We start from the raw sequence: 72089 nt of genomic DNA, 5'->3' as shown, positions 1-72089 counted from the left end.
TGGCCCCTACAGGACTAAATACTGTCACGTCACCCGCTGACCGATATACCAGGACAATTCTGGATAAAAAATCTGGTCATGTGCATTACAATTTAGTAACTCCATGTGCCTCATATTAATAGAAGTTAACCCCATCATGTCCCTCACATTAACCCCTGTGTGCCTCACCATAAGAGTTACCGATATGTGAGAGACATGGAGGTAATAATAAAGTATCTTCATTACTATTTCCCCCATATGTCTCACATATCAGTAACTCTTATGGTGAGGCACACAGGGGTTAATGTGAGGGACATGATGGGGTTAACTGCTATTAATATGAGGCACATGGAGTTACTAAAACAAAAGTAATCACCCCAAATACCTGATATTAATAAGTATAGTAACCCCAGTATGTACCTGTGTACCTGATATTAATAAGTATAGTAACCCCAGTATGTACCTGTTACCTGATATTAATCAGTATAGTAACCCCAGTATGTACCTGTGTACCTGATATTAATAAGTATAGTAACCCCAGTATGTACCTGTGTACCTGATATTAATAAGCATAGTAACCCCATTATGTACCTGTGTACCTGATATTAATAAGTATAGTAACCCCAGTATGTACCTGTGTACCTGATATTAATAAGCATAGTAACCCCAGTATGTACCTGTGTACCTGATATTAATAAGTATAGTAACCCCAGTATGTACATGTGTACCTGATATTAATAAGTATAGTAACCCCAGTATGCAGTGGTGAACTTAGCCTCTCTGCTGCCTGAGGCGGACGATCAAAAGACGCCCCTTCCCCCCCGTATTTAGTTCGGGGGGGGGGGCTTGTTCATCTTTTGATCGTCCGCCTCAGACAGCGGGGGGATTGGGGGTGCTAGCAGTACCATTACAATGAATTACATCATTACAATGAATACAATGCAATGTGATATTTTGTGCAGTAATACTCACAGGAGACGTCTTCCCACATTTCCCGTCTCTTCCCTTTGGACCGCCATGACCACTTCTTCCAGCTGTGACTTGACTCTGTAAAGTTTGAAACACAGACATCTTTGACTCCTCACTTCTCCACACATCCAACCCCTATATATATATATATATATATATATATATATATATATATACACACAGTATATATATATATATATATATATATATATATATATACACAGGGGTCTTTTCAGAACATAATAAACACTGATACTCACCTCTCCGGGATCCGGTGTTAATCCAGGCAGGCTTTGGGGCTATATGGTAATGTGTCAGACGTCACGTGGTCTGGGATATTACCATATAGGCCCAAAGCCTGTGCTAGCAGTAACATATAGGCCCAAAGCCTGTGTAGCAGTAACAGGCTATTACTACGGTACTAGCACAGGCTTCTGGCCTATATGGTAGTATCCCAGACCATGTGATGTCTGACACATTACCATATAGCCCCAAAGCCTGCCTGGATTAACACCGGATCCCGGAGAGGTGAGTATCAGTGTTTATTATGTTCTCTCACCTCCCCTGGGGCTCTGATTATTATACTCGGGGGTCTGAAAAGACCCCCGAATATAATAATAGCGGCCTAAAGTACAAGGGGAAGAGGGGGTGGCAGTGAGCAGGTCCGGGTTGGTAAATAGGCCGCTGCCTGCTGGTAGATACTCCAGCAGGCAGCGGCCTATTATAAACAAAAAAAAAGAGTTATTATACTTACCGACTGACCGCTGCTGCGCCCGCTGCCGCGCCCGCTGCCGCATCCTCTTCTCTCACAGGACGTCTCTGTATCAGCGTAGGCTGCGTGATGACGCCGCCTACGCTGATACGTAGATGTCTGAACCAGCGCAAGGAGAGCGGCAGCTCTCCTTGCGCTGGTTGTGAGGGGGAAAAAAAAACCGCCCAGGCTGCCGCCCCCTCGGGACCGCTGCCCGAAGCGGGCGCTTCACATCGCCTCATTAGAGGTGCGGCCCTGTGTCTGAACCAGCGCAAGGAGAGCGGCAGCTCTCCTTGCGCTGGTTGTGAGGGGGAAAAAAAAAACCGCCAAAGCTGCCGCCCCCTCGGGACCGCCGCCCAAAGCGGGCGCTTCACATCGCCTCATTAGAGGTGCGGCCCTGCCAGTATGTACCTGTTACCTGATATTAATCAGTATAGTAACCCCAGTATGTACCTCTGTACCTGATATTAATAAGTATAGTAACCCCAGTATGTACCTGTGTATCTTTAGTTTCATTTTCCTGGAGCAGCTTCTTCCTCTCCTCTTGTGTGCAGGAAGGCAGGAGCTCGGCAGGGATAAGCCCCACCTCCTGGGCTCTCCTCAGCTCTCTCATTGGTGGGCAGAGGACAGACAGAGAAAGGGAGGGGGGAGAGAGGGGAGAGAGGGGGGAGGGGGAGCGTCCTGAAGCGCTGAGAGGAGCTAGACCTGCAGCTCCTGTGTGTCAGCTGTTGCTGCAGCTTCGGGGCCCCCTGTTGGTGGAAAGTATTCCACCAACAGGGGGCCCCGATCATTATACTCGGGGGTCCGAAAAAACCTCTGAGAATAATGATAGCAGCGGTAGCAGCTGTCACTGGGCCCCCTAATGTCCCGGGCCCTGTGGCAGCAGCCTCTGCTGCCTCCGTGGTAGTTACGCCACTGAATGGGGCGCTCCGCGGAACTCACGGATTTCGAATGTGGTCAGGTGAATGCCAAACGACGCCTCGCTTGGTGTAAGGAGCGTAAACATTGGACGATTGAACAGTGGAAAAACGTTGTGTGGAGTGGCGAATCACGGTACACAATGTGGCGATCCGATGGCAGGGTGTGGATATGGTGAATGCCCGGTGAATGTCATCTGCCAGCGTGTGTAGTGCCAACAGTGAAATTCGGAGGTGGTGGTGTTATGGTGTGGTGGTGTTTTTCATGGAGGGGTTTGCACCCCTTGTTGTTTTGCGTGGCACTATAACAGCACAGGCCTACATTGATGTTTTAAACACCTTCTTGCTTCCCACTGTTGAAGAGTAATTCGGGGATGGCGATTGCATCTTCCAACACGATTGAGCAGCTGTTCATACTGCACGGCCTGTGGCGGAGTGGTTACACGATAATAACATCTCTGTAATGGACTGGCCTGCATAGAGTCCTGACTTGAATCCTATAGAACACCTTTGGGATGTTTTGGAACGCCGACTTCGTGCCAGGCCTCACCGATCTACATCGATACCTCTCCTCGGTGCAGCACTCCGTGAAGAATGGGCTACCATTCCCCAAGAAACCTTCCAGCACCTGATTGAACGTATGCCTGCGAGAGTGGAAGCTGTCATCAAGGCTAAGGGTGGGCCAACACCATATTGAATTCCAACATCACTGATGGAGGGCGCCACCAACTTGTAAGTCATTTTCAGCCAGGTGTCCGGATACTTTTGATCACATAGTGTACATTCACTTTTACTTACACTTGCTATCCTGGAAACTAAAGGGGGGCCATACACATTTTTTGCCATATAAGCTAGCAAACTGCCAGCAAACTTTTTTTTTTTTTTTTAAATTTTACAACCAAACTGGCCCCTGATCAGGAAATGTTAATGTTGATGATGGGATCATTCATAAGAACAATCCCATCATTCATCAGACAGCCTCATTATAGCTACCCCAAATCTAAAGTGTATGGCTAGTGTAAGGAACTCAATACTTTCCATCTCTTTCACCTTAACATACCATCCAGGGTTAAGACAAACAAATGGAGAGGTGGTGGTGGTAGAAGTATGATTTTACACTTGGGAAAAATTTAAAATGACGCTTTGGCTAAACTCATAGGGTAAGATTTCTACATATTGGCATCTATGAAGAGGTGCACATCTCCTTATATATGAGGCGCACACTCTCCCGGGCTGAGCGCCTAGAGTAAAATCTTTTCCAGATAATAGCTGGCATATTAGACTTCCAGCATCACCTATAGTGGGGCAAAAAAGTATTTAGTCAGTCACCAATAGTGCAAGTTCCACCACTTAAAAAGATGAGAGGCATCTGTAATTTACATCATAGGTAGACCTCAACTATGAGAGACAAAATGAGAAAACAAATCCAGAAAATCACATTGTCTGATTTTGTAAGAATTTATTTGCAAATTATGGTGGAAAATAAGTATTTGGTCAGTAACAAAATTTCATCTCAATACTTTGTTATATATCCTTTGTTGGCAATGACAGAGGTCAAACGTTTTCTGTAAGTCTTCACAAGGTTGGCACACACTGTTGTTGGTATGTTGGCCCATTCCTCCATGCAGATCTCCTCTAGAGCAGTGATGTTTTGGGGCTGTCGCTTGGCAACACGGACTTTCAACTCCCTCCAAAGGTTTTCTATAGGGTTGAGATCTGGAGACTGGCTAGGCCACTCCAGGACCTTGAAATGCTTCTTACAAAGCCACTCCTTCGTTGCCCTGGCGGTGTGCTTTGGATCATTGTCATGTTGAAAGACCCAGCCACGTTTCATCTTCAATGCCCTTGCTGATGGAAGAAGGTTTGCACTCAAAATCTCACGATACATGGCCCCATTCATTCTTTCATGTACCCGGATCAGTCGTCCTGGCCCCTTTGCAGAGAAACAGCCCCAAAGCATGATGTTTCCACCCCCATGCTTTACAGTAGGTATGGTGTTTGATGGATGCAACTCAGTATTCTTTTTCCTCCAAACACAAAAAGTTGTGTTTCTATCAAACAGTTCCAGTTTGGTTTCATCAGACCATAGGACATTCTCCCAATACTCTTCTGGATCATCCAAATGCTCTCTAGCAAACTTCAGACGGGCCCGGACATGTACTGGCTTAAGCAGTGGGACACGTCTGGCACTACAGGATCTGAGTCCCTGGCGGCGTAGTGTGTTACTGATGGTAGGCTTTGTTACATTGGTCCCAGCTCTCTGCAGTTCATTCACTAGGTCCCCCCGCGTGGTTCTGGGATTTTCGCTCACCATTCTTGTGATCATTTTGACCCCACGAGGTGAGATTTTGCGTGGAGCCCCAGATCGAGGGAGATTATCAGTGGTCTTGTATGTCTTCCATTTTCTAATTATTGCTCCCACAGTTGATTTCTTCAATCCAAGCTGGTTGCCTATTGCAGATTCAGTCTTCCCAGCCTGGTGCAGGGCCACAGTTTTGTTTCTGGTGTCCTTTGACAGCTCTTTGGTCTTCACCATAGTGGAGTTTGGAGTTTGAGGGTGTGCATAGGTGTCTTTTTATACTGATAAGTTTAAACAGGTGCCATTACTACAGGTAATGAGTGGAGGAAAGAGGAGACTCTTAAAGAAGAAGTTACAGGTCTGTGAGAGCCAGAAATCTTGATTGTTTGTAGGTGACCAAATACTTATTTTCCACCATGATTTGCAAATAAATTCTTACAAAATCAGACAATGTGATTTTCTGGATTTGTTTTCTCATTTTGTCTCTCATAGTTGAGGCCCACCTATGATGTAAATTACAGACGCCTCTCATCTTTTTAAAGGGGCTCTATCACTAGGAAAATTTTTAACTAATCACACCTTTGCATAGCCCTTAGAAAGTCTATTTCACACCTACCTTTTGTATTTAGATTGCCTCACTGGTTTCTGAATAAGTCCGTTTATATTCATATGCTAATTAGACTAGTGCAGGATAGAAGGTGCACACCTCTCCTATTGTCTTCTATGGGAGACGGCTCCTGCTGCTGCTGATGACTCGCTTCCTGTTTGCTTCACACACATAGAAGATAATGGGAGAGAGGAGGCTGCTGGGAACTTCCTGTACTGGCTGGAGGCTCATTAGCATATGAATAAAAACGGACTTATTCAGAGACCACTGAAGCAATCTACATACAAAAGGTGTGTGTGGAATAGCCTTTCTAAAGCCTATGCAAGCATGTGATTAGATAAAAATGACTTTTCCCAGTGATAGAGCCCCTTTAAAGAGGACCTTTCACCACTTTTGGGCACATGCAGTGTTATATACTGCCAGAAAGCCGACAGTGCGCTGAATTCAGCGCAATGTCGGCTTTCCCGATCTGTGCCCGGTGTGAAGAGCTTACGGTCCCGTTACCGTAGTGTTCTATGGTCAGAAGGGCGTTTCTGACCATTAGCCAGAGACGTCCTTCTGCCTCGCGGCGCCAATCGCGCTGTGCTGTGGAGCGGGGAGGAACGCCCCCTCCCGCTCCTGATAATACTCGTCTATGGACGAGCTGTGTGAGCAGAGGGAGGGGGCGTTCCTCCCCGCTCCACAGCACAGCGGGATAGGCGCCGCGAGGCAGAAGGACGTCTCTGGCTAATGGTCAGAAACGCCCTTCTGACCATAGAGCACTACGGTACCGGCACCGTAAGCTCTTTACAGCGGGCACAGATCGGGAAAGCCGACAGTGCGCTGAATTCAGTGCACTGTCGGCTTTCTGGCAGTATATAACACTGCATGTGCCCAGAAGTGGTGAAAGGTCCTCTTTAAGTGGTGGAACTTGCACTATTGATGACTGACTAAATACTTTTTTGCCCCACTGTATGCCAATTTTATAATAATAATTAGTAATTATTAGTAGTAATAATAAATCCATTGGGACCGATGTTCCTGCCCGCACCATGCCGTGCATCCCTATACTAGGATAGTGGTGTGGGCAGGAGGCGGAGAAAGAAGAAGAGGAAAAGAAGAAGAAGAGCTGTAACATTTGCGATAGCAACCTTATAATTGAGCTGTTTGTAGGGAAAACCTATACACATGTGTTTGTGAATATCCAAAGTGGGGTAGTTACTTTAAATGACTGTATCCTTCGTTTGATACAATGTAGAAAAATGTGGGTATCACAAGAAAGCTGAGTATTGTAGTGTTAACTAAACAGAACGTCACCAGGGTATCACCAGATGGTTCCACATCTCTCTCTATTTACTTGTCAGACAGAAAATGCTGTTCAAGTGCATGTAGAGAGCCATGCATAACCTTTGAACAATATTACGGGCGAATGATACCACCTCATCTTCAGGCGGCATTACTGACTGCCCTGGTAATCTACTAATTAAGTGCTAACACTAATGATATATTAAATTAGGGCTACAACTGGACATAAGGTCCCCACTAAAGGGGCTAACATGGTCAGAAAGAGGCACAAACATAATAATACCCTGGGCAGAAATACAATACTAAACACAGTCATTTAGAGACAGAAGTGGTCTCCTTAACGCACATTTTAGACTCTACATGACTGTGACAGTCTAGTGACAATGTTGTGCTTTAACCCTTATTGCTATTTTGGGTTTTACAGTGCCATTGTCTGCCTCTCTCCAAGGTAACAGCACATGGAAAAGTCTCTATCTGACCTGTTACTTAAAGAGGACCTTTCACCATTTTGCCCACAGGCAGTTCTATATACTGCCGGAAAGCTGACAGTGCGCTGAATTCAGCGCACTGTTGGCTTTCCCGATCTGGGCCCAGTGTGAAGAGCTTACGGTCCCGGTACCGTAGCTCTTCTATGGTCAGAAGGGCGTTTCTGACACTCAGTCAGAGACGTCCTTCTTCACAGCACAGCCAATCGCGCTGTACTGTGGAGCGGGGAGGAACGCGTTCCTCCCCGCTCCACAGTACAACGCAATTGGCTGTGCTGTGAAGAAGGACGTCTCTGACTGACTGTCAGAAACGCCCTTCTGACCATAGAAGAGCTACGGTACCGGACCGTAAGCTCTTCACACTGGGCCCAGATCGGGAAAGCCGACAGTGTGCTGAACTCAGCGCACTGTCAGCTTTCCGGCAGTATATAGAACTGCCTGTGGGCAAAATGGTGAAAGGTCCTCTTTAAGTGCTCTATTACATTACATGCTCTATTTCTTGGTCAATGAGGAACACAATCCTATGTGGTCAATCAACCAATAAGAGGCTGAGCCAGTGGAGTTAGATGCAGTCATGTGGCCCGGGCTATCCTGCCCTGAAAAAGTCTAATGTTAAAAGGAGTCTGTCACCAGATCCCAGCATATCAAGCTAGCCCATAGACTGATTCATCTGTCGCTTCCCCTTGTGGATCGATACTTCCGTTGCTGAGATATCACTTCTTTTGTCAATAGGCAAATGAGTTCTTTGGAGCAACGGCAACGCAAGCCAGATTTTGGCAAGTGGAAAATATTGTTTGATTCAGATGATCCAAACCTATCTATCTGCAGGATTGTGTATATGTTGGATTCTAGTGACACTCTCCCTTTAACACAATTTACTGACCACTCCAATCTGTATTTATACAGGATGATCCTAGTCCAGCAATCTCTGTTTAAAATCTATCTTACCAGCACAGATGGCAACTTTACCAGCCAGCAAGGAACTGGGCATTTTACTATATTTGGCACCGCTAGTACTATGTAATATGCATAATAGGGTCCATTCACATCAGCAGAAAAAACGATGTGAATGGAGATTTATTAGAGTTTATTTGATACAACGTGCCATGTTGATGAATGGGGCACATTCAACAATCGTATCTGGCATAACTAATATTCAATATTCCAGGCTATAAAGTACACAATACTCAAAGTTATTCCATGTTTTATTGCAATACATGTGCAGAGAAAAAAAAATGTCTGAGCCTTAGGAAATATGGAGCATGAATGCCCTTCTTTTCTAGTACAACTATACAATTTCATGATTCAATAACATATTTATAAATATACATTGTTATAGAATCATTTCCATAAAAATCAGCAGTAAGAATAAATATCCATGATTCTTGCGTATTGCTTTGATGCAATTTAAAAATTGTGCAACACCATTTACCAACCCAAACGCAACATGACTGATCTGAACTGACCTGAGATGCTCAGATACATTGACATACCGTAGCTACATTTGAGCCTGCAATGTCTTTCCCAGCTTGAACTTGGCAGTGTGAGACATCGCTTCCTTATTTTGAACTGGAAAGTAAGGCTTGGTTCACACATCAGTATGCCATTCGTCCGTTTGAATTCAGTTTGAACCTAAAAATGGACTGACGCACATACTGATTGCATACTGACACCTTTTTATGCTGATAGCAAACGCTGTCCATGCCCTAGAGGACAGATAAGGGATTAAAAGTAGAAAATTGTAAACACTGCGCATGCCTAGAAGATTGAAATCCAGGACGGAAGAAGACGCAGGGAGAAGCCGTTCCTGAAGAAGATGAAGGCAGCGCTGGAGATTTCCCTTGCAGTACTGGGGACGCCCCCAGTGCTGTTTGAGCGCTGGGGACCACCCCCAGTGCTGCAAGAGAACTCATTTGCATACATATGAAAACCAGGATTTATACTGAACGGCGGCGCAGAGAAGACATCTAAAGGTAAGAGAAGAATAGCCTTTCTTAAGGCTATTCCTACATGTGATCGAGAAAAAAATGTGATTTTAATGATAGAATCCCTTAAACACTTTCTCTGCTTCGTCCAATGAGTGTATGAGACTTGTTGGGAAGGGGTAAAAGCTTAATATTCAGAACTGTGCACCAAAATTTGTCAAAAAATTAAGCCAACTAATACGTTCCATAAAGTTAGACTAGACAGTGAAAATAAAAAGGACTTCCTCTTCATTTTCTAGTCATCGGCTCCTGATACAGAGCATTGCTATTTCACCATAGATTTCTGCTGCTGACTAGGCCCAGATGAATGGGCATAACCAGCATGGAGTCTTAAGCCACGGACTCAGCAGCTAAATCAGGCGTGGCATCCACTGTAAGATCAAGCAGGATGATTATTTTTTAAGCCTCCTGCTGCAACCTCGACCTCATATTGAAAACAATAAGAGGCAGAATCTGGGCAGTATCACCGTTGAATTCCTACTTGTGAAGACCCCATGAGGCTAAAACCCTACATAGTGGGCTGCAGCGAAACAGCACGGCGGAAACGCATTGTGGTTTTTCCCACAACGCTTTTCATAGAAAGTCCACTGAGTTTTCCTCAGTTTATTTTCTGCTCCAGTTATACTTATAGGGAAACCACCAGCATTTCTATAACTATAATGGACATTTTTGGAAATCACGGCATTTCCACTGCACATATTTTTCTGTGGAGAGAGGCACTGTAAAACACTGCGTTTTTGTCACATGGGGCCCCGGTCTAAAAGTATGACGAAGGGGGGGCGTTTTTATACGCAAAACCCCAAAACACGTTATCAATAAACGATTCTTCTATTTAACCATCTGGTTTATTGCATCTGAGGAGTGCGCCACCCTGTTTTGTTTCACTGTCCACCAGTTTCTGCATGATCCGATACAAAAAAAACATATTACAATAAAATATATTACAATATAAAATAATATTACAATAAAATATGTTGGGCCAATGTATCGCTCCACCCAAATTCGCTTCCCCTACATTCACAGGAAGTGACCAGTAAGGTGCAAAACGGGGGACGTTCAGCACTTTTGGCACAAGAAACCTGGCATAGATGTTTGTAACAAATGGTGAGCACAATGTAAAATATCAGGTAGGATTGGTGTGCAAATAAAAGCAATGCAAACAATTTAATCTTTTTCTTGCCACCACGCAGTGTATCAAGCCATGTGTTCATGGTGATTTGGCACGAAAACATACTTGACAACTTTTGAAAAGGGACACCAGGGAGAATGCAATGCAGAAATTTCCTATGCACTGCCTATTCACAAAGACGCATGTTTCCAACATACAGCATATGAATGCTAAAGAGTATATATGATTCTATTAATTTTGCCGCACCTGAAAATAAATATATACTATGGCATACCTCAGACCCCCTACATGAATATAGAAACATGCATCTTTTGCCGATCAGCACTTATGTTTAAAAAAAAAAAAAGTATGCTGCACGCCATATTTGTTTTTTTACTGGAATAATGAAGTAGACTGTATCATATTATTCCATATGATAGGAAAAATAAATATACTGGTACTATGTGTTTTCTGCTACAAAAGCATTGAGAGGAATTTATTAAATTGGTGACAGTATTTTCTGGCACAAGAGGAGTACATTTTTGGCGCATGGCTGTGTGCACCAAAAATGCACATTTTCCAACCTGCTCACCAATTTTGAGAATAGTGACACATTCTTGAGCCAAAGATGCCTTCTGTGTCCTATTTAGGAAAGTGGGGAGGGATCAGGGTGAGGAGGGGCATGGCCGTCCCACCAGGATTACTGTAATTGATGCCAAAAACTATTGTGAGTTATCCCTGAAATCTCTGCCTGTCCCTGACTGATATAGATTTTATTTTTGGCGCATGTGAATCTCCTGTGGTGCACCAGAATTATTTGAGGGTTGAGATGGCTTCACAAAGCATCAATCTTAAATCAGTGGCGTAACTAGGAATGGTGGGGCCCCAAGGCGAACACACTATTATGCCCCATAGTGGCCCCTGCATACAGTATTATTCCCCATAGTGGCCCCTGTGCACTGTATTATGCCCCATAGCGGCCCCTGCACACAGTATTATTCCCCATAGTGGCCCCTGTGCACTGTATTATGCCCCATAGCGGCCCCTGCATACAGTATTATTCCCAATAGTGGCCCCTGTGCACTGTATTATGCCCCATAGCGGCCCCTGCACACAGTATTACTCCCCATAGTGGCCCCTGTGCACTGTATTATGCCCCATAGCGGCCCCTGCACACAGTATTATGCACCATAATGGCCCCTGTGCACAGTATTATGCCCAATTGTGGACCACCCATGAATTATTATACTCCGGGTCTTTTCAGACCCCATAATATAATGATCGGAGACCCATGGGGCAATGCATAAGGACTCAATCCCGGCCCATGTGACGTTTGTGACATCACCAAGTAGGCTCGAAGCTTGCCGGAGTAAGTAACAGAGTTTTTTATGTTCACTCACCTCTCCTAGCCCTCTTATCATTATACTCAGGGGGTCTGAAAAGATCCCTGAGTATAATGATGGCAGTGTGTGTGGGATTCACGGGCCCTCGGAAGAGGAAGTGCAGGCAGCCGTGATCAGGAGCCAGGATCGGTAGGGCCCATTACCTGCTGGAGTTACAAAAAACAACAAAAAAATACACAGGGTTAGCAGCTGCCACCGGGCCCCCTAGTGTCCCGGGCCCTGTGGCAGCTGCTACCACTGCAGTGGCGGATCCTGGGTTTGCGGGGCCCTGGGCAATTGACTTTGGCGGGGCCCTACGCGCAGCGCGCCACAGCAAATTAGGCCCCGCCTATTTTTATGTTGACTCCGCCCATTCTCATTTATTTTTCATGTGATTCCACACAGTATAATCCTCCTACAGTCACCCGTAAATTATATGTCCCCCCTCCATCTCTCCCCATTTTCATATACACCCTTCATCTACCCCTAATTTCATGTCCCCCCTCTATCTCTGTCCCCAGTTTCATGCCATTCTCCCCCTTTATCTGCCCACAGTTTCATGTCCCCCATCTCTGCCCCAGTGTCATGCCGTTCCCCCCTCATCTGCCCCAGTGTCATGCCATTCTCCCCCCCTTCATCTGCCCCAGTATCATGCCATTCTCCCCCCTTCATCTGCCTCAGTGTCATGCCGTTCTCCCCCCCTTCATTTGCCCCAGTGTCATGCCGTTCTCCCCCCTTCATTTGCCCCAGTGTCATGCCGTTCTCTCCCCCTTCATTTGCCCCAGTGTCATGCCGTTCTCGCCCCTTCATCTGCCCCAGTGTCATGCTGTTCTCCCCCCTCCATCCACCCCAGTGTCATGCTATTCTCCCCCCTTCATCTGCCTCAGTGTCATGCCGTTCTCCCCCCCTTTATTTGCCCCAGTGTCATGCCGTTCTCTCCCCCTTCATCTGCCCCAGTGTCATGCTGTTCTCCCCCCTCCATCTGCCATTCTCATTCATTTATCATGTGCTCCCACACAGTATAATCCTCCTACAGTCACCCGTAAATTATATGCCCCCCTCCATCTCTCCCCAGTTTCATATACACCCTTCCTCTGCCCCCAGTTTCATGTCCCCCCCTCCATCTCTGTCCCCAGTGTCATGCTGTTCTCCCCCCTCCATCTGCCCCAGTATCATGCCATTCTCCCTCCTTCATCTGCCTCAGTGTCATGCCGTTCTCCCCCCCTTCATTTGCCACAGTGTCATGCTGTTCTCCCCCCCTTCATCTGCCCCAGTGTCATGCTGTTCTCCCCCCCTCCATCTGCCCCAGTGTCATGCTGTTCTCCCCCCTTCTATCTGCCCCAGTGTCATGCTGTTCTCCCCCCCTCCATCTGCCCCAGTGTCATGCTGTTCTCCCCCCTCCATCTGCCCCAGTGTCATGCTGTTCTCCCCCCTTCATCTGCCCCAGTGTCATGCTGTTGTCCCCCCTTCATCTGCCCCAGTGTCATACTGTTCTCTCCCCCTCCATCTGCCCCAGCGTCATACTGTTCTCACACACACTCACCTTTCCTCATTCCCCCGCAGCTCTCTCCCTCATACACATATTGTAGGCGCGATGTGACGTCATCACATCGCGACTACAAATGCCGGAGCTCAGCGCTAAAACAGGAGCTGAGCTGTGACAGCTCCTGCTTTAAACGCCTATGTATTCAGCTCATCGGCGTCTGTAGGACGCCGATGAGTTGAAATCGGTACATGCCGACCCAGGACCGGCTCCAGGTTTTTATGGGCCCTTGGGCGACAGAGCCTCAGTGGGCCCCCTTGTAAAGGAGGCGGGGGAGTCGAGACACTGTGCGTCGCAGATGAAGCGAGTGACGTCATGCAGGAGTGTGGCGTCACTAACGCCATACCTCCCAATTTTTAAAGAGTAGAAAGAGGGGTAAAATGTGCGGCGCGTTCTGCACGCCGCGGCAAATTTGGCTCCACCCACTTTTATGTTGATTCCACCCATTCTCATTCATTTATCATGTGCTCCCACACAGTATAATCCTCCTACAGTCACCCGTAAATTATATGCCCCCCTCCATCTCTCCCCCAGTTTCATATACACCCTTCCTCTGCCCCCAGTTTCATGTCCTCCCCTCCATCTCTGTCCCCAGTTTCATCACGTTCTCCCCCTTCACAGTTTAATGTCCCCCGTCTCTGCCCCAGTGTCATGCTGTTCCCCCCTCCCCTTCATTTGCCCCCCAGTTTCATGAGCCCACTTCATTATGTTCCACCTTAGCTCCACATTACCTTCCACCTCAGCTCCTGCTTAGCTCCGGCCCGGCTTGCGTGTGTAAGCGTGATGTGATGACGTCATCGCGCCTACACACGCAAGCCGGGCCAGAGCTTTAAAGCAGGAGCTGAGCTCACAGCTCCTGCTTTAATCGCGATGCAGCTCATCAGCGTCCGTCCGCCGATGAGCTGAAATTGTGACAGGCAAGTGCCGGGGGGCCCCCAGAGGCTCTGTGGGCCCTGGCACTTGCCCGACTATGCCGAGCTGACCGGGACCATTTTGTTAGGGCCGCTAAGCGCGGGGCCCCGGGCGGTTGCCCGGCTCGCCCGGCCCTGGATCCGCCCCTGTACCACTGCTACCCTGGTAGGTATGCCCCTGGTCTTAATAAATCACCCTCAATGTTGTGTTTACATAGAGTGTAACAATAATGTAGAATGCTGCATGTATGATAATAAAAAGGTGCAGAGTTGGGAATACTTACTTATGGGAGGAAGCAATCTGATCAGTGCTGGTGGCTGCTGCCCGCTCCTGAAGACATGGGCACTCCTGGTGCCACCCACTGTGCTCAGCAGAAGGTGGTGTAAGTATGCCGCAGTTGTGCCAGCTTCATACTGCTCTTTTTGCACTGAACTTGAGCAGCCTTTGGGCAATATACTGTTTCCACCCCCATGTTGCTACTTCTGGCATTAAATAGTTAAGGAGAGGGAGGGGCAGAGGACAAGGGGCATTTCATGGCAGTTGAGATCAGTAATATAAATCCTTAGCAATTCTGCATCATCTAAACTGAGCTTCAAGCTAAAAAACACTGCGTAATAAAATGTATTGTGTTTTTTTTCTACTGGTATATATGACAGGCTGCTTCTTTGCAGTTGATTTTTTTACCGCAAAGTGTGAATGGGATTTGCCATAATATAAAATCACTTTGCAGGTACTGTAAGATGCAGATTTTATGCCACGGTGTTTCAGGCATAGCAAAAATGCTGCATTTTCACAAACTTGGGGCTTCAGCCTCAAACTCTTTCTCACTCAGAACTACATCAGGATTATTGTTACCTTCAAAGGGCCATGTCTGACGTGAAAATGACAACATATATCGTACTCCTTTATCACCAACACTGCCTCATAACACAAAAGACATACCATTTTTTGTCCTTGTAGAATAACATGCATTGACTTTCCCATCTTATATTAAACTGCCTTCCCTGAGCATAAATGTTTCTATTTTTTGGACAATATTTCTCCACTCCACTTGGAAAACTGCCTGATGTGGAAATATAGGAATCTGTGTCCTACTGCCTGTCAAGATGGCCCCTGCTCTGGTCCCCCTTCTACCAAGTGCTGCGTTCCAAACTGGACACCAAGATAACCCCCACTCCCTGTTTTTGCACCGCCTCCATTGACAATCACTACTTTGAAATACCATGTGGAACAATTTTATGCTTTCTATGCGCCAAGATGCTTGTTTCTGTGCAGCAAGATGGCACTCACTCCCTGTTCCCTGTGCTAGTACCTCCATCTTGCCAAGTGCAGTGAACGAAGTGAGACCTCATGTCACAGAAATTGACCTGAAGGATGGATTTGATACATGTGCCATATGTTTTAACTATATCATAATGCCTATGCCAGGTAAATGTAGCTACATTCAAATATTGAGCCCCAATTTATCCAGCCCCTTAAACTGCCTTGAAAAAAACCAAAATGAACAGAATATCCTTCCACCAACAAAGCATTTAATGACCTGAGGTTTTAGGCTGAGGCCACATGGCATGGAAAAGTTGGGTTTATTTGTTCCAAAGCCAGCAGTGGCTATAGCCGTCGAGAGAGCTATAAGAGCCGCCTTTATATTTCCCATTCTCTTTGAAGTCTCTCTTTGGCTTTGGCTCAAAATAACGCAGTAAATTCTGCAACAAAAATGGCAGCTCTACTGCAATCTGTGGCCGCAACCTCAGAGTATGTTTGTACTTTGGGTTTTCTGAAGTAGTTTTGAAGCCAATGCCAGGTGTGGATTATAAAGGCAGATGACATATACAGCGCAGATGACACTTCTCTTTCAATCCATTCTTGGTATTGGGTTCTAAACTACTTCAGAACCCTGAACATGTGAACACACCTTTACTATGTCATAGGAGGTTTAGTAGTAAAAAATGGAATGTGTCCGAATCTCATAAAAATTAATATAAAATATAAAAAAAAAATAGTGACACCCCATTGTAGAAGTAGTATATGAAATTAGAAGTGTTCTATGTAAAACCACCAGCTTTCCAATGTCACAAAGCTCATTAACCCCACAAAAGCAGAAAAGAAAAAAAATCACACACTTATATAACAGCAAAGAAACTCGCTTAAAGTAATGTAAGTTATAAAGTAACAGGCTGAGTAAGTCACACAAAGTCCATGCTCTGGCTTCGCTCTCCACACTTTGCATTTTCAGTCTCTTCTTAGAAAGCAGCAGCTGTCCAAACTGGAAATAAAAATTGTAACTGGCTTCGGCTCCTGGGAATCTCGCTGGCTGAAGTCTGGCAAGCAACAGCAGCAGCGTTTCCCCATCACCTGCGCAAAGCAGAGGAAGCTGCACCGTGTGTGCCAGCCAGCCCGTCCTTCCAGTACGAGGTCACGTCGTGCGAGTTTTTCGCTGCTTCTGGAAGGCCTTTCTGTGAACTCTTCATTCTAGATGATCTCTGAATTGTAGTCACCTAAGCGCAAAGGCGCACGATAAGCAGCCAGAATTACACACAACAAGGACACTTGAAATGGGCATTGATCAGGTTTAGCATGAACAGAAGTGAACTCCTCAGAGCAAAGCTGTGGTTATGTGGCACGGACTTGAGGAGCGTGTCTGGAGACCAGGAAGCATAATGCACCCCCTCCCTCCTACTAATATACTACGAGAAGTTTGTATCTGCAAGTGAGTGGTAAAGGGAGAGAGCCCTGTGAATTCCTGTTAACATGAAATCATTGGAGTAGAGATTAGAGCTCGCCACTCCCTCCCTTCTGTACTGGCTGCTCTTTTATAAATAGACTGCTAGTGGTGTGTGAGTGTCTACAGTACTTCTCAGTCCTCTGTGGACTTGGTGCACAAGTCCTGTCCCTCAACTCAACACTTGCTAGACCCTATATACTTACTCTCTTCTTGGCTGTCTACCATGGACCTGTCCACATCTCCTTCCTTGTGGGCCTATGGCTCTGTCTGGGTCTTCTTCTCCCTTCTGGTTTATTTTAAATTTTCCCATTCGGACATGGTCCTCACTCCCGCTTTGCTGGTGTATTTCTTCCTTTTGGTGATTTTTGAATGGTTCTGTCACCTGTATCTCCCAATTATTCTGGGAATAGTCCTTCTCAGTTCTGCATGTTGGTACGTCCTAAGTCTTGCATCTCCAAGGAGAATGTTGCCAATCTCAGGCAAGGCTGTATTCATTACAGGTAAGTGACCTGAACACAAGTTTGTGTAACTAAACCTAAAGTCTCTGTTTTTTTTTGTATGGTTGTATGCAGTCTATTGTCCTCTGTAAGCAGCCATGTAATGTGTCATGTATGGAGAATACAGTGATCAATGGGATTTCTAATAGGAAGTCCAGAATAATGTCTGCCCCCCATGATCTCTACTCCATTCTAATCCAGAATTCCTAGGACTTCTAAGAAAGGATAGCAGCAAATGCCATAACTTACTTGATCTTATTTGTATGGCTCCATGCACATGACTGTAATTTTGGTTAGAGCGCTATACGTTTTTCTAATGTGACCTATTCTTTTCTATGGCCCCAAAAACATGACTGCATGAGCCTGGATGCAAACCTCAGGACATGTAGTATTTCTGTACATTTTGCACTTTTTCAAGCTCATGCACTGAATGTATGTAATGCCATCCGTGTACTGTCTGCGCTGTCATGGATCTGTACAGGGCCCACGTTTGTGAGCATGTAGCCTGACAATGTTACAGATAAAACCGGTCATGCTAGGAAATGTTTTATCTAAAAATGTGTGCATGTTGAATGTGAGGTTGCAGGGGCCAGCAGTCTGTGGCACTACAACTCCCAGCATGCACACTTGCTTAGCTGATTTATGAGACTTTCCTAGAAGAAATAGAGCATGCTGAGAGTCGTAACTCACAACAAGTGGAATGCCAGAAGTTGCTGACCCCTGGAGAACTGCAGACTGAACGTATTACTCTGTGACATAGTTTGATGGCTTCATGTAAACCCGCACTGCACATGGCTTTATAAATACACTTAAGTCAATAAGACTTTCGCTGTAGAGGGTGTGACATACAAGCGAGAGCTCAGAAACAATCACGTTGTTTCAATTCTAGTTCTGTTACCTTGATGGGTTAGACCTGTATCTAGTCAGTGAGACTTTTGACATTGAAGGTGGGGGGTACTTACAGAAATATTAGAACTTTAAGGCTATTGCTACATGGCGATTTTAGCCGCAACTCCACTTTTTCACTCATGTTAGCAAATGGAGTTTCATTACAACCCCAAGGAGCCTACAACTTCTAGTTGCCAAAAAGTCAGACATTGTGCGACTTTTTAGGGAACAGTCGCTGCACCCTTGGGGCCAAGTTGCATCTGTATCTCCCAATCATTCTGGGAATGGTCCTTCTCAGTTGTGCATGTTGGTATGTCCTAAGTCTTGCATCTCTATGGAGAATGTTGTCAGTATCAGGCAAAACTGTAGTCATTACAGGTAAGTGACCTGTACACAAGTTCATGGACTTAAACCTAAAATCCATGTACTCTGCTTTTTTGTATGGTTGAGTGTAGTCTATTGTTCCCTGCCAATTGTGACTAACATTAAAGAAAGTCACAGGGCAACACCGCGATCTTTGGTCGTGCAAGTCACGGCCAAAATCACCGTGTCACCATAACCTTAAATGTCAGCGACTGGTCTACTAATTGTAACTTATCTTTATGACTTTGGTATAATTTGTTATGTGTTGGCAAATGCTATTTGTGAGAGCAGTGGTAGGACAATATTTTATAAAGTCATACAATGTTGCATAAAGAAAAGTAGGTTAAAGTCTAGTGATAATGGAAGGTTACCAATTATTGGCCTAAACAGTAGGGCGGAAGTAAGTAGGGCCCTGTTCACATCTTTGGTACTCATTAAGCTGCTCTGCAGAATCATAAAAATTGAAGGCCATGCTGGATCCGTCGCATTAGGAACCCCATTGAGTCAGGTCAGGTTTCCGTCACTAGAGCGGATTTACTAATACTGACAAAGGCCCCACGTTACGGAAATTCAGGGTTTTGTTGCAGGTTTTGTTCAGGGTTTAGCTGCGGTTTTTGGAGCAAAGTCAGGAGTGTGTTTAACAAGAGGGAAATGTCCAAGAGCTTCCTTTATATTTTCCATTCCTTTTCAAGCCACTCCTGACTTTGTGCTGTAGCCTAAAGTATAGACTGCACAAAATTAGACTAGATAGAAAGTTAGACTAGGTAAGATAGCCTTAAAATGTGCCAGATTTATAAAAGCATCTAATTTTGCATGATAAATCTGTTGCATTATTAGACTGTCTAGTTTAATGTTACAATGCTTATTAGTTAGTTTAGTTTACACCAAAAAAAATCCACCAAATTTTGAACGGTGTTGCAACTTAGGTTACACCCACTTTCCATGAAGCCACACCCCTTATAGTTACATAATTGATATTGTTGAAAAATATATGTTTGTCCATGAAGTTCAATGAAGGGATGGGAAAAGGCGCGACTGAAGAGACGAGTGACGGGAAATAAGTATTCTCTACATGAGCATCAAGGCTATTTTACTGTACAAAGGAGTTTAAGTCATTTTTGACAGCTGTTGCTGCTGAGGTAGGTTATCCCACAGATTCACTCTTTACCGTGACCCCTTTCTCACTATCTCACACCCCTTTATAATAGTTATAAAACATATTTAAAGCAGTTGAGAAAAGTGGGGCTGGGCATATTACACTATAAATTACACCAGAACTCTGGGTCATTTTGCTTAGTAAATTTCCCCCTGTGTGCCCAGCATTAAAATGGTAAAGCATAGTGTGCTATCTTGATAAAATAATTCTTTAATAGTCCCAACATGCAGAAATTCATTGTGGTATAGCCGCATGGATAATACAGTAATATATTTCAAGAAAGAACACATACAAGCTCAGCAACTAGGAAGAAAAAAGAGAGACTCAGGATCATTTAGTTCTCTGTGCGGAGTGATCTCCACTTAGCCTAATGTTGACTATACAGCCTGACCGTGGTTAGGAGGAAGGATCTCTGATAGCACTCCTTCTCACACTTGGGGTGAAGCATTCGGTCACTGACAGTACTGCCTAGTGCTGTCACTGTCTCATACATGGGATGGGAGTTGTTCTCCAGCATTGCGCTCACCACGGACAGTGTCCTTCTGTCACCCACCACCTGTACTGGGTCCAGGGGGCTTCCCAGGACAGAGATGGCCCTTCTAACCAGCCTGTCAAGTCTATTTATGTCCAGTATTTTGGACTCAGTCAGTGACAGATGCTTCTGACATAATAGTTGTGAGCACAGAGGTCATAGTTCTATGGGACTAGTGACAGGATTACATAGTAATGGATTACTATTACTACTCTACTTTGGTATCTTTTAGCATATCATAAAGCCCTTTAGTGCTAGTTGGAGAGTTGCTCAATGGTGCATTCCTAAAGGAGCTCAATGAATCAACAAAAATGTCCTGTTACCAAGATACTAAGAGTATAAACCCCTATGATCTATTTCACAGTTTATCTGTCTACTATCTTGGTGAGATTGACATTTACAATAGATGGGGCATGCATATTAACTTGAAAACCAAAGGATAAAATTGCCCCATTCTCAGCCTTTCCTACATCGTTCCCTAGAAAATAATTAAAGGGGTTGGCCACTTTCAGACCAATATTGAGAGGCAAATCTTATTGTTTGTGTGGGGGGACAATGATATCTTTGGAAAAATTAAGTATAAAAAGGTGGGGGCTTATGCTGTTATATCTCTCTATCTCATTATCCATCTCAGGGATGAGATGTCTCTTCCACTGGGAACCGGTTAAACTGGCCATGTGTTGTGTATTTGTTGAATACACAAAGAGAATGGGCATTGATAGGATTGTTGGACATAAAAGATCAAAGAAGAGAAGCCCTTCGTTAAGGTGATAAGGAAATAGAATGGTAACACTAATTGTCTCCAAGGGGGGATATGAACACAGGATGTCTATTGAAATGTTAACCCCCAGACCAGCACCAGGCCTTGAGATATACATCTAGAGAGAGAGACTGTGGGGTGGTAGTTTCCTGTTGGAATGTACTAATTAGATGTCATTAGGCCTTAGCCAATTAGAAGATGCTAGGTTATGTTACTATGTCATTAGAATAACCCAACCTGTATAAATACTACCTCTCTGTAACAATAAATCAGAATCCATTTTGATACACCACCATCTGTGTCTTTGTGGTTCTCCAGGCCAAAGCATAGCTGTAGCCGATCTTGGCCTGTTAATTAATTTTGCTTTACAGACAGCATATCTCTGGGGGTATTATGCCCCCAACATTTGCATAATAAAAAGTTGTACAAAACTATGAGGAATTGATACAGAAAGTATATTGGGAAATTGTACAACTTTTTATTATACAAACAATAAGATTTGTCTCTCATTATTGGTCTGAAAATGACCAACCCTTTAACTTATAGCAAGGAGTAAAATAAGCAAACATAGGATTTCACATAGTTCTTCTTTTATTCCATTCTCTGTCTACGCCAGACTGGTGATAATGTGGAGCATGTTTGGTGTCTGGCCCTTCCTTGAGCCAAAGATGAACCACAATGGGCGAGGCACTGGGCCATTGGGATGAGTTTATGTCCTGATGTGGCAATGTGATAAATCTCTAGTCTTAGTCCTTTTCACAAGATAGTGTCACACTGCTGAAGGTCCAACTAAATTAATCAAGCACCAGTGCGCTTACATGACTGGCACTCCATTCACTGCTATGGGGTTGCCAGCACTGCAACCTCCAACAGCCCCATAGCAGTGAATGGAGCGACAGTCATGTGATGCAAGCTCACTGGCTCTTCATTCACATTGAGTAGGCATGCATGACCTTTAGTATCTCTCCTGATCACTGGGGGACACAGCAGTTGGACCACCAGCAATGTGACACATATTTCCTATCATGTGCTTTGCAAATGGCTATGTGCTGACCATTAAAAAATTGCCCTCACACATCCATTTTTCACTGTCATGTTCATAAGGCCTGAGGTTCTATTCACACATCAGTGTTCTGGTCTGTGATTTGCATCTGTGATTATAACCCCAGACCAGGTGCAGGTTGAAAACACAGAACAGGTGCAAATCTTTCCAATACACTTTACCACTGTATAATCTCCACTAACAATCACTGACATGTGACTAGGGCTTTATTGTCTGTGGAAAAGAAAATATTATTATTAAATATGACGTCTCTTGTGTGTCTGTAAGTTACCCCTTGTTCACATCTGCGTTTGGCAATTCGTTCGGGGAGTCCCCATGGGGACCCCCCCGAACGGACTACCGAACGCATTTGCAAGGGCTGTGCAGTAAAGGCACACATATACAAAATTGTGTCCGTGTACTTGCCGCCAGATCTTGGCATGAGTCATGCAAAGAGGAAAGTAGTTGACAATCTATTTTCCTCTCCGCATGACTTGTGAGGAGATCTCGCAGCAAGCACATGGACCCCATAATATTCTATGGGGATCCGTGTGATTTTATTGCAATTGCGTTCGGTATTCTGTTGGGGGTGGGGTGGGGGGGTGCCCAGGATTAGGCCCAAATGAATGGGCCTAGTGGGGAGGGAGGTGTCGCGAGGCGGATGTTCGCGGCTGAATGAGGTACTCCCAACGTACATGCAGGTACTCCCAATGTTATGGATCATTATTATACAAGGATTCCAATTTCCTGACTAGGCTGAAACAAGGACATCCAGCCTTTATTCGGACCAGGCTTTCCAGACTGGATTGCCACATGGCCCTTTGTGTGTTCCAGCCAGTTCCGTCATGCACTAAATGACAGGAAGCACTCGTACTCTCCATTGTGAAGCAATATAGCGCCATCATATTCCCAAGCGCTGTTACAGAGGTTATGGCAATAATGTAGGTGTCAGTCCAGGAATTAGTGATAAGTGCATACAGACCAGCAACTGGTATAGCTGTGTACTGCTGCAGTTGTTCCTGTCCCATCAACTTTGCATTGGCGTGTGTAAATCGACTGATGTTAGGTATTGCCTATCATTGTATCATTGTGTGTGTTGTTTAGTGCTTGTTCTGTGCCTGCACCTGTAAATGTAGCTTTAGTTTTCAATCTGAAAACTAGACAAGCCAAGGAAATCTGCCCCAATGAGTTTCAGTTCAATAAGTTAAAAAGGACCTTTCATTGAGTTGGGGACACGCGGTTTTATATACCGCTGGAAAGCCGACAGTGCGCTGAATTCAGCACACTGTCGGCTTTCCCGATCTGTGCCCCGAGTGAAGAGCTATCAGTGCCGATTCCATAGCACTTTACAGTCAGAAGGGTGTTTCTGACAGTCAGTCAGTCAGGAATGTCCTTCTGCACAGCAGCGCCTATAAGCGCTGTGTTGTGTGAGCGGGGAGGAACGCCCCCCCCCCTCCCCACTGATAGTGCTCGTCTATGGACTGTGAGCACTGTGAGGCTTTTTTTTCAGAAATGTATATTAATGACTTGTAATGACTTGTACGATCACTCAATCATTGAATTCCTATTTTTCTCATAAATATCTAATTATATATTCATCCTGTATACACTTATACTATTGTTCTCTATCCAGATGACATTCGGAAGGTTTTGCATTATAATAATTATGTTGTATTAATGTATGTGTTAGATGATCCTGTTCACATATGTTTCAGTTTATGGACTTCCAAAACATTCAATGGGATAGATGGAGCTATTAAGATGTAATAGTATTCTAGTAACGGATCTAAAATATTCCAAACTATTTCTCATTAAAAATACAAAACATTATGGCATCCATTTATTATACACAGTCTTATAATGGATTCTAGCTTTTAAGAGAGCTGTGGGCAGGGGGCTAGGACTCCACACTACAGAGCTGTGGGCAGGGGGCTAGGACCCCACACTACAGAGCTGTGGTCAGGGGGCTAGAACTCCACACTACAGAGCTGTGGGCAGGGGGCTAGGACTCCACACTACAGAGCTGTGGTCAGGGGGCTAGAACGCCACACTACAGAGCTGTTGTCAGGGGGCTAGAACGCCACACTACAGAGCTGTGGTCAGGGGGCTAGGACTCCACACTACAGAGCTGTGGTCAGGGGGCTAGGACTCCAGAGCTGTGGGCAGGAGGCTAGGACTCCACACTACAGAGCTGTGGGCAGGGGGCTAGGACTCCACACTACAGAGCTGTGGTCAGGGGGCTAGAACGCCACACTACAGAGCTGTTGTCAGGGGGCTAGAACGCCACACTACAGAGCTGTGGTCAGGGGGCTAGGACTCCACACTACAGAGCTGTGGTCAGGGGGCTAGGACTCCACACTACAGAGCTGTGATCAGGGGGCTAGGACTCCAGAGCTGTGGGCAGGGGGCTAGGACTCCACACTACAGAGCTGTGGTCAGGGGGCTAGAACGCCACACTACAGAGCTGTTGTCAGGGGGCTAGAACGCCACACTACAGAGCTGTGGTCAGGGGGCTAGGACTCCACACTACAGAGCTGTGGTCAGGGGGCTAGGACTCCAGAGCTGTGGGCAGGGGGCTAGGACTCCACACTACAGAGCTGTGGGCAGGGGGCTAGGACTCCACACTACAGAGCTGTGGGCAGGGGGCTATGACTCCACACTACAGAGCTGTGGGCAGGGGGCTAGGACTCCACACTACAGAGCTGTGGGCAGGGGGCTAGGACTTCACACTACAGAGCTGTGGTCAGGGGGCTATGACTCCACACTACAGAGCTGTGGTCAGGGGGCTAGCACTCCACACTACAGAGCTGTGGTCAGGGGGCTATGAGTCCATGCTACAGATGTGGGCAGGGGACTATGACTCCATACTACAGAGCTGTGGACAGGGGGCTATAACTCCACACTACAGAGCTGTGGTCAGGGGACTATGAGTCCATGCTACAGAGCTGTGGGCAGGGGGCTATGACTGCACACTACAGAGCTGTGGTCAGGGGGCTATGATTCCACTCTACAGAGCTGTGGGCAGGGGGCTATGAGTCCATGCTACAGATGTGGGCAGGGGGCTATGACTCCACACTACAGAGCTGTGGGCAGGGGGCTAGGACCCCACACTACAGAGCTGTGGGCAGGGGGCTAGGACTCCACACTACAGAGCTGTGGGCAGGGGGCTAGGACTCCACACTACAGAGCTGTGGTCAGGGGGCTAGAACGCCACACTACAGAGCTGTGGTCAGGGGGCTATGACTCCACACTACAGAGCTGTGGTCAGGGGGCTAGCACTCCACACTACAGAGCTGTGGGCAGGGGGCTATGAGTTCATGCTACAGATGTGGGCAGGGGACTATGACTCCATACTACAGAGCTGTGGACAGGGGGCTATAACTCCACACTACAGAGCTGTGGTCAGGGGGCTAGGACTGCACACTACAGAGCTGTGGTCAGGGGACTATGAGTCCATGCTACAGAGCTGTGGTCAGGGGGCTAGGACTGCACACTACAGAGCTGTGGTCAGGGGGCTATGAGTCCATGCTACAGAGCTGTGGTCAGGGGGCTATGAGTCCATGCTACAGAGCTGTGGTCAGGGGGCTATGATTCCACTCTACAGAGCTGTGGGCAGGGGGCTATGAGTCCATGCTACAGATGTGGGCAGGGGGCTATGACTCCACACTACAGAGCTGTGGGCAGGGGGCTATGAGTCCATGCTACAGAGCTGTGGGCAGGGGGCTATGAGTCCACACTACAGAGTTATGGTCAGGGGGCTATGAGTCCACACTACAGAGCTGTGTGCAGGGAGAGGACTATGTAGCACATTTATTAAGCTACTTGCACCTTTTTATGGCATAAATTGCTCCTTTTTGGGGGTCTTTTTCTGCCCCATATTTCATTTATGAAGCATTTACACTTTTTTCCCCCCGTATATTCTGCTGCAGTTTGGTGAGAAAAGGAGGCGTGGCCTAAACAGATCCTTTTCAGGCTAAGGCCCCACTTGCAGAAATGCAGCTTTTTTTTGTTGTAGCTTTTGAGCCAAAGCCAAGACGGACTACAAAGGAAATGAGGAATATACAGGAAGTTCTTATACTTCTACCTTTTTCTCAATTCACTCCTGGATATGACTTAAAAAAACCTCTGCAAACTTTGCAACAAAAAAAAGCTGTACGTCTGCAATGTGGGGTTTTAGCCTTAGGTCCCCTTCACACGGCGTAAGCGTGCCGCTCATTTAGACACGTATACACAGAGCTCATTGATTTCAATGGGAAGCGTGCGTATATGCCGATATAAGCGCGCTTCCCATTGAAATCAATTGGCTTTGTTTTGAAGCGCCACGCTCGGACATGTGTATACGTCTCTAAATGAGTGGTGCGCTTACGCCATGTGAAGGGGCCCTTATGCTGTATTTATGATTTGCACCTTTTTTGCCCCTTTTTTAAGGGTCAATACGCACTAAAGTCCATGAGCAGCATAAAACAGCCATCAAGTTAGAAAGGAGCAACTACACTTTTTTTTTCTTTTTTTTTTGCAATTTCACCTTTTTGAACAGTGCACATGATGAAGAGGCGCGTCTTCTACAGCTTCAAGGCATCTACATCTATTCAGACAGGCTTATCACATTTCCTAATCAAAACACTTGTATTTACACTAATTAAAACTAACCCTCCTCTGTTGAAGACCTCCCCCCATTATCCCACAGGACATGATGCCTTTATGGGACTGTATGCCCAGGCACTTTGGACCTGCACATAAGAGGACACTGACTGGTGATGGCTTTTACTGCTTTATTTCTTTGTCTTTTAAGTAACCTGACCAGTCCAATGTCTAAGCAATGCCACCTCCTATGTAGCCCCTGCAACCTCATAGATTGTAAGCTCTTGTGAGCAGGGCCCTCACTCCTATTGTGTGAAGTGATTTCTTACATTACAAGGACTCGTTGTGTTTGTACGAACTCAGGTAACTCGAAGTTGCTGTTCCCGACTGTGATGTTCATACATCTACCCTGTCCTTCAGTCTGTATCCAAGTTCAGTAAAGTTTTGGTTCCTGTATTTGAGCATCCGGCGGTTCATTTCAGAGACTACTACACTTCAGCACCATGATGGGGACATCAGAGATAAAATGTATTAACCTGTCCAAGCCACTTACCTGACAGCGGCAAACTGTGGCAAACTCTCATCTGTGAGATGTACAAGGTCTGTACACAGTCTAAGGTCACACAGTTCATTATTCACTTGCTGAAAGGTCTTTCTCACCTAAGACATTTGCTTAGGGCTCGTTCACATCTGCAAACGGTCTCCGTTCATACAGGTTTCCGTTTCCTGCACAAAACAGAGCAGGAGACGGAAACCTGCAGGACTCTTTCATACCCATTCATTTGAATGGGTTTGAAAGGTATCTGGCTGTGAGCGCCGGTGAGCATTTTATGCTCTCCGCCGCGAAACCATTTTTTTAAAACCGGACACAGAGTCGGACATGCAGTACTCTGTGTCCGGTTTTTTTAAAAAAACGGTTTTGCGGCGGAGAGCATAAAACGCTCACTGGCGCTCACGGCTGGACCTGGTCTGACAGCTTTCTGTCTTCTGCATGCAGAAGACGGAAAGCTCAGAACGGACTCCGGGCGCTGGTGTGAACCCAGCGTTAGCGGTTTCTGTAACTCCCATAGACTTGGGAAGAGTCTTGCAGATTGCATGGCCAGTCTCCAGCTGTATACAGCCAGCTGTCTTGGCTTACAGAATGAGGTTCAGGGGCCCAGGTTCACTAACCTTAAGGTTAAACAGATAATCTTGATGACCTTTTTCCACATTTTGGGTAAGACCTGTTACATGTGACTTCAGTAAAGTGTTAAAACCCCTATAAGAAGAAGTGACATGAACATTGGCAATGAAATGTTCATCTGTCACTTCTTTATTTGCCCCTTATGAGCTACATACATCCTTACACCAGATGGAATCTAAGTTGTCTGCTTTTTTATATAGTCATGGCAATATTCCAACATCATCGCAGTAACTCTTACATAACTGTTATCTTTCCCTAGGGAATATTTTTTCTGTAGCCAGCACTAAAATTGAAATAGAAATTCACTATATCTTAAGTAGGAACAGCTCACTAGATGCAAAGACGGTATTTATTGAGCCAAGACCTTTTAGGCTTCCTGAAGGAATTGTATGTAGTGAGAGATCTGGCTGTGAAGTCAAAACTTTGGAAATCTGTCCAGACAAGTCCAAAGTTATCACTGAACTTTGCTTTGTGCAATGTTTTATTTGCAGAGATCTGACATTGACCAGACGGTTTTCTGCGACAACGTCTGCCTATAAACATTTCGGAAACCCTATTATTTATTTGATATCACTATTATGATAGTAATTGTATACCTTCAGGTTGCTTTTGACACTTTGCAGGTCTTTGGATAATGTCTAGTCTATTTAGATCATCAGGAGCCTCAATGATCTTTTAGGCTAAGGCTCCATGTAGCGAAACGCAGCATTTTTCACTACATTTTATCTTATTAAACCTATAAGGAAAACATGGGTGTTTCCGCCAATATAATTAAACTGCTGCAATTTTCAAAAATGCAGTTTTCCGATGTGGATTTTTTTCCAACAAAGTGTGGATGGGATGAGACACAATTTCGTTCACTTTGCAGGTACTGTAAAACACAGATTATTTTGTTGTGGCATTTCCGCAACTGCTGTGTTTTCGCAACGTAGGGCTTCAATTTAACAATGTTTCAGATTTAGGATAGGGTAGAATTCAAAGGCAGCTGTAACCTTCCTATCCATAATCATCCCATCTAGAACGAGCACATAATACACCGATATTGTTTAGGGCCATATTGTAACTGTAATATTCAGTGGCGTAACTACTGCCATAGCAGTGGAGGCAGCTGCCACAGGGCCCGGGACATTAGGGGCCCGGTGACAGCTGCTACCGCTGCTATCATTATACTGATTATACTGTATAATGATTGGCGGACCGGGAGAGGTAAGAAATATAAAAAACATGTTACTTACCTCTCCACGATCCTGCTAGGCCTCCTTCCTGACATCTCTGACGTCACATGAACCCGGCCTGCGTCCCGGGTCATTTGACGTCCGACGTCATTGTACAAGGACAGCAGCAGAGAAGGCAGCGGAGAAGACAGCGTAGGAGCCGGGGACAGGTAAGTAACAGTAGTTTTTTATGTTTTTATTCCCCCGGGTCTCCGATTATTATACTCTGGGGTCTGAAAAGACCCCAGAGTATAATAATTGTTTATGGGTGTCCACAGTGGGACATAATACTGTGTGCAGGGGCAACTATGGGGGATAATACTGTGTGCAGGGGCCACTATGGGGGATAATACTGTGTGCAGGGGCCACTAAGGGACATAATACTGTGTGCAGGGGCCACTATGGGGCATAATACTGTGTACTTGGGCCACTGAGGGACATAATACTGTGTGCAGGGGCCACTATGGGGGATAATACTGTTTGCAGGGGCCACTATGGGGGATAATACTGTGTGCAGGGGCTACTAAGGGACATAATACTGTGTGCAGGGACCACTATGGGGGATAATACTGTGTGCAGGGGCCACTATGGGGCATAATACTGTGTACTGGGGCCACTGAGGGACATAATACTGTGTGCAGGGGCCACTATGGGGGATAATACTGTTTGCAGGGGCCACTATGGGGGATAATACTGTGTGCAGGGGCCACTAAGGGACAAAATACTGTGTGCAGGGGCCACTGAGGGACATAATACTGTGTGCAGGAGCCACTATGGGGGATAATAGAACGCGCAGAAATGTGTAGGAGGGATTCGGTCGAGGTCGTCGGTGTCGGTCAGGGGGGTAGGCCATGTCAAAAGTTCGCCACGGGGCCCCGCCATTCCTAGTTACGCCACTGATAATATTCCTACACAATTCCTGCTATCTTCTTGCATATTACAATCTCATAGATTTATCTACTTATATTTTACAATGGAATATGTTATTCAGGCCTATAAAATGCAATTGGCAATATATTTATTTTGCTTACGCTAGGTTCACACCTGCGTTCTACTCTCCGTTCTGTGCTTTCCGTCTTCTGCATGCCAGAAGACAGAAAGCACAGACCGGGGCCGGCCGTGAGCGGCGGTGAGCGTTTTATGCTCTCCGCCGCGAAACCGGATTTTTTAATCCAGACACAGAGTACTGCATGTCCGACTCTGTGTCCGGATTAAAAAACCCGGTTTCGCGGCGGAGAGCGCAAAACGCTCACCGCCACTCACGGCCGGACAGCTTTCTCACCCATTCAAATGAATGGGTGAGAAAGACTCCTGTAGGTTTCCGTCTCCTGCTCTGTTTTATGCAGGAAACGGAAACCTGCAGAACGGACACCTGGGCGCAGATATGAACGAGCCCTGACTTGTATAGCATTTTAATTATAACCCAATTTGCATAGAACTTGGATTACTGGAGCAAGGACATGTTAATGAAAAATTGCATTGTGTAATATCTCAGTTTTAGCTTCTTTAAGATTCATGCATCAAGCGTTTGTTTTCAGAATAGTTCTGTGTGCGGGTGTAATGCCTGACACACCCCTTTAGAAACGGCGATATTTATAGCCGAAGTGTTTTATATCAGATTCCATGTGGAGGTTGTTGCTCTATTTGGCACATAGCCAGTACAGGCTCCCATTAACCTTAATTTCCTACTGGGTTCTGAATTTCGCTGTGAGCTAAGGTGCCTCAGCCGTATCTATTGCTAATACAGAACACTAACAGAACAAAGGTTGTATTGCGCACAAGCAGTTCAATGGAAGACTTGGGGCTGGCTGCCAACTTAACATTTCACTAAAGTATCCATACACATAAGTAGGTTGGACAAACATTTGTCTGGAAAGACAATCATTTTCCAGAAGCAGCCATATACACTTTAGTCACTGTACATATACCCAATTAGCATATGAGGTGAGCCAAATAGAAGCTGATAATTGGGGAACAAACCCCCTATTATGACTACATGCACCATTATGTTCCCTTTACCTATTAGTAACGGAACAAAAAAAAAATTCCTGAAGAAGTGCATAAACAAATAGCAAACCTTATATTGACATTTTCAATAGAATATTGCAACATGCAGTGGATTATGGACAATTTAAATAGCCTCCCTGGCATTCAACCTTGTATCCCTGTATGGAGCCCTGTATGTGCTGCAAGGAGACTACCAAGTTGCTACCTCTTGAAGTAGTCCTGGTATAAGTGGCCAGCCAATAAAAGGTCAGCGAGATGCTTGTGTGATGCCCCAGGGGTCAGGCAAGAGCATAGTCAAATACAGGCTGAGTTCATGGCCAGGTGGAATCCATTCAAAGTCATGACCAGGCAAGAGGTCAGGGCAGGTAACACAGGAGTCAGAGGCAAGACAATGTCAGACATGGGAGATTAGCGAAACAAGGTCAGAATCATAACTAATTCAGAAATCAAGAGTAGGACCAATAGCATGGTGGCTCAGTGGTTTGCACTGCTGCCTTGCAGTGCTGGAGTCCTGGGTGCAAATCCAACCATGGACAACATCTGCAAGGAGTGTGTATGTTCTCCCCGTGTTTGCGTGGTTTCCTCCCTCACTCCAAAGACATATTGATGGAAAAAAAGGACTAGGATCAATCATGGAGCTGCCAGAAAATGTAAACATAGGAGACGTTTGCATGACCTAGCACAAAGTGCCTGGTGAGGAAGAATTAAATGGATCCTAGTAGTCAGGGATTGACTGGGTAAGAGAAATCTGGTGTGTGCACTGGTCCTTTAAGTGTCTGAGAGAGCTGGCACCCTATGTACATAGACTAAGGAGGGGAGGAAGAAGTAAATGGGCAATGGTGACCTTTGCAAGCACCCCTTCAGTCACAAGGCACCGGTGATACAAATGCGCTGTCATAAATGTCAAGTTAAAGTCTGATAAAAAAAAAAAAAAAAAATTTGGGAAGAGTGAACATCCATGAAATGGTTTAGAATTAAAATATACTTAAAGCCCCTCCAGTCCACACGGCTTTTTCTGAGGCGGTGCACAAGGAAATTCTGAGTCATTGTTGACTAAATGCTTATCTGACTATGTTCTAACTGAAGTGACTCTTCATGTACATTGCTGAAGGTTACCTTGCCAATCCTTCGATTAATGAAGGTATGATTTCGGTCTCTGAGCCTTTACAGGAGGACATTTTGCACCAAATGCTCAGATCCCATTTAAAATTATTTACGAAATGTTATTGTTTGGTGACTAAAAAAAACTTCACAATACCAGGCTTAAACTTTGGTGGATGCAGTTGGATTCCCAAGTGTATACAACCTTCATTTCTGTTATATTTCCTTCTTGTATGTAATAATTGTTTATGGCATTGGTAGGATCTCCATATAATAATTAATAATAATAATACGCCAACATATTCCGCAGCACTTTACAAAATATAATCATATTGGGCACGTTTTACCAATTAAATGTAGCTATAAATGGCCTTTAACAAAAAAAAAAATCAGCATTTTAAAAACTTGCGTAGACCTTTGTCTTGTTTTGCATCTTGTATGTCAGATGTAATAAAATTATGTATCATGGGAGATTAGCTAAACTGTAAAATAAGATGCAAGTTTTTATGGTTATGGACTGCAAAAAGAAACCGGCACACATTATATGCTGGCATGGTATGGAAGACGAGATTTGTAGCTTGTATTCCAGGAGCCGCACCAAAGCGTTTGTGATAGATTTGGAGGAAATGGTCCACAATCCATGACCTGCTTTCCTTGGAATATTGTAAAGATATCACTAACCTGCCTGCTCAAGCTTTGCTGATCATTCAAATATTTGTAGCTATTTGTTATCTTATTTCCACAAGGCCGTCACCATTACTATTTTGGTTGTAGTCATGCCATGTAAATAGCACTTTAGTGTGTAGTTGCTGGGATAAATGAAACCGCTGTCCAATCCCATTGGATTATTGGTTGATCAATCTCACTAATAACCACCCTATCACTCACTCCTGATACGTACTGAGTACAGTCAGGTCTACAGTCTTCTCTGGTACTGTACAGAGGTCTCCTGAAGTCAATATAACATGACAGAATGGGATAATTTTAGCTAATGTGCCATAACAACATTGTAGAAATGTCTGAAAGCACTGAGTGTAAATACTGATTCAGTTGGGAATGGTACGATGGCTTGCCGCCAACCTGCTGTGTTTGTTGATCGTTTTTGGCCCATCTCCAAGGGGTATTCTGTCTAGGAACTGACTGTGAGAATATAATTGCTGCTGCATACAGATTCCAAGAACTTACTTCTATGTTACGGATGTCTATTACTCACAGTGCCGAGGGCCATCACTATTCATTTCTTTACCAATTACTGCAGGAAAGAAAGAGCATCAGATTGGTAATATTAATGGTAGAAAAAACTGAATTTATATGGAAATCCAATCTGCAAATCAGCTTGACAAAATTAGATTATTTATGCTTATTGTCATTGTAGGGGTTTAATAGCTCTGCATCAGCCAAAACAGAGCCCTGACTGCTATAGAGATGTCATAAGAATTATTCCTTCACCTTGTTGTGTTCGTCCACCTCAAGGAGAAAATCAGGAGAACCATTATTATAAACTATGAATTATAAACTATGTCTGAATAAGGCCCGGTTCACATTTACGTTTGGGCAATTTTGTTCAGCACTTTTCTCACTACATTTTTCGCGCGGAAACCACACGCACCCCATTATAGTCTATGGTGGGGTCCGCGGATTTCCTTCGGTAACTGCTTTTTTATGCAGATAGGTTTCCATTCAGGATATCCACAAGTGGGGTCCCTGAGCGGAAACCCAAACGTAGATGTGAATCGGGCCTAAAGGTTATTATAACTGCTATATATTACTATATTATTACATTCTGCATCCTGTTGATACTAAAGGTACGTGAAGAACAAATATTGGAGCATTGTTCTATCAGTGTTCTATTGGAAATTTTCTGGAAGTTATATGGAGTTATAAGAAACATTGATTTTAATGCAAGTTTTCAATTCCTACATGAATTTATCCAAAAATCTAAATGATAGGTAAAGGAATAGCAAAATGTAGTTTGAGGCCGTGTCTGCTGTAGCAAACTCCTTTCCATTTGTCATATTGGGGCACATGAATGCCGCATTGAGGGTCCCTGCTCCAACCGGCAGATTTCACTTGGCAGGGTTTTCAATCATGTTTTTGGTTTCTTTTGGAGGGGGGGGTATAAAGGCAATGAAGCCAGATGTCCTCAAAAAGTTTATAGTAAAATCTGATTCTTATTTACCTAAATATGAATTAAAAAATTACATACATTTTGGTTTGTGCCAGGGCCAGTGGTTGGCACTGCAGCCTTGCAGCACTGGAGTCCTGGTGTTCAAATCCTACCAAGGGCAAAAAACCATCTGCAAGGAGTTTGTATGTTCTCCCTGTGTTTGCATGGATTTCCAACCCATGTTCCAAAAAGACATACTGATAGAGGAAAAAAATGTACATTGTGACCTCTATGTGGGGCTCACAATCTACATTAAAAAAAATTGATTTGTGCCATTTCAGTACAGTTTTTTGGCAGGTGCTTTTTTTATTACTTCACAGTTTTTTTCCATGTATATCTACCCGGAACAAATACCTTGTGGGAAGGTATTTCTTTAAAAAAAATTACATAATCAGAGCCTGGCAGAACAACAATATGTGATCCACTAACCTACTGTATTTGGGAGAGTCATTTTCCAGTTCACTATAAAACCTTTGCCTTGTCTCAGTATCTTGTCTCAGCTTGTACTGTGGTAAGAGAATAGAACACGACAGCCCACAATTTATCAGTATTGCCTAATATCAGACTGGAATGTAGTAATTAAATGGCATTAATATTTTTCTACATAATGTACTATGTACATATTAATTATAACACATTACAATAAATCTGAGTAATCGGCTGTCATTAACCTGTCAGCAAGACAAGTACAGACTGTTTTGCGGCAGTGCCATGAGTTAAGTAACGTATATTCACATTGGGTAAAATCTGTACTGAGCACTGTTGCGCTAGTTTGATGTTTCTCAGCCATTCATGTACTTATCACCAATTCTGGTTGGACAACCCTGCTGACATGCAATATAGCACCCATAAGCAATGGTCCATTGACCGAACTCCACCATCAGGTGAAGATCCGAACTATAAAACATGTGACAACTGATGTTACATTATATACAATTCCGTCAAGCGCGGATGGATTGTGACTTGTAGAAATAGATTTTCTCTATCCTTTAACCTGGTATTTGTTTTGTGTTACTGATAAAACACCAACCAAGAAGAAACAATGGCTGGCCAAAATGGTTAATAAGTAATATAAATCAATTTTATTACATATAAAAACATTAAGGCCGGGGGCCCCAATTGCTGTACAGTCACTGCAAGCTGAATCCCATCCACACCTTGCAAAAATAACACACGCTGCGATTTCCACGACCTCCGTGATTTTGGAAATCACAGCATGTAAATTATACCTACAGAAACAACTGCAATTTCCCTATAGGTATAATTGAAGCAAAGTCTGCAGAGGTTACCTTTCGATGAAAAGCGTTATGGGAAAAACCGCAATGCGTTGCCACCATGGTTTCTCCCACCGCACTCTTTTGCTACGGCCCGCTGCATGGGGCTTTAGCCTAAAGAGGACCTTTCTCCAACTGCAGTTCTTTGCATCTGGTAATAGTTGCCGCTCCAGTGATTCCGGGACAGTTCATCATTCCTGAGCAATCAGTGCAGTTAGTTTTGGTGCTGTTAAGTGGGCAATTCCTTTCCTGTTCCTGTCTGGCGCCACCCACCTGACAGTAGACAGCCTAAATAGCATATCATGCACCAAAACTAACAGAACATATTGCTTAGGAACAGTGGCTAATAGGGAAAAAAATCTGCATTGGAGAAAGGCCAAAGAGATGGACCTGTGTGATGAAAGGTTCCCATTTGCATGAGTTCTCACATTTAGGCCGGGACCCCACAGGGCGTAAAAAACCCCAAAAAAACGCAGTGTTTTACAGTCCATGTATATTCTAGTGAATCCCATCCACGCATTGCAGAAAAATATGCGCAGTGGAAATGCAACAATTTCCAAAACTGCTGCGTTTTTGCAAATCACAGGATGTCAATTATACCTATGGAAAGGCCGGCAGTTTCCCTATAGGTATAATTGAAGTAGAAATAGCAAGGCAACTGCAACAAAAATAAACTGAATTGCACCTTCTGAGCAGCCCTTAGCCCTGATACCCTCAGGGCCCCTTCACACGGCGTAAGCACTCGGCTCATTCCGAGCCGTACACGCGAGCGCTTCTAAACACTTCCCATTCACTTCAATGGAAGCGCGCGTAAAGACGGCTTTACGAGCGCCCCCATTGAAGTGAATGGGAAGTGTTTAGAAGCGCTCGCGTGTATGGCTCGGAATGAGCCGAGCGCTTAAGCCGTGTGAAGGGGCCCTAAGGCTAAAGTACCATGCAAAATAAATGAGATTCTGGCTAATCCTATCCACACATTGTGCTTTGGCGAAGCTGTGTTTTTAAAAAGGCTTGTGTTTTTGAAAAAATGCAGCATGTAATTTTTACCTAAGGAAATGCAGACATTTTCCCTATAGATATAATAATAAGGGAAGAAAAAATGCTGCGTTTTTTTTAATCTTTGGTTCGCTATGTGGGATCTTAGCCTAAATGACACATGAAAGCGGTGTGCACATGGAGACTATCAAGTTGTATGTATTGGATTAATAAGTGTCAAGCTCCATTATTATTCTGCTACAGTATAGAAGGTCCCGCGGATGTACAGTATGAGACGTCTTATGCTTATGTGTGTTTCTTGGTTCAATCTAAGGACGACATAAAGTAAGTGTAACAAACAAGTTGAAGGATTGCGTGACAAATCAAAGGCAAAGTATTCAATAGTCTAAACAAATGCCCGCAGCCATGTGACCGTGATATTTCATGGTATGCAAAACCTTCGAGTGCTATTTCGAAGAACTAGCTCCTCTGTACCGTGACCAGCTTATTGTTTTGTTGCATTCTTTACATTATAGAATCTTTATGACCTATAAAATAAACCTTATGTACTGTATAAAATCCCTCACATGCTTCTTTTAATTCATATATTTTCAATTTCACATACCTGGGTCCCTAGCTGCGAATACTTTAACAACTGGATAGTGCCTACTTGGATACTGGTAATAGACTCCTGTAAATTGGGAAATAAACTTTCTTTTACTACAATTAATAACAAAAAAAATAAAACCTCATTCATCCTCAGTATTTGGGTGCAAGCCCCAGTGTCTAACAAATACTAAGAAAATTAAATCTAGGCGGAATCTAGTGCTTTTTTTCATACTATGTGCAATGCAGCCAAATTTGTCTCCCATCTACCTTGCATATAGTTCCATTGTGTTTAATATGATTTCACGTTACCTGCTTGGACAATGTATGATCTCATCAGGAAGGGAGGGATGCCCCATTTATAATTGTTATGCCAAGAGCACTGTGTGTGCTGCAATAGTTTGGGCATTGTCTCATCACCTGCAGTACAGAGTGTTCTGCCAACCTTCACCTGCTGCGGATGGTTCACGTAATGACTTAGCAGCTGCTGATCTGAGGCGGTACCTTATAAGATCAAATCTCAATTGTCAAAATGGAGAGACTTGGCATAGAGTCAGACTGCCCATTATGTGGGCAATATGTCGGATGAGTTGATATCATGGTCCAATCTTTGATTTTTTTTCTCTAAGGCAGATGGATGTCTATGATCACGTCTCAAAGTGAATTTTTTCTGTATCGTTGCTTGTATCCCCAATGTATGCCAGGATGAATTTCAATGTATTCTTCAAGTGCCATACCGCGCTAGATCATAGTTCATGTTTACCTATACTATAAAGCCTATTAAATAAAACCCTAACAATAACACTTGGGCTTAGATGTGGCGATGAGCACATACGGAGGCGTCTAATAATGACTTACTGTGTAATAATCAGTTACCACTTTATAGTAAAAATTCGCAAATTGCGACAAATTCATCAAATGGTCCCAAATGATTTATGAATGGCACATTGTAGAAAGGACGGTCTTTTGAAAGCTTATGTAGTTTATCATCACTTATCATTTGGTGCAACTCCTGTGGTATTGTGACTTTTATAGGTGAAATGAGCATATAATGAAACCTGAAAATTCTGACACTTGTATTAGGCGCAATTATTGAGTTTGACTAATCTCTTAGCGCCCTTTTTTGTCAGAAATCTCAAATACTAGACACCGGTCAGAAACCACTTGATGAATCCTCCCCCACGATACTTTATAGACCATATAAGACCTCATTTATAGGTGGTGCGCTGTCCATGGTTGCTTCACTTTTCACGTCTGCAAAAAGCACACAATTTTTTTTTTCACTTTCTATATTTGGTATGTCTATGATTCCATGAAAAATGGATGACACATGGATGTCAAGTGGATTTTTTTTTCCATTGACCCATAGACTTTCATTGATGTGATGCATCAGTGAAGAAATGGACTGCTAAACACATTGAAATAAATGGGTTTGTATGACATCCATAAATAATCAGGGTAACATCTACGTGATATGTGGATGTATAAGGCGCCTAAATATACACCCTCCACTTGTTTAGCACAGCAGATTTACCATTGCAAATCTATGGACAAGGTTGTTCATCAACTGGTGAAACTGGAAACCTGTGACATACTGGAGGTAAATACAGGCATAATACATAAAGTTCATTGCCCTTTTTACAATGGAATTATAAAATCTAGTTTATTAGAGCTACACCTTAAGAAGAGCCACAGCCCAGCAATAGAGTTAAAGGGCAAGTCTTGAACTCGGGGTCATTTGTTCATTTGATCACAAAATGCCATTGTTAAACAGTTCTTACTGAAAATCTACATTGTGGTAAAGCTAGGTTTCATATTCTGAATTATTTTAGATTGAAAACCTATGCAATTATTTAATATGCTGTTCCATGAAAAAACAATTTAAAATACAAACTGAGGAATTGATGCGTATTCTTCCTTCCATGGAAAAGCTGAAAGCCTATCCTGACCTAATACGGTACTTCAATTATAACCAAGCTGGACAACGCTCTGTGAGCCAATATGTCAGCAGCACAAAGCTCTGTTCAGTCTGAATCACTCAAGTTTAGGTTTTTCAGCTTACGCTGGGTTCACACAAGCGCCTGAACTCCGTTTTCAGGTTTCCGTCTTCTGCATGCAGAAGATGGAAACCTGTCATGCCGAGTCCGGATGTGAGCGCCGGTGAGCGTTTTATGCGCTCTGAGGCAAAACCGCTTTTTTTTTAAACTGGACACAGAGTACTGCATGTCCGACTCTGTGTCCGGTTTAATAAAAACAGTTTCGCCACAGAGCGCATAAAACGCATAAAACGCTCACCGAATGAATAGGCTTGAAACATGACGGCAGGTTTCCGTCTCCTGCCCCTGTTTTGTGCAGGAAACGGAAACCTGCAGAACGGAGACCCGGTGCAGATGTGAACGAGCCCTTACAGAGGATTGTGTAGACTGGACACACTGTAGTAAACTGGATTTGTTTCAGATTCTTTTTTGCTGTCTATTTTATAAGCTGCAGGATAACATAAATGGAAAGTCACAAATGGGCGAATGAATGTAATAGTCATCTGCCCACATTTGTGAATTTGTACCGTACATTGTGTTTTGTCTGCCAATCTGCTACATGTAGGTTATTGCCCTCTGGTAATATCCTTCTTTACATTCTTGTTTAATATTTCTATCTTAGAAACTACTTGTCCTCACTGTATATGTCGAACAAACCAACCTCTCTTTTCTGGAATGAAAACATTTTGTAATCTACAGTATGTCTAGATACCGCTCCTATACACATCATAAACAAGAGGGCGCTCAATTTTTATAAAACTATTTTCATTTAGAATGATAAGATTTAGCTTACCTATCTTTTTCTTCATATGTGCCCTATTAGACCGCCCAATATTCAGCGCTATTATCCATAAGTGCTTCTAGGAATGCCCGTCCTGATAATCGTATCTAAGGCTGGGTTTACATGTTGCTTTTTTGCTTTAACCAATAGACCTGAATGCTTTAGACCTAACCTACTGACAATGTCTGTAATATTATTATTATGGATAACCCCTTTATGTAAAAAATATTTAGATTTGAAAGTAAGTATTCACAGACTGATTATATATGCAAATATTCATAATTATGTTAATTTGTTTTCTATTGGAGGTCTCCAGTGGCATACCTCACATATAATAGATCTGGACACTACCTATCCTCTATCCATGAGAACTATGCCCTGACTAGCTTACATTTCAGTCCACCTCTTTGACTTCTCCTGCCATGGTCTTAGTTAGCTAGATTACAGTACAGTCCCACGTATGTCAAGAACCCCTATGAAAATGACAGAACCTTCAAATTAAAAAGTTAAAAACCTATAAAAACAATAAAAAAAACCCTGCAATAACATTATAAAGATTGACAGTTCACTGAAAGGCTAATTTTTATAATTAATTCTGGTATTAGATGGTCTTAATATGGGTGTAGTATTATCCCCGTAGTATATCACTATAGGGTTCAACTCAAACATAGCAAACCAGCACTTAGATAAAAGTCCATCACTTTATTTGTACACTTTATACCATTAACATTGATATGTACAGGCAGAATAGTACAAATATATAGAATCCATACTGTGCACTCCGGTTACATGTCACATTATACATTTATCTAATATTTATCTAATATGTCACAAACAAGAACCTGAGATACAAAGCTAAAGTCTGCTAGTAACGCCAGAGCGCTCCTTATTAATCCTCAATCTAGTGACAATTCACTACTAAACTCCAAACCTAATGTTCATTACACCTACACCAAATAAGTGTAGGATTCTAAAGACCCTTTCCCATTACTATGCTGATTGTCTGTTCTTTTCTTTTTTGATCCAGGATGTGATTCAGGTTTTGGAAAAGTTGCTGCCTATAAAATGGATCAGATGGGCTTCAAAGTGATTGCGAGTGTGTTGGATCTTCAAAGTCCAGGTGCCCAATATCTCCAAAAGAGATGTTCAGATAGGTTTACCATTATTCAAATGGACTTGACCAAATCTGAGGACATAAAGCGAGCACATCAAATAATAAGGGAAAAAACAGCTGAAACTGGTAGGTATCTATTAATACAGAAGACATGTCTGCTATGTGCATGTGGCCTAGTTTAAAATTGACTGTTGGACTAAATAAATCCAAACTCCTCTCCATTTCTTAAGGCTCTTATGCCATTTCTGGAATTACTAGATGACTAGCATGATCTTGAAGCTGGAATTTAGGGCGGAAAACATGGCCATATCTGTGCCAGCTGTCCCATCAGCACAGTGCACCATTTAAAGTTAAGGGAAATGAAAAGGACTTTGAAGTGGACATGTGGGCAACCATCTGGGATTCCTCTTCATTTTCTGCCATATGTGCACTAAAGCAAGGCGCACTCTACTTGGCTTAATGTGTGTAATGTGAATATGACTGATTCTACTGGAAACCTGAACTTGGCTCCAGTAATTTACTACACAAAGCCAAAAGAAGCTTAAATTCCAGCTGTATAAATCAATGTAAAGGAGCCTGCACACGGAGTTACGCTCCGCTCATTCTGAACGTAAAACTCGTTCAGAATGAGCGAGTAAAAACCAAATCTTATTGATCTCTATGGGTGCCGGCATACATGCCCTACCAATTAAAATCAATGGGAGGCTTTTTTCCCTATTGCTTTCAATGTGATACGCACGTATCACATTGAAAGCAATAGGGAAAAACCCTCCCATTGATTTCAATGGGTAGCGCACATATGCCGGCATCCATAGAAATCAATGGAATCTGTTTTTTACGCGCTCATTCTGAACGAGTTTTAAGTTCAGAATGAGCGGAGCGTAACTCTGTGTGCAGTAGCACATTGAAAGCAATAGGTAAAAAAAAGCCTCCCATTGACTTCAATGGGTAGTGCACGTAAGACCGAACCGATTGAAGTCAATGGGATTCTGTTTTACGCTGCTCACAATGAACATGTTTACGTGTCAGAATGAGCAGAGCGTTAACTCCGTGTGAAAGCACCCTAAGTGTCTTAATAACCCCCACACCAAATAATAGGTGCTTTTCAATACTTCAATTTCCTATTTCTTGTTATAAAACTGGACATACAGCCATTTGAAATGACCCCTCTTGGTAAATGTTTCAGTTCTACATGTTGCATTGACTACATGTATATGGACAGAGGAACCTTGGCATTGCTTAGTTAGAGCATTGTTAATAGGAACTTCATAGCCTATTTTTTTTATTTAAAGTAAGTTAGATAGGCTAATTAAAATCAAATAAAATGGAAGCCCCACTTTAATAAATGATCCTGTATTTGATTGTCATTATATTGAGGCTTAATTTAGTCTCCTTGTGTCCTTTATTTGTCCATTCCTTGTATGTATAAGGGGGAAGCTTGTTCTACTATAATAAGAAATATTATGATATAAACATTTCAGTCAGTGCCATGTTCAGGTTAGAAGTAAACATTTATTAAGGAGGTAGACTGAGGACAGGACTGCTAACTTGTTTTTCAGCATTTCTTCCCCGGGAGAATGATTCATTAATCACTCCTTGTACTATAACTTATATATTTAAACTAATATAGTTTTTCTATTCAATTACTTAGTATGGCACAGTGTCAGAAGGTTTACAACTTCTAGTTCTATCCAGCAGGTGTAAAGGATAAACACTGCGGCCTGCTAGTTCCTAATCCTTCTAACCTTTGTGGTTTCTGCCATTTTAAGGCTTGTTTTCTTTCTTCTTCTTGCTGTTTAGGGCTGTGGGCGCTTGTGAATAATGCTGGCTACTGTGCTCACTTTGGAGATGCAGAGCTGTCACTCATGTCCACCTACAGAAGCTGTATGGAGGTCAATTTTTTCGGAACACTTGAAATTACCAAATTTCTATTACCACTGCTACGTTCCTCCAAAGGAAGGATTGTGACTATTAGCAGCCCTGCCGGTAACTATATTCTCATTGCTTTTCTTAATCTAAAAAATTATCCTGCAGTTTTACTCTAAGACCTGGTTCATATTAGCAATAAGTGACTCCCTTGACCTTTCAGTGAAAACAGAAATGCCCACTTTAATTGTCAAAACTTAAACCACTATTTCTCATGGTAGATCCGACATAACAATAAACTTTGGAAAGTGGGAAATCAAACTTAAGTAAAATAAAGTTTGCACTAAATGTGCACTTACACCAGAAGTGACAATACCACCAAAGACGACTTTCTTTTTTACATGTCGTATTGGAGACCAGTGTGGTCTGTGCCAAAATACAGCTATCATGCATTGCAACAAAAAAAGCACTGCAGGAAAAACTGCGGTGGCAATGCATTGTGGTTTTTATCGCAGTGCTTTTGACTGAACGCGGACTCTCTGTTCTCTGTGGACTTCATTTATATACTTTTAGGGAAACCACCAGATATAAGTATAATTGACATGCTGTGATTTCCAAAACCTCAATGGTTTCGGAAATTGCAGCCCGTCCACTGCGCATATTTTATCGCATCATGTGGAAGGGATTTGCTGCATTTTTTTCAACACGCAGATTTTCTTAATACCTGAAATATTTCAATACAAAAAGTAGACCCCTGTAAATAAGAATAGGTTATCTATGAGTGGTGAAACATAATTAAAGTGGAATCTTTCTTTGACATTCCTATGGTGGCATTTGTCTGATCTGAAAATAATGCACTAGATCTTTTGACTTTGTATGCTGACTATACATAAAGGTCTATTTAGTATGAATGGAACCCATTACTTGCCTTGCTTTATATAGTTTTGCAGTGACACTTGTGAGTTGGACAAAGGTCTGCTTCAGAAGACAGGTAGTATCAGTGTTAGTAGCCACATTTTATAATCCATGCCATCTACATCAAGCCATTGTTAGCACCTTTCAAATGGGAATTCCCATTTTCAGGACCACAGCTTAAACTAACTGGAGTGGAATTATCCAATATTTTGCTATATCCAGCTTGCTTGAGTTACCGGACACTGTCTTCTCCGTGTTTACAGCTTGTTGCCCAGGTGTCAGACCACCTCTGTTATCTAGCTGCAGTGGTCAGGCTGGTGTATAGTCACTGTGATTGATGACTAATGAAACGACTAGGCTAGAATAATACTTACCCAGTGACTCTATTATCTCTGTATCTACATCCAGAGATAACATTGTGTCCTGTCTTGGAATATAGAGCTGGCCTGGGCTGTACATCACACAGGCTAAGCTCAGCCAACTACTTGTCACTGACATGAGGAAGTAGTGGCGTCAGGAGACTGGAGCAGAGGTGAAACACCGAGATGGGAAACTCCCATTAATGAATGGCTATTAAGTCTTTGTTCATTCATTCGTGCTTTATCATTCCTAGTAACATTAGTAGGACTTTGATAACTACCTTGTACTTTCTGGTACTGCAGCTGGCGTCATCAGAATTTCTTAAGCAGAAGAGAATGTCCCAATAGAATAAGTAGTAATGCAGCTAAAAGATGTAGGTAAGAAGCACTGCAGTAAAATCCCTTTTTCCAACCCTGAAGCCATCACCCGATTGTAACTTTCCAGTCTTCTTTCATATATTCATATACTAGCTGGTACCCGCGACTTCGTCTGCGGTGATTGTAGTAGTGGGTATATACAGGCATGGGTAAGGTTTTCGTAGTGTGTATAAGGTATGGGATATGAAATGTAAGTTTGTATCTTGTTTTTGCTGTAATTCAGAGAATACGTGAGACTTTTATGTTGAAGTTAATTTGTATTAGAGCTGCTATATATACGGTGTTGTGAGAAACTCTCATAGTGACTTTGGGACAGAAGTATTTGAAGTTAACCCTTTCCCGCCGATGGCATTTTTTGATTTTCGTTTTTTGTTTTTGACTCCCCTCCTTCTAAACCCTATAACTTTTTTATTTCTCCGCTCCCAGAGCCATATGAGGTCTTAATTTTTCCTGGGACAAATTTTTCTTCATGATGCCACCATTATTTATTCTGTATAATGTACTGGGAAGCAGGGAAAAAATTCTGAATGGGGTGGATTTGACGAAAAAATGCATTTCTGAGACTTTCTTACGGGCTTTGGTTTTACGGCGTTCACTGTGCAACCAAAATGACCTGTCCCCTGTATTCTGTGTTTCATTACGATGCTGAGTTTTCAATGAAATGGAAAGACGGCGCTCTCAGGTCACAACAGGATTTTATTCAAAAAGACAATGATGCACAACGCTAAAAAATCGCCGCGTTTCGGGCACACCTGCCCTTTCTCAAGTGCGTAACTTCACACAAAGCTCGGTCAGTCTGGAAGATGTATACAAATTCATACAATTTGTATACATCTTCCAGACTGACCGAGCTTTGTGTGAAGTTACGCACTTGAGAAAGGGCAGGTGTGCCCGAAACGCGGCGATTTTTTAGCGTTGTGCATCATTGTCTTTTTGAATAAAATCCTGTTGTGACCTGAGAGCGCCGTCTTTCCATTTCATTGAAAACTCTATCTTCCCTGGCCTTGGCCGGTGTCCATCAGACGTGCTGCCTCCTCCACCTGACGGTAAACCCCAAACGTAGTTGTGAGCGATTGTCACAACCTCATCAGGTGAGAGGCCATTTGGTCCTTTTAAATCTTCTGGTTATTTCCACCAAAATTTATCAGACATTCTACACTATATAGTGTGCTCGGTGTCTCTTTTGTTTTTCATTACGATGCTGGGGATACCAAATTTATATGGTTTTATTTACATTTTGACCCCTTAAAAAAAATCCAAAACTGTGTTAAAAAATTATTTTTTGAAAAGTCGTCATATTCCGACAGCCGTAACTTTTTTATACGTGCGTGTACGGGGATGTATAGGGCGTCTTTTTTTGCAGGGTCGGGTGTACTTTTTAGTTCTACCATTTTCGGGAAATGTTATTGCTTTGATCACTTTTTATTCAAATTTTTATCAGAATTAAAACAGTGAAAAAACGGCAGTTTGGCACTTTTGACCATTTTTCCCGCTACGGCGTTTACCGAACAGGAAAAATATTTGTATAGCTTTGTAGAGCGGGCGATTTCGGATGCGGGGATACCTAACATGTATGTGTTTCACAGTTTTTAACTACTTTTATATGTGTTCTAGGGAAAGGGAGGTGATTTGAATTTTTAATCCTCTGTATTTGTTTATATATTTTTTTTACTTTTTTTTTAAACTTTTTTTTTTTGCATTTATTAGACCTCCTAGGGGTATTGACATGGGTGGGCGGTGTCGCGGATTGTCAGAGCGGTGGGGGTCAGCAAACATGGCTGCTCCGGAGTGTTAAAGAGAACCTCCTGGAGTATCGTTAAGGTGAGGGGCAAAGTGGTAAAGTATATGTATATGTGATTGTGTGGGGTTAGGGGCGAGGCTGTAGAGGGCAATATGAATTTTGTGGCTTGCTATGGTCCAAAGTGTGTGAGATTGCAGAGATGGTGGTGTGAGTTTGGGTTTTGTGGGGGTCCTGGCACAAACGTATGTGCGCTATTGTGACGAAAAGTAGCCTATTGCGCAATCGGGTGTATTAACTATGTTTGTGGAAACTTTCAGCCAAATCGGTCGAGCGGGTTTTGCGTGATTGAGGAACAAACATCCAAACATCCAAACACACAAACCCACAAACATCCAAACTCACAAACTTTCACATTTATAATATTAATAGGATTCATATCCCTGCAATCTAACTTCTTCTCTGACGCCATCCCTTACTTTTATATTTCTCTATGCTCTGCTATCAATACCAGGATGCATCAGCACAGTATTACATTGGTAGCTAGAGACTGTGCCATATCTACCTGCTGTGGGCAATGTCATTATCCTGCTCTCCTCCTCCTAAATAACTTGAGACTGTAAGTATATAGTTATGGAGGCTGAGCTATGAGCTCCTTCTTTATAACCTTGTGACAGGTGCTGTCTGCTCATCAGTAGTTAGTTAGCAATTTCTATCCTCCCCCTATGGAGAGTCTGTCAGGAACTCACTATATAACTCCTATACATTTTATTAGGTCAGAGTCAGATCACATGACTTGGCAGAATAGAAGGATTCAGATAGAAAGGGATGGTTAAATAAGGTAATACTGGCTGAATTATATGTATTTGCAGACTAGGTACATAATGAGGAAAAATTACTAAAATGCTTCAATAAATATAATCAATCATCATAATCTACGGTAAGTTAGTAATATGAATCTTTATGCTCCTGAGAATTTAGCATCTACAGGCAGTGATGTTGATCACACCAACATGTAAAGAGTTAATGACAATATATAAATGATTTATTTACTTTTAATTATATAGATGCCGTTTATGTGTGTATAGGATTTGGGGTTGATGGTGGAGTATAGAGAGGACAGGATACTTGAATGGATATCACTTTAAAGCTTGAAATATCAAAGATATAGAATATTATCCACTGACGAAACCTTTTCAGCTTTGCTTTAGAATTTCATTCACAACATTCTGATTCCCCCAGGAAAAGGGAGCTGTAGCCTTTGTTCTGCCATTACTATATTGATCTAATACATTCCCCAATTGTGCTCTTCTATATTTATCTGTCAGCGGAATACCAAAACCTGTTTGTAGGCTCCACAATATAACTTGAATATGTTCCTTATCTTATAGGTGAGCACTCATTTCCTTTTTTGGCTGCATATGGCTCCTCCAAAGCTGCCCTGAGCCGAGTCATGGACACATTCCGTCATGAACTAATGCCATGGGGAGTGAAAGTCAGTGTGATACAGCCAGGGTCCTACAGAACAGGTAAGTAACAATGCATATCTTATACCTTTAAGGAGGTCAGGAATGGTCGAGGAACCCGTACCCTACACCACTGCCAAGTAGGCCCCCTCAGGAGTTTGGGGCTCCAGTATGCCGGGTGCTGACACCGGCCCTGTCGGCATCCCCCAATCTCACCGCAGGGGGTGCCGAGGGGGACATGTAGCATGGCAGAACCCTTGGATGCTGCGGTCAAGTTTAACCCTGGCATCTAAGGGCGATCGGAGCTGTGCCCCAACCGGGGGTTATGGTCAGGGTGTTAGCTGTTAATTACAGCTAACACTCGCTCACGATACCGCCCAAGGTGAAGGCCAGAGAAAAAATTCTAACCGCGCCAGAATCAGTGGACCAGCACCTATTAAAGGATGCAAAGAGTTTTAGTTGGTGGTGAAAGGTTCTCTTTAAGTACAAGTCCAGAAATCTTAAAATAATGGACTTTAACAGGATAGACAATAGACGTGTATCCTATGGAGACTGGTTAATTTACTATGGACCATTTGAACCATGTGAATGTGAATCATCACATTATGATGTATATGAGCAGTCCTGTAGCTTTTCATTTCTTCTACATTTTAGAATTTTTGTTTCCCCAGTATTTAGAGGGGAAGGGTTATTAGTAGAGATGAGCGAACACTAAAATGTTCGAGGTTCGAAATTCGATTCGAACAGCCGCTCACTGTTTGAGTGTTCGAATGGGTTTCGAACCCCATTATAGTCTATGGGGAACATAAACTCGTTAAGGGGGAAACCCAAATTCGTGTCTGGAGGGTCACCAAGTCCACTATGACACCCCAGGAAATGATACCAACACCCTGGAATGACACTGGGACAGCAGGGGAAGCATGTCTGGGGGCATAAAAGTCACTTTATTTCATGGAAATCCCTGTCAGTTTGCGATTTTCGCAAGCTAACTTTTCCCCATAGAAATGCATTGGCCAGTGCTGATTGGCCAGAGTACGGAACTCGACCAATCAGCGCTGGCTCTGCTGGAGGAGGCGGAGTCTAAGATAGCTCCACACCAGTCTCCATTCAGGTCCGACCTTAGACTCCGCCTCCTCCGGCAGAGCCAGCGCTGATTGGCCGAAGGCTGGCCAATGCATTCCTATGCGAATGCAGACTTAGCAGTGCTGAGTCAGTTTTGCTCAACTACACATCTGATGCACACTCGGCACTGCTACATCAGATGTAGCAATCTGATGTAGCAGAGCCGAGGGTGCACTAGAACCCCTGTGCAAACTCAGTTCACGCTAATAGAATGCATTGGCCAGCGCTGATTGGCCAATGCATTCTATTAGCCCGATGAAGTAGAGCTGAATGTGTGTGCTAAGCACACACATTCAGCACTGCTTCATCAAGCCAATACAATGCATTAGCCAGTGCTGATTGGCCAGAGTACGGAATTCGGCCAATCAGCGCTGGCCAATGCATTCTATTAGCCCGATGAAGTAGAGCTGAATGTGTGTGCTAAGCACACACATTCAGCACTGCTTCATCAAGCCAATACAATGCATTAGCCAGTGCTGATTGGCCAGAGTACGGAATTCGGCCAATCAGCGCTGGCTCTGCTGGAGGAGGCGGAGTCTAAGGTCGCTCCACACCAGTCTCCATTCAGGTCCGACCTTAGACTCCGCCTCCTCCGGCAGAGCCAGCGCTGATTGGCCGAAGGCTGGCCAATGCATTCCTATGCGAATGCAGACTTAGCAGTGCTGAGTCAGTTTTGCTCAACTACACATCTGATGCACACTCGGCACTGCTACATCAGATGTAGCAATCTGATGTAGCAGAGCCGAGGGTGCACTAGAACCCCTGTGCAAACTCAGTTCACGCTAATAGAATGCATTGGCCAGCGCTGATTGGCCAATGCATTCTATTAGCCCGATGAAGTAGAGCTGAATGTGTGTGCTAAGCACACACATTCAGCACTGCTTCATCAAGCCAATACAATGCATTAGCCAGTGCTGATTGGCCAGAGTACGGAATTCGGCCAATCAGCGCTGGCCAATGCATTCTATTAGCCCGATGAAGTAGAGCTGAATGTGTGTGCTAAGCACACACATTCAGCTCTACTTCATCGGGCTAATAGAATGCATTGGCCAGCGCTGATTGGCCAGAGTACGGAACTCGACCAATCAGCGCTGGCTCTGCTGGAGGAGGCGGAGTCTAAGGTCGGACCTGAATGGAGACTGGTGTGGAGCGATCTTAGACTCCGCCTCCTCCAGCAGAGCCAGCGCTGATTGGCCGAATTCCGTACTCTGGCCAATCAGCACTGGCTAATGCATTGTATTGGCGTGATGAAGCAGTGCTGAATGTGTGTGCTTAGCACACACATTCAGCTCTACTTCATCGGGCTAATAGAATGCATTGGCCAGCGCTGATTGGCCGAATTCCGTACTCTGGCCAATCAGTGCTGGCCAATGCATTCTATTAGCTTGATGAAGCAGAGTGTGCACAAGGGTTCAAGCGCACCCTCGGCTCTGATGTAGGAGAGCCGAGGGTGCACTTGAACCCTTGTGCACCCTCAGCTCTGCTACATCAGAGCCGAGGGTGCGCTTGAACCCTTGTGCACACTCTGCTTCATCAAGCTAATAGAATGCATTGGCCAGCGCTGATTGGCCAATGTATTCTATTAGCCTGATGAAGTAGAGCTGAATGTGTGTGCTAAGCACACTAGAGATGAGCGAACAGTGTTCTATCGAACACATGTTCGATCGGATATCAGGGTGTTCGCCATGTTCGAATCGAATCGAACACCACGTGGTAAAGTGCGCCAAAATTCGATTCCCCTCCCACCTTCCCTGGCGCCTTTTTTGCACCAATAACAGCGCAGGGGAGGTGGGACAGGAACTACGACACTGGGGGCATTGAAAAAAATTGGAAAAAGTCATTGGCTGCCGAAATCAGGTGACCTCCATTTTAGACGAATAGTGGATTTCAAATCCGGGTCATATGAGAATGTGAACTTTGTGACTATGAGACAGGGATAGCTGTACAGGCAGGGATAGCTAGGGATAACCTTTATTTAGGGGGGAATGTTATTAAAAATAACTTTTTGGGGCTCTATCGGGTGTTTAATTGTGATTTTTGTGAGATAAACTTTTTCCCATAGGGATGCATTGGCCAGCGCTGATTGGCCGAATTCCGTACTCTGGCCAATCAGTGCTGGCCAATGCATTCTATTAGCTTGATGAAGCAGAGTGTGCACAAGGGTTCAAGCGCACCCTCGGCTCTGATGTAGCAGAGCCGAGGCTGCACAAGGGTTCAAGCGCACCCTCGGCTCTGATGTAGGAGAGCCGAGGGTGCACTTGAACCCTTGTGCACCCTCAGCTCTGCTACATCAGAGCCGAGGGTGCGCTTGAACCCTTGTGCACACTCTGCTTCATCAAGCTAATAGAATGCATTGGCCAGCGCTGATTGGCCAATGTATTCTATTAGCCTGATGAAGTAGAGCTGAATGTGTGTGCTAAGCACACACATTCAGCTCTACTTCATCGGGCTAATAGAATGCATTGGCCAGCGCTGATTGGCCAGAGTACGGAACTCGACCAATCAGCGCTGGCTCTGCTGGAGGAGGCGGAGTCTAAGATCGCTCCACACCAGTCTCCATTCAGGTCCGACCTTAGACTCCGCCTCCTCCGGCAGAGCCAGCGCTGATTGGCCGAAGGCTGGCCAATGCATTCCTATGCGAATGCAGAGACTTAGCAGTGCTGAGTCAGTTTTGCTCAACTACACATCTGATGCACACTCGGCACTGCTACATCAGATGTAGCAATCTGATGTAGCAGAGCCGAGGGTGCACTAGAACCCCTGTGCAAACTCAGTTCACGCTAATAGAATGCATTGGCCAGCGCTGATTGGCCAATGCATTCTATTAGCCCGATGAAGTAGAGCTGAATGTGTGTGCTAAGCACACACATTCAGCACTGCTTCATCAAGCCAATACAATGCATTAGCCAGTGCTGATTGGCCAGAGTACGGAATTCGGCCAATCAGCGCTGGCTCTGCTGGAGGAGGCGGAGTCTAAGGTCGCTCCACACCAGTCTCCATTCAGGTCCGACCTTAGACTCCGCCTCCTCCGGCAGAGCCAGCGCTGATTGGCCGAAGGCTGGCCAATGCATTCCTATGCGAATGCATACTTAGCAGTGCTGAGTCAGTTTTGCTCAACTACACATCTGATGCACACTCGGCACTGCTACATCAGATGTAGCAATCTGATGTAGCAGAGCCGAGGGTGCACTAGAACCCCTGTGCAAACTCAGTTCACGCTAATAGAATGCATTGGCCAGCGCTGATTGGCCAATGCATTCTATTAGCCCGATGAAGTAGAGCTGAATGTGTGTGCTAAGCACACACATTCAGCACTGCTTCATCAAGCCAATACAATGCATTAGCCAGTGCTGATTGGCCAGAGTACGGAATTCGGCCAATCAGCGCTGGCTCTGCTGGAGGAGGCGGAGTCTAAGGTCGGACCTGAATGGAGACTGGTGTGGAGCGATCTTAGACTCCGCCTCCTCCAGCAGAGCCAGCGCTGATTGGTCGAGTTCCGTACTCTGGCCAATCAGCGCTGGCCAATGCATTCTATTAGCCCGATGAAGTAGAGCTGAATGTGTGTGCTTAGCACACACATTCAGCTCTACTTCATCAGGCTAATAGAATACATTGGCCAATCAGCGCTGGCCAATGCATTCTATTAGCTTGATGAAGCAGAGTGTGCACAAGGGTTCAAGCGCACCCTCGGCTCTGATGTAGCAGAGCTGAGGGTGCACAAGGGTTCAAGTGCACCCTCGGCTCTCCTACATCAGAGCCGAGGGTGCGCTTGAACCCTTGTGCACACTCTGCTTCATCAAGCTAATAGAATGCATTGGCCAGCACTGATTGGCCAGAGTACGGAATTCGGCCAATCAGCGCTGGCCAATGCATTCTATTAGCCCGATGAAGTAGAGCTGAATGTGTGTGCTAAGCACACACATTCAGCACTGCTTCATCACGCCAATACAATGCATTAGCCAGTGCTGATTGGCCAGAGTACGGAATTCGGCCAATCAGCGCTGGCTCTGCTGGAGGAGGCGGAGTCTAAGATCGCTCCACACCAGTCTCCATTCAGGTCCGACCTTAGACTCCGCCTCCTCCAGCAGAGCCAGCGCTGATTGGTCGAGTTCCGTACTCTGGCCAATCAGCGCTGGCCAATGCATTCTATTAGCCCGATGAAGTAGAGCTGAATGTGTGTGCTTAGCACACACATTCAGCTCTACTTCATCGGGCTAATAGAATGCATTGGCCAGCGCTGATTGGCCGAATTCCGTACTCTGGCCAATCAGCACTGGCTAATGCATTGTATTGGCTTGATGAAGCAGTGCTGAATGTGTGTGCTTAGCACACACATTCAGCTCTACTTCATCGGGCTAATAGAATGCATTGGCCAATCAGCGCTGGCCAATGCATTCTATTAGCGTGAACTGAGTTTGCACAGGGGTTCTAGTGCACCCTCGGCTCTGCTACATCAGATTGCTACATCTGATGTAGCAGTGCCGAGTGTGCATCAGATGTGTAGTTGAGCAAAACTGACTCAGCACTGCTAAGTCTGCATTCGCATAGGAATGCATTGGCCAGCCTTCGGCCAATCAGCGCTGGCTCTGCCGGAGGAGGCGGAGTCTAAGGTCGGACCTGAATGGAGACTGGTGTGGAGCGACCTTAGACTCCGCCTCCTCCAGCAGAGCCAGCGCTGATTGGCCGAATTCCGTACTCTGGCCAATCAGCACTGGCTAATGCATTGTATTGGCTTGATGAAGCAGTGCTGAATGTGTGTGCTTAGCACACACATTCAGCTCTACTTCATCGGGCTAATAGAATGCATTGGCCAGCGCTGATTGGCCGAATTCCGTACTCTGGCCAATCAGCACTGGCTAATGCATTGTATTGGCTTGATGAAGCAGTGCTGAATGTGTGTGCTTAGCACACACATTCAGCTCTACTTCATCGGGCTAATAGAATGCATTGGCCAATCAGCGCTGGCCAATGCATTCTATTAGCGTGAACTGAGTTTGCACAGGGGTTCTAGTGCACCCTCGGCTCTGCTACATCAGATTGCTACATCTGATGTAGCAGTGCCGAGTGTGCATCAGATGTGTAGTTGAGCAAAACTGACTCAGCACTGCTAAGTCTGCATTCGCATAGGAATGCATTGGCCAGCCTTCGGCCAATCAGCGCTGGCTCTGCCGGAGGAGGCGGAGTCTAAGGTCGGACCTGAATGGAGACTGGTGTGGAGCGACCTTAGACTCCGCCTCCTCCAGCAGAGCCAGCGCTGATTGGCCGAATTCCGTACTCTGGCCAATCAGCACTGGCTAATGCATTGTATTGGCTTGATGAAGCAGTGCTGAATGTGTGTGCTTAGCACACACATTCAGCTCTACTTCATCGGGCTAATAGAATGCATTGGCCAATCAGCGCTGGCCAATGCATTCTATTAGCGTGAACTGAGTTTGCACAGGGGTTCTAGTGCACCCTCGGCTCTGCTACATCAGATTGCTACATCTGATGTAGCAGTGCCGAGTGTGCATCAGATGTGTAGTTGAGCAAAACTGACTCAGCACTGCTAAGTCTGCATTCGCATAGGAATGCATTGGCCAGCCTTCGGCCAATCAGCGCTGGCTCTGCCGGAGGAGGCGGAGTCTAAGGTCGGACCTGAATGGAGACTGGTGTGGAGCTATCTTAGACTCCGCCTCCTCCAGCAGAGCCAGCGCTGATTGGTCGAGTTCCGTACTCTGGCCAATCAGCACTGGCCAATGCATTTCTATGGGGAAAAGTTAGCTTGCGAAAATCGCAAACTGACAGGGATTTCCATGAAATAAAGTGACTTTTATGCCCCCAGACATGCTTCCCCTGCTGTCCCAGTGTCATTCCAGGGTGTTGGTATCATTTCCTGGGGTGTCATAGTGGACTTGGTGACCCTCCAGACACGAATTTGGGTTTCCCCCTTAACGAGTTTATGTTCCCCATAGACTATAATGGGGTTCGAAACCCATTCGAACACTCGAACAGTGAGCGGCTGTTCGAATCGAATTTCGAACCTCGAACATTTTAGTGTTCGCTCATCTCTAAAGCACACACATTCAGCTCTACTTCATCGGGCTAATAGAATGCATTGGCCAGCGCTGATTGGCCAGAGTACGGAACTCGACCAATCAGCGCTGGCTCTGCTGGAGGAGGCGGAGTCTAAGATCGCTCCACACCAGTCTCCATTCAGGTCCGACCTTAGACTCCGCCTCCTCCAGCAGAGCCAGCGCTGATTGGCCGAATTCCGTACTCTGGCCAATCAGCACTGGCTAATGCATTGTATTGGCTTGATGAAGCAGTGCTGAATGTGTGTGCTTAGCACACACATTCAGCTCTACTTCATCGGGCTAATAGAATGCATTGGCCAATCAGCGCTGGCCAATGCATTCTATTAGCGTGAACTGAGTTTGCACAGGGGTTCTAGTGCACCCTCGGCTCTGCTACATCAGATTGCTACATCTGATGTAGCAGTGCCGAGTGTGCATCAGATGTGTAGTTGAGCAAAACTGACTCAGCACTGCTAAGTATGCATTCGCATAGGAATGCATTGGCCAGCCTTCGGCCAATCAGCGCTGGCTCTGCCGGAGGAGGCGGAGTCTAAGGTCGGACCTGAATGGAGACTGGTGTGGAGCGACCTTAGACTCCGCCTCCTCCAGCAGAGCCAGCGCTGATTGGCCGAATTCCGTACTCTGGCCAATCAGCACTGGCTAATGCATTGTATTGGCTTGATGAAGCAGTGCTGAATGTGTGTGCTTAGCACACACATTCAGCTCTACTTCATCGGGCTAATAGAATGCATTGGCCAATCAGCGCTGGCCAATGCATTCTATTAGCGTGAACTGAGTTTGCACAGGGGTTCTAGTGCACCCTCGGCTCTGCTACATCAGATTGCTACATCTGATGTAGCAGTGCCGAGTGTGCATCAGATGTGTAGTTGAGCAAAACTGACTCAGCACTGCTAAGTCTCTGCATTCGCATAGGAATGCATTGGCCAGCCTTCGGCCAATCAGCGCTGGCTCTGCCGGAGGAGGCGGAGTCTAAGGTCGGACCTGAATGGAGACTGGTGTGGAGCGATCTTAGACTCCGCCTCCTCCAGCAGAGCCAGCGCTGATTGGTCGAGTTCCGTACTCTGGCCAATCAGCGCTGGCCAATGCATTCTATTAGCCCGATGAAGTAGAGCTGAATGTGTGTGCTTAGCACACACATTCAGCTCTACTTCATCAGGCTAATAGAATACATTGGCCAATCAGCGCTGGCCAATGCATTCTATTAGCTTGATGAAGCAGAGTGTGCACAAGGGTTCAAGCGCACCCTCGGCTCTGATGTAGCAGAGCTGAGGGTGCACAAGGGTTCAAGTGCACCCTCGGCTCTCCTACATCAGAGCCGAGGGTGCGCTTGAACCCTTGTGCAGCCTCGGCTCTGCTACATCAGAGCCGAGGGTGCGCTTGAACCCTTGTGCACACTCTGCTTCATCAAGCTAATAGAATGCATTGGCCAGCACTGATTGGCCAGAGTACGGAATTCGGCCAATCAGCGCTGGCCAATGCATCCCTATGGGAAAAAGTTTATCTCACAAAAATCACAATTACACACCCGATAGAGCCCCAAAAAGTTATTTTTAATAACATTCCCCCCTAAATAAAGGTTATCCCTAGCTATCCCTGCCTGTACAGCTATCCCTGTCTCATAGTCACAAAGTTCACATTCTCATATGACCCGGATTTGAAATCCACTATTCGTCTAAAATGGAGGTCACCTGATTTCGGCAGCCAATGACTTTTTCCAATTTTTTTCAATGCCCCCAGTGTCGTAGTTCCTGTCCCACCTCCCCTGCGCTGTTATTGGTGCAAAAAAGGCGCCAGGGAAGGTGGGAGGGGAATCGAATTTTGGCGCACTTTACCACGTGGTGTTCGATTCGATTCGAACATGGCGAACACCCTGATATCCGATCGAACATGTGTTCGATAGAACACTGTTCGCTCATCTCTAGTTATTAGGAGAGTTTAGGAGATTAAATTATGAGGTGTACTTGCAGCCAAACTCTAATAAACAAGTCCTAAATGATCCAGACATCTTAATTGGGTTGGTAGACCATGGAATCTGAAAGTGGCACTAAGCAATATAAGGTGAAATGCCCTTTCCATTTAGCTCTCATTCAATAAGCCTGGTTAATCTAGAAAATAAATCAATTTATCTGAAGAGATATTTTTGTATCAGCAACACGATTACTGCCAGCAGTAGAAGGAAACAGACAATTTTCTGCCCTTGAACTTCTTTCTTCCAATAAAAACATTAGATGTACCGTTTTACCACTTTACGCTCATTTTGCTTTCCACATTACTGGGCTGGTTAATCTAATAGCAGTGAAATTGGTTAAACATTTACCATTTGAAATGAGAATAATTTGGCCGTCTGGCATTTTCACTGTATTCTACAATAACATAATTTCTACTTGGCTGCCACAGGCTAAACGAACATAACAAGCAACACAACAGGGTCATTTCAAAACAGGTCAACTCAATAAGACACAATGTTTGGGTATAATTCAGCCGAAGTAGGAGCAAACAGTGGAGGGTAAGGGCAGGGACAGCAGGAAATCTGTAGACAACACTTGTTTAACCCTAAATCAGTTACCGGCAAGTCAACACCGTTACATTTCTGAGACTGTTAATGAATATTGAGTTTCTGGAAATTGACACATCACTGCTCTGCACGTCAGCGTAAAAGGGTGTCTAGACTTCCAAAGTCCCCCATCGGTCTCTAATTTCTGGTTCCTTTTAATGCACAGGAAGTACAGTCATTTTCTGTGTGTCGAGAGGGACCAGAAAGTAGGGACCAATGTGTGGACTTAGCAGCAACCAGTGAGATAACTGGAGAGGGTCCAGGGGCCCACATAGTGTTTCTTTCCAATACTTTAAATGACACATTATAATTAGAGGGACTTTGTTCAGATTTTGCTTTGGGGCTCAGAAACTTCATGTTGCACCTCTAGCAGCATCTGACCTTGGGATTAGTGAAATGAGAATCCTTTTTTTTTTAGTTTGTTTTAACCAGTTCTAAACCACTGGACAATCCTTTAATAAGAAATATTATTTATTTATTTAAAATTCTTTTATGTTTTTTTATTCAAAATTCAGAAATCTGAAACATGTATCAAGCTGATAAATATTTGGGATTTTAAAATTTGATTTCATCCAGTTTTCTACAAATCTGTTATCCTTCCATACCCTATAAAGTAGGGTTGTTGTTAGATATTCCGGTAAGGGTGTCCTACTTAACGGTCCTCTCTGAAAAAATTATACTGTATTTTTGAATTATTGTACAGTCATGGCCAAAAGTTTTGAGAATGATACAAATATTAATTTTTACAAAGTCTACTGATTCAGTTTTTCTAATGGCAATTTGCATATACTCCAGAATGTTATAAAGAGTGATCAGCTTAACAGCAATTACTTGCAAAGTCAATATTTGCCTAGAAAATGAACTTTATCCCCCAAAACACATTTCAACATCATTGCAGCCCTGCCTTAAAAGGACCAGCTAACATCGTTTCAGTGATTGCTCCATTAACACAGGTGTGGGTGTTGATGAGGACAGGGCTGGAGATCAATCTGTCATGATTAAGTAAGAATGACTATACTGGACACTTTAAAAGGAGGCTGGTGCTTGGCATCATTGTTTCTCTTCTGTTAACCATAGTTATCTCTAAAGAAACACGTGCAGTCATCATTGCACTGCACAAAAATGGCCTAACAGGGAAGAGTATCGCAGCTAGAAAGATTGCACCTCAGTCAACAATCTATCGCATCATCAAGAACTTCAAGGAGAGAGGTTCTATTGTTGGCAAAAAGGCTCCAGGGCGCCCAAGAAAGACCAGCAAGCACCAGGACCGTCTCTTAAAAGTGTTTCAGCTGCGGGATCGGGCTACCAGCAGTGCAGAGCTTGCTCAGGAATGGCAGCAGGCAGGTGTGAGTGCATCTGCATGCACTGTGAGACGGAGACTCTTGGAGCAAGTCCTGGTCTCAAGGAGGGCAGCGAAGATGCCACTTCTCTCCAGAAAAAACATCAGGGACAGACTGATATTCTGCACAAGGTACAGGGAGCGGACTGCTGAAGACTGGGGTAAAGTCATTTTCTCTGATGAATCCCCTTTTCGATTGTTTGGGACATCTGGACAACAAGTTATTCGGAGAAGACGAGGTGAGCGCTACCACCAGTCTTGTCTCATGCCAACCGTAAAGCATCCTGAAACCATTTATGTGTGGGGTTGCTTCTCAGCCAAGGGAATCGGCTCTCTCACAGTCTTGCCTAAAAACACAGCCATGAATAAAGAATAGTACCAGAATGTCCTCCAAGATCAACTTCTCCCAACCGTCCAAGAGCAGTTTGGTGATCAACAATGCCTTTTCCAGCATGATGGAGCACCTTGCCATAAAGCAAAGGTGATAACTAAATGGCTCAGAGAACAAAACATAGAGATTTTGGGTCCATGGCCTGGAAACTCCCCAGATCTTAATCCCATTGAGAACTTGTGGTCAATCATCAAGAGACGGGTGGACAAACAAAAACTTACAAATTCTGACAAAATGCAAGCATTGATTGTGTAAGAATGGACTGCTATCAGTCAGGATTTGGTCCAGAAGTTGGTTGAGAGCATGCCAGGGAGAATTGCAGAGGTCCTGAAGAAGAAGGGTCAACACTGCAAATATTGACTTGCTGCACAGATGACACAGAGGAGACTCAACCTACCCCTTCAGAGATTCCAATCTTAGCAAAAAAGGAGACATCTGATTGGACACCTCCAACTGGACGAAATTTTGATTTGGATAATTACATAGACTGTTTCAGACACATGGTCAAATCCACTATACTGGATACAAATAAAGCCCTGCCGTCTAACATCAGCGCCCAGGAAAGAAGGGCCATAAAATGTCTGAGTAATAATAACGACATCATCATTAAACCAGCGGACAAGGGTGGCGCTATAGTCATGATGAACACATCAGGCTACATACAGGAGGCACACAGACAGCTGAATGACACACACTACTACTCCAAGTTGGATTCAGACCCCACAGTGGAGTACTCCAAAAAACTAAAAAAGGTTATCTCCGGCCTATCTGATGGAGCAATAAGCCTAAGCAGTCTCATACCAGCAAGCCCTAGGACAGGGACTTTTTATATGCTTCCAAAACTGCACAAACCTGGGAACCCAGGGAGACCAATCATCTCATGTGTTGGGACTCTCACTGAACAAATCTCTGGATGGGTGGAGGGTATCCTCAAACCTTTAGTGAAGGAGACAGCCAGCTACCTACAGGATACTACAGATCTATTAAACAAACTATCCACTATAGGTCCCCTTCCAGATGGAACCATCCTGGCCACCATGGATGTAGAATCCCTGTACTCCAACATCCCACACCAGGACGGTATAAATGCCTGCCAGTTTTTCATGGAAAAGCGAGGTATGAACGCTGAATCGGTGGTGAAACTGACAAAATTCATCCTCACTCACAATTACTTCTCCTTTGGTGACTGCATCTATTTACAACGGACCGGCACCGCAATGGGGAGCAAAATGGCGCCACAGTACGCTAATCTCTTCATGGCCAAGCTTGAGAGTGACTTCCTATCCACCTGCACCATTAGGCCTCGGGCCTACTATCGCTTCATTGATGATATCCTAATCATTTGGACCGGGTCTGAGGAACAGCTGAAAACCTTCCATGAACAGTTCAACCAGTTCCATCCCACCATCAACCTGACGCTCAATCACTCCTTCTCCGAAATAAACTTCCTGGACGCAGTCATCAAGATACAGGACAACAAAATTGAGACATCGCTGTATCGGAAACCAATTGACCGCCCTACGTACCTAAGATGGGATAGTTTTCATCCTAAACACATAAAGAACTCCATTGTATACAGCCAGGCCATCAGATACCATTGCATATGTTCAAACCCTGCAGATAGGGACGAACACCTTGGGGGCCTCAAAAACACATTCTTGAGGCAGGGTTACCATTCAAGAACTATTGAAAACCAAATCACCAGAGCCACCAGGATACCAAGATCGGAGTTATTAAAATACAATACCAAACAGAACAATCGGGTGCCCCTGGTTGTCACATACAACCCCCACCTGGAGACGCTGAGAGGAATCACACGCAAATTACATCCACTACTGCAAAAAGACAACCGTCTAAAATCCATATTTTCTGACCCCCCTCTCCTATGCTACAGACAGCCACCAAACCTCAGGAATATGATTATTAGCAGCAAACTGTCACCTCCAACTAACAAAGGAACATTTCCATGTGGACAGAAGAGGTGCAAAACCTGCCTGCACATACTGACTACTGACAGGATAGAGATACCAAACTCTAACAGGGAATATAAAATCCCAGGTACGTTCACCTGTAACACACCTAATGTGGTGTATTTGATCATTTGCACCAAATGTTCCACTGAAAATCTGTATGTTGGAGAGACTGGTCAGAAACTCAGAATGAGAATTAATTCACATCGCCATACAATCAAACAACAGAGAACTGATCTTCCCGTGCCAAATCATTGACACCAATGACATGAAAATCTTGATCTTAAAAGGGAACTTTAAATCAAGGAAACAGCGACTGATTTATGAGTACAAGGCCATGACCCTATTCCAGACGTTGGACAATGGGATGAACATCTCACTTGGGTTTATGTCTTTTTATACACATCATTAAGACAGCCATTAAGATAAGAACTGGGGGATCTGGCAATTGATTGTTTGTTGTTATAAGTATATAGTAATAAGCCTCTTCCCCCCTCCCTCCTGTAATCCTATCCCTATGTGTCCTGTTGTACATAAATATGCAGCCTCCAGAAAGTGTTTTTTAGTTATATCTGAAGAAGAAGCTCAGAGGAAAGCTTCGAAACGTCATATTCTGTCATCATTATGAGTTAGCCATTAAAAAAGGTATCACCTACTGAAGACTTGCAAAGTTTTTTTTTGTTTTTTATATTTTATAACCACTGGCTAACACGGTACCAAAACAAACATTTTCCTTTTGCTGCATTAACTCATTCTAACTGTCGATATAAGCTTTTGTTACTCATAATATGATTGCAATTATATTTCTGTATGTGATAAAAACATCTGACAAACACACATAAAAACCAGAGGGCAGCAGATCATGTGAAAATATAAGATTTGTGTCATTCTCAAAACTTTTGGCCATAACTGTAGAGCGTTTCAGTATATAGTCCCAAAACCTGCCATAGACCCAGTCTTTCAAAAACAGAAGCAGATTATTTTTCATCTTCTTTGTCTGTGCTTTATTTGTAGGTGCTCACGACAACAAAATGCACTGGGAAAATCAACACAAGAAGCTGCTGGCAGGTCTACCAAGTGAATTGCTCCAAGAATATGGAGAAGAATATATCAGTGAAACCCAGAACTTGTTTCTGGATTATGGCAATACAGCAAGCACCGACTTCAGCCCAGTGTTGGACAGTATTACAGATGCCATTCTATCTGAGAATCCCAAAGTGAAATACTATGCTGGCAAACAGCTATGGTTATTGTATTTCATAGGAATTTACTTACCACACAGTATCAGTGACAATTTCTTCAAAGGCATATTCCTAAAGAATAGGGCTATGCCAAGAGCCCTTACAAAGCAGAAGAACCACGAATAAAAGTTTCCTATCCACCTGTTTCTTTTCTTGAATGAAAAATTTTGCTGGGAACCAACAAGGCGATGTCCTATAAAGCGCACTGTGCAGTCTAGTTCCCTCTACGCTCCATGTTCTACTCGAGGATCCTCTGACTTGTGCAGCAATGCAGGAAAACATCACTGAACATATCTAATATGATAAGCAACGCGACCATATGTATCATTAAAAGTGCCTGTTTAGAAGTTCAGGAAAGATGTTGCAGACATTTCCTATGAACAATGTTGGTCTTTGCTGCCTTCTTTGTGCCAGTCATTCCATTGAAACGTTCCACTATTTTTATTCTTTGTATTTTATTCTATACTTTGTCTTGTTGTTCTGAGAAGACACTGAATTCATCAGCATTGTGCTCTCCCGGTTTATTCTTGGTTACTGTATTGACCATTGATTACAGCTAGCCAGTACTTAATATTAAAAAAAGGATCTTCAGCCAGTAGTGCGCCTCTATGACCCACCATGTTTGTTTGGCTAGGCTGAATGTACCTAATTTCTATGGTGGTGATAGGAGTGAACAATTTTCAGTTAACGCCAGCACAAGTCATCTTGGAGGAACCAATGAAACTACTTGCCCACAGATTTTGGAATGTATCTAACAACCCCTATAGATAATAGGTAGCTGGTGGATCCTATAAGCCATCTAATATGTATAGGGAGAGGCTTTACCTCATAGTTCAAAAATGATCTTTCTCTACCAGAATATTAGATTACTGTTCTCTACTATGCTGGATAAGAGTGCTACTGCTTTCTTTGTTTGTTTGTTTTTTTTGGGGGGGAGGGCAGATGTATTTCGTAAATATGTTTTATCCTTATAAATCCAATGTATAGTCTAATTAACATATAACAATCAGTGGAACATTTTTCTTAAGGCTAGGTTCACACATGCATTCGGTGAGAATTTGGGGAGTCCGTTCCCACACCGCTTGAAAAATGCGGAGAGAAAAATCCTGTGAAATGCATTTTTTGGGCAGACCCCATTATAGTATATGGGGTCTGCGGGTACCTGCATTGCAAATGGATTGGGTTTCCGTTTTTTGGATCCGAACTACAGAAACCCCAGTGCAAGTGTGAACGTAGAGTTATTGTGTTATTTGTAAAATGGGAAAACACTTGTCAGATGATCTGTTTTCTATCATTTTAGGTAATTTTAATCTCTATTTTCAGTAATCTGTGTATGATCCGAATATAAATGTTATATCACTTTTATACGTAAACCTGTGAAATATTTATTTAGCAAGATGATTTGTGCTTTCATTGCAAATGTGTAAAGTTTAAAGTGCCTTCTGAGAAATGAAAGCCATATTCAGGAGAAGCAACGCAACAAATGCCAAAAGAATTGTGTTATTTTCAGGTCATTGAACGTCTATGTTCAATTCTCATGCATAGTTCTAGTAGTGATGTAACATTTCAGGGAAAGAGATTTCCATGTATACCTCCCTGATCACAGGGAACCATTGGACGATCTAATTGTATAATCCATCCATCAATGGGGTCTGTTATCTGGGGTAAAAATAAATAACAAAAGCCATAGAAGAAGGGTTTCTGAGAAGTGGTGCTCTATGATGGTCCGTCCTGCCTTAGTGTGTTATTCACTGCTAATACATCAATGGCGTGGTCTCCTAGTTAGTATTTGACCACGTCTAAGCAACAACTAATTCATCATTGGCATTGTGATGGTCAGATATGCCCAGCATCACACATCTTGGATACCACAATACAGTGTAACAGTAGCCATAGCCATAGAAAGAACAGCAGAGGAAAATGTTCTTCATCGCTTTACCAATGTTATAAGATCAAGATTTGTTCATTTAATGCAGCAATGAATCAGCAGTGATCACGTTATTTATAGCGTACTATACTATATTCAGCATATCGTTTTATTATCCTGTAGTAAAGTTTGGCTTCCTGCGGCAGTTCTGGCCGGTCGAGTCATATTCTAATCTTCGTGCCTATTATGGGATTATCATTATAGATCTGTTACATTGCTTTTATGTCAACTAAAAAAATCTGAAGGTAGAATTACTAAAATAAATGAAGGAACGGCCTCATTCACTCTATGGAACACTGCAAATATGATATCCTGTTGTGTCAGTCTGCTCCAGGATGTATTGTTTATGGAGGCCTGAATAGAATAACAAGGGATTGAGAGCTGTGTGAATTTGGTCTAACCTGAACTATTTAGTGCTACTAAAGTATAGTATTCATAGTGTAGGCACATATACATATATACATTTATACATCGCAGATGCACCTTAAAGACATGTGACAACTGTCCTTAAACAGTCATTGGTCACATTCACAACACAGTGCCTGGGACCATAGTTCTGGGAGCAGTTTACTCTTTTTGCAGGGAATCGTTTTGTTGAACTTCTTAAAGGCATTCTTCCTTTATACTTAAGGGGATTTGTAGGGTCACATACATATAACAAAATAGCTAGATGAACAGCACAAATAAAGGTACATGAATATATTCTTTATCTAGAGACAGGGAACATTTGGAAATAGACGTCATTTAATACAATTCTCCATCCTGTGCATACTACTCCTGTGTAGACTTTTGTCTTTGTGGTTACACAGAACAAACTTTTGTGCAGTCACATCTTGAAGTTCTGACTTTCTCTTTTACATTTGCTCTTTCTTTGTGATACCACAGATAAGAAGATGCAGATCAATGGGGAGTAACACATGACTGCAGAAGAATGCCTAGAATTTAGGAACCCTATAGGGTTGTGAATTACTAGATGGATCTATATTCAATCGAAACTATCCTGTAACTTAGTCTTTATGCCTCCCGTGTCAGCGCTGCTGCATTAAACCATTTACTACAAACCTGTTGATTCTGAGAGTGGGTTATAAATCATACTTGTGTATCGTGTACAGTTATTATGTTGTAGCAGTTATTATTATGCTTTGCAAATATTGAGATTATTTTTCTAAATCATTGTAATGTCTTTTTCTGTAAATTGCCTGTCTAGTTTCTAAAAAAAAATAAAGGTTTTTTATTTTTTCATACATTTATTTTAAAATGTGTCTGTTATTGAGTATCTAGAATAAAGTGATTCATTTGTGATCTGAGGCCTGAAGTATTACTACGGTAAATGCATATTTCAAACAGATGACCTTAGTATGTGAGTCGTGGAGTTTCCACACCCGGACCCCACTGAAATTGGCTGGTACAGCAGCTACAAGGCGCCCGACGCTGTTGCAGAGGATAGGAAGTGTTTTCAATTTGCTTCTATTCAAGTAATAGGTTCAAAGATGCAGTTCCCTGGAACCACTGCTATATAGATAATCAATATGAAATATGCAAACATCGGATATTCCCCAAATTGGTACAAAGAACAAAACAAAAAGGCAACTTACACAAAATATATTTTAAAAAAGAGTTACAGGGGTCAGAATATGAAAATTCTAAGGATTTTTTTTATTTTTTTTTAGGCATTAATACTAGAGATGAGCGAACACTAAAATGTTCGAGGTTCGAAATTCGATTCGAACAGCCGCTCAATGTTCGTGTGTTCGAACGGGTTTCGAACCCCATTATAGTCTATGGGGAACAGATACTCGTTAAGGGGGAAACCCAAATCCGTGTCTGGAGGGTCACCAAGTCCACTATGACACCCCAGGAAATGATGCCAACACCTCTGGAATGACACTGGGACAGCAGGGGAAGCATGTCTGGGGGCATCTAACACACCAAAGACCCTCTATTACCCCAACATCACAGCCTAACAACTACACACTTTACACACTCAATACCACCTCTCTGACAGTAGGAAAACACCTTGAAACATGTGTATTTGGCACTTGCAGTGAGGAGAGCTTGTCACCAGCAGTGAATTTGGCCCTTGTAGTAAGTTGAGGTTGGCACCAACATTTGTTTTGAAAATCAGGGTGGATTGAGCCTCTAACCAGCAGAGTTTGGGCAAATTCATGGTGGAGGGAGCCTCTAAAAACCCCAGTTTGGACCAATTCATGGTGGAGGGAGACTCTAAAAACCCCAGTTTGGACCAATTCATGGTGGAGGGAGACTCTAAAAACCCCAGTTTGGACCAATTCATGGTGGAGGGAGCCTCTAAAAACCCCAGTTTGGACCAATTCATGGTGGAGGGAGCCTCTAACCAGCCCAGTTTGGACCAATTAATGGTGGAGGGAGCCTCTAAACAGCCAAGTTTTGGGAAATTCATGGTGGAGGGAGCCTCTAACCAGCCCAGTTTGGACCAATTCATGGTGGAGGGAGCCTCTAAACAGCCCAGTTTGGGCAAATTCATGGTGGAGGGAGCCTCTAACCAGCCCAGTTTGGACCAATTAATGGTGGAGGGAGCCTCTAAACAGCCCAGTTTGGACCAATTAATGGTGGAGGGAGCCTCTAACCAGCCCAGTTTGGACCAATTAATGGTGGAGGGAGCCTCTAACCAGCCCAGTTTGGACCAATTAATGGTGGAGGGAGCCTCTAACCAGCCCAGTTTGGACCAATTAATGGTGGAGGGAGCCTCTAAACAGCCAAGTTTTGGGAAATTCATGGTGGAGGGAGCCTCTAACCAGCCCAGTTTGGACCAATTCATGGTGGAGGGAGCCTCTAAACAGCCCAGTTTGGGCAAATTCATGGTGGAGGGAGCCTCTAAAAAACCCAGTTTGGACCAATTCATGGTGGAGGGAGCCTCTAATTAGCCCAGTTTGGACCAATTAATTGTGGAGGGAGCCTCTAACCAGCCCAGTTTGGACCAATTAATGGTGGAGGGAGCCTCTAACCACCCCAGTTTGGGCAAATTCATGGTGGAGGGAGCCTCTAACCAGCCCAGTTTGGACCAATTAATGGTGGAGGGAGCCTCTAACCAGCCCAGTTTGGACCAATTAATGGTGGAGGGAGCCTCTAATTAGCCCAGTTTGGACCAATTAATTGTGGAGGGAGCCTCTAACCAGCCCAGTTTGGACCAATTCATGGTGGAGGGAGCCTCTAATTAGCCCAGTTTGGACCAATTAATTGTGGAGGGAGCCTCTAACCAGCCCAGTTTGGACCAATTAATGGTGGAGGGAGCCTCTAAAAAACCCAGTTTGGACCAATTCATGGTGGAGGGAGCCTCTAATTAGCCCAGTTTGGACCAATTAATTGTGGAGGGAGCCTCTAACCAGCCCAGTTTGGACCAATTAATGGTGGAGGGAGCCTCTAAAAAACCCAGTTTGGACCAATTCATGGTGGAGGGAGCCTCTAATTAGCCCAGTTTGGACCAATTAATTGTGGAGGGAGCCTCTAACCAGCCCAGTTTGGACCAATTAATGGTGGAGGGAGCCTCTAACCACCCCAGTTTGGACCAATTCATGGTGGAGGGAGCCTCTAACCACCCCAGTTTGGACCAATTCATGGTGGAGGGAGCCTCTAAACAGCCCAGTTTGGGCAAATTCATGGTGGAGGGAGCCTCTAACCAGCAGAGTTGGGGGAAATCAGGGTGGAGGGAGCCTAGTATTAGCAGAATTGTGCAACGCTTATGGTGGATGAGTATGAGGATGCGGAGGAATTGGAGAGGTTGAGTACAGACATGGAGTTTCATGTTGGGGTGCTTTACACAGGTGGGCACAAAAATGACGGCTCTACCCAGTGGTGGTTCATTTTTATCAAAGTGAGCCGGTCGGCACTCTCAGCTGACAGACGGGTGCGCTTGTCAGTGATGATGCCACCGGCTGCACTGAACACCCTCTCAGATAGGACGCTGGCGGCAGGACAGGACAGCACCTCCAAGGCATATAGGGCAAGTTCAAGCCACAGGTCCAACTTCGACACCCAATACGTGTAGGGCGCAGAGGGGTCGGAGAGGACAGGGCTGTGGTCGGAAAGGTATTCCCGCAACATGCGCCTATACTTCTCACGCCTGGTGACACTAGGACCCTCCGTGGCGGCACTTTGGCGAGGGGGTGCCATCAAGGTGTCCCAGACCTTAGACAGTGTGCCCCTCGTTTGTGTGGACCGGTGAGAACTTGGTTGCCTACTGGAGGAACTGCCCTCCCTGCCGCCAACGTCACATGCTGGAAACATCTCCATCATATTCTGCACCAATTGCCTGTGGCAAGCATTGATGCGATTGGCCCTCCCCTCTACCGGAATAAAAGACGAGATGTTGTTTTTATACCGGGGGTCAAGGATAGCAAAGATCCAGTACTGGTTGTCCTCCATGATTTTGACAATACGCTTGTCGGTTGTAAAGCACCCCAACATGAACTCAGCCATGTCTGCCACAGTGTTAGTTGGCATGACTCCTCTGGCCCCACCGGAAAGTTCAATCTCCATTTCCTCCTCATCCTCCATGTCTACCCATCCGCGCTGCAACAATGGGACGATTCGAAGTTGCCCGGAAGCCTCCTGTATCACCATCACATCATCGGACAACTCTTCTTCCTCCTCCTCCTCCTCCTCCTCCTCCATTAAACGCAGTGAAGCGGACAGATGTGTGGACCTACTCTCCAGCTGTGACGGATCGGATGCTATCCCTAACTCCTCTGTGTGATCTGAGTTATCCCTGATGTCAATCAGGGATTCTCTCAGAACACACAAGAGCGGGATTGTAAGGCTCACCATCGCATCCTCAGAGCTCACCCTCCTTGTGGACTCCTCAAAGACCCGTAGGATGTCACAAAGGTCTCTCATCCATGGCCACTCATGGATGTGAAACTGAGGCAGCTGACTTTGTGGCACCCTAGGGTTTTGTAGCTGGTATTCCATCAAAGGTCTCTGCTGCTCAACCACTCTATTCAACATCTGAAACGTTGAGTTCCAGCGTGTGGGGACGTCGCACAAAAGCCGGTGTTGTGGCACATGCAGGCGTTGCTGGAGAGATTTTAAGCTAGCAGCGGCTACTGTCGACTTGCGAAAGTGGGCGCACATGCGCCGCACTTTCACCAGTAGCTCTGGAACATTGGGGTAGCTCTTTAGGAAACGTTGCACCACTAGGTTGAAGACGTGGGCCAGGCATGGAACATGTTGGAGTCCGGCAAGCTCCAGAGCTGCTACCAGGTTCCGGCCGTTATCACAAACGACCATGCCTGGGCCCAGGTGCAGCGGCTCAAACCATATTGCCGTCTCATCGAGGAGGGCATCCCTCACCTCGGAGGCAGTGTGCTGTCTGTCCCCCAAGCTGATCAGCTTCAGCACAGCCTGCTGACGTCTACCAACGCCAGTGCTGCAACGTTTCCAACTCGTAGCTGGGGTCAATCTAACAGCGGAGGAGGAGGCGGTGGCGGAGGAGGAGGCGGTGGCGGAGGAGGAGGCGGTAGAGGAGGAGGAGGAGGAGGGGGGTGTTCTTCTCGTGTCCCTGCCAGGAATGTTAGGCGGGGAGACGAGGTACACCGGGCCAGTTTGGGAAGCAGTCCCAGCCTCAACTACATTCACCCAGTGTGCCGTCAGTGAAATGTAGCGTCCCTGTCCGCATGCACTTGTCCACGCGTCGGTGGTCAAGTGGACCTTTGTGCAAAGCGCGGAACTAAGGGCCCGCCTGATGTTGAGTGACACGTGCTGGTGCAAGGCGGGGACGGCACACCGGGAGAAGTAGTGACGGCTAGGGACGGCATAGCGAGGTGCCGCAGTTGCCATCAGGTCCAGGAAGGCGGGAGTTTCAACAAGCCGGAACGCCAACATCTCCTGGGCCAGCAGTTTAGCGATGTTGGCGTTCAAGGCTTGCGCGTGTGGGTGGTTAGCAGTGTATTTCTGCCGCCGCTCCAATGTCTGAGAGATGGTGGGTTGTTGTAAAGAAACGCCTGATGGTGCCTTTGATGGTGCAGGAGAAGGAGATAAGACAGGACCAGGGGAGGATGAGGTAGAAGTCAACAAAGTGGCGGAGGCAGATGAAGTGGTGTCCTGGCTCGTCCTCTGGAGTGCATCGCCAGCACAGTCAGCAGTGGCAGTGGCAGAGGCAGAGGCAGAGGCAGTGGCAGTGGCGTGAACGGCAGTCGGCCTTTGTCCTGCCGTTGCTGCCTGCCACTGATTCCAGTGCTTGGATTCCAAATGACGGCGCATTGAAGTGGTGGACAGGTTGCTCTTCTCAGAGCCCCTAATCAATTTCGAGAGGCAAATTGTGCAGACAACACTATATCTGTCCTCGGCGCATTCCTTGAAAAAACTCCACACCTTCGAGAAACGTGCCCTCGAGGTGGGAGTTTTTCGGGGCTGGGTACGAACTGGAACATCTTGGGAGATTCCGGGTGTGGCCTGGCTTCGCCTAAGCTGCTGACCTCTGCCTCTGCCTCTAGCTACCCTTTTTGGTGCTGCACCTGCCTCAACATCCACACTACTTTCCCCGCTTGACATCCCCCCTGTCCAGGTCGGGTCAGTGTCCTCATCATCCACCACTTCCTCTTCCAACTCCTGTCTCATCTCCTCCTCCCGCACAATGCGCCGGTCAACTGGATGCCCTGACGGCAACTGCGTCACATCATCGTCGATGAGGGTGGGTTGCTGGTCATCCACCACCAAATCGAACGGAGATGGAGGAGACTCTAGTGTTTGAGCATCTGGATACAGATGCTCCTCTGTTAGGTTCGTGGAATCGTGACGTGGAGAGGCAGGTTGAGGGACAATGAAAGGAGCGGAGAACAGCTCTGGGGAGCAGGGACAGTTTGGGTTATTGTTCTGTAAAGCTTCGGAATTTTGGGAGGAAGGAAGACAAGACTGTTGGGTAATAGGAGGAGAGGAGGCAGAGTCTGACTGGCTGCTGGACAATGTGCTGTAAGCGTTCTCTGACAGCCATTGCAAGACCTGTTCCTGGTTCTCGGGCCTACTAAGGTTTGTACCCTGCAGTTTAGTTAATGTGGCAAGCAACCCTGGCACTGTGGAGTGGCGCAATGCTTGCTGCCCCACAGGAGTAGGCACGGGACGCCCTGTGGCTTCACTGCTACCTTGCTCCCCAGAACCATTCCCCCGACCTCGCCCACGGCCTCGTCCACGTCCCTTTCCGGGAGCCTTGCGCATTTTGAATTCCTAGTTAGAAATTGGCACTGTATACCAGTAGTAAAAATTGTGGGTGCACGTAACCCCAATATATTCTTTGAATTCCCAGTCAGAAACTGGCACTATATGGCAGTAGCAAGAAATGAGGGTATTTGTATTCCCAATATACTCTTTGAATTCCCAGTCAGACAATGGCACTGTATACCAGTAGTAAAAATTGTGGGTGCACGTAACCCCAATATATTCTTTGAATTCCCAGTCAGACACTGGCACTATATGGCAGTAGCAAGAAATGAGGGTATTTGTATTCCCAATATATTCTTTGAATTCCCAGTCAGACAATGGCACTGTATACCAGTAGTAAA

General features: G+C 44.6%; 1 protein-coding gene across 1 annotated transcript; it reads left to right on the top strand.

The window, feature by feature from the left end:
- Positions 1-17074: 17074 nt before the first annotated feature.
- HSD11B2 (hydroxysteroid 11-beta dehydrogenase 2) lies at positions 17075-63163 on the top strand. Its single transcript, XM_075281813.1, has 5 exons — positions 17075-17443; positions 41131-41343; positions 43018-43203; positions 47865-48002; positions 62404-63163. Exons 1-5 carry the CDS (start codon positions 17167-17169, stop codon positions 62754-62756), a joined length of 1167 nt encoding a protein of 388 aa, XP_075137914.1. The 5' UTR covers positions 17075-17166; the 3' UTR covers positions 62757-63163.
- Positions 63164-72089: the final 8926 nt, after the last annotated feature.

Source organism: Leptodactylus fuscus, chromosome 7 (assembly GCF_031893055.1).
Source record: "Leptodactylus fuscus isolate aLepFus1 chromosome 7, aLepFus1.hap2, whole genome shotgun sequence".
In the NCBI taxonomy this organism is placed as follows: Eukaryota; Metazoa; Chordata; class Amphibia; order Anura; family Leptodactylidae; genus Leptodactylus; species Leptodactylus fuscus.
The sequence above is the reverse complement of the archived record's forward strand: the minus strand, read 5'-3'. Positions and strand labels throughout refer to the sequence as shown.

Coding starts and splice junctions, on each gene's coding strand:
- HSD11B2 (XM_075281813.1), top strand. CDS start 17,167: ATGGACCTGTCCACATCTCCTTCCTTGTGGGCCTATGGCTCTGTCTGG. Junction 43,204..47,864: donor GACTATTAGCAGCCCTGCCG/GTAACTATATTC, acceptor CTTATCTTATAG/GTGAGCACTCATTTCCTTTT. Junction 48,003..62,403: donor GCCAGGGTCCTACAGAACAG/GTAAGTAACAAT, acceptor CTTTATTTGTAG/GTGCTCACGACAACAAAATG.